The sequence below is a fragment of the Polypterus senegalus genome, chromosome 12 (assembly GCF_016835505.1).
Source record: "Polypterus senegalus isolate Bchr_013 chromosome 12, ASM1683550v1, whole genome shotgun sequence".
Classification (NCBI taxonomy): Eukaryota; Metazoa; Chordata; class Cladistia; order Polypteriformes; family Polypteridae; genus Polypterus; species Polypterus senegalus.
In genome coordinates this window covers 150717108-150781269 of record NC_053165.1, presented here as the reverse complement: position 1 = coordinate 150781269, position 64162 = coordinate 150717108, and the positions used below count along the sequence as shown (strand labels likewise).

Here is a 64162-nt window from a genome sequence, read left to right as displayed (position 1 = left end):
GCATATGTGGACATGTCAGAGATGACTATCAGCAGAAGATTTCATGAACATTAATACAGAGGACACACTACAAAATGCAAACCACTAGTTAGCCACAAACACAGGATGACCTGATTACAGTTTGAGAAAAAGAACTTCAAAGAGCCTGGAGAATTCTGGGGAAAGGTCTTGTGGACAGATGAGACAAAGATGAACCTGCATCAGAGTGATGCCAAGACCAAAGTATGGACACAAAAAGAACTGTCCAAGAGCCATAGCAGACCACCACATCCGTTAAACATGCTGGTGGGGATGTTATGGCTTGGGCATGTATGGCTGCTTCATATACTGGCACACTTAACCTTCACTGATGATGGAACTGCTGACAGCAGTCACATAATGAATTCTGAGGTGTGTAGAAACATCTGATCTGCTCAGATTCCAGTAAATGCCTCCATACTCATTGGACGGTGCTTCATCCTACACCAAGATGATGATTCAAAAATACTGTTGAGGCAGCACAGGAGTTTTTCAAAGATAAAAATTGAAAATTCTTAAACATCCAAGCCAGTCACACAATATAAATCCAATTGAGCAGGCCTACCATATGCTGAAGAGAAAACGTAAGGGCACAATCCTCCAAAACAAGCAGGTGCTGAAGATGGCTGCATTAGATGTGTGGGCGTGCATTACTAGTGAAGATCTTCAGTACCTGGTGAATGTCTATGAATCACTGACTTCAAGTATTCATTACATGCACGGGATATGTGACAAAATGCTAAACATGATGGCTTAAATAGACCTGCCATTGCTGTGTCCCAAAAATCATTGTGCTCTAAAATGAGGCAACCATGTGGAAAAAGTGTTGTCATACATACGGTGACCAATATGTCTGCAAACACCTTTAAATAAAAGTCTACAACGTGCACTTTAATCACACCTGAGCTGTTTGATTTGTAATTTTAAACTGTGGACTAGAGGAGAAAATCAAGGAAAAATGTGACCTTGCGTATAATAAAGAAAAGGACCAGTTTCCTTACCAAGCCCTAATGATCTGCATGTTATTTGATTACCACTTTAAACATTCCCAGCATGAACGAGTGTGCTATGTGAACATTTGTCATGCCTTTCTGGGCAGGTGGCTGCCTTGTGTCTGAAGCTCCAAGGGTGGACTCTAGCTCATAAACGACCCTAGAATGGAGAAACTGGGTTCATAAAATTGATAATTAAACTTTAGCATTACAAAACTTTATATTGCTCAGTAGCAAAACAAAACCTATTAGCATTCCAAGCTGCATCACATTAAAATGTGAAAAAAGGCGGAGGGCGGGGTGAATAATTTTTTTGTCCAATTGTAAACTGTACTGTTAGTGTCTTAAGGTCATATGAACCAATTTAGACTATATTTGTTTAGCTTATTTGAGGATTGACTTAGTGAAATTATTAGATTACACTAACACCATCTTGTACACCTCTCAAGCTCTGACATTTATCAAATGTGTGTGTTTAACTGAGGCACACATTACCAGTTAACACATGGATAAACCTGACGACTTCAGTGATGACAGCCAGGTCCTGGCACAAGAACATTAGTCTCTGCACAGCCATCTCTAAGCATAATGCACTGGGATCTGACAGAAATTGTTTCTGGCAATTCACCTTAAAGTTGTAAGTGCATTTCTGCTTGTAAGAAAGGAAAACATGCAGATTCAGAATGAGGACTGAAGGAGCTGTCATCACTGTGCCATACCTCTGGCCAGAGAAAGTGTAATTGTCGTGTATCTGACCTAATGAAGCAGTCACCATGCATGTAGTAACTGTCAGTACAGCAGAGTCCGACATTTCAGATAGCTCATATAGAGTTTAAAGATGTAAAGTCTTCAGGAGCCACTAGGGGGCAAAGTTCTTTAATGATCTCCCAAGCGTTGGTCTCACTGTGAGCTTGAACTTATACTACAGAAGTCTTATGAACTGCCTTCACTTGTTAGGTTACATGCAACCTGAGAACGGGAGACGGAGGTGAATATTCCCTGGTGGGAAGATCTGTGTTCTGTGAACAATATAAAAGGTAAATGAGAAGAGATGGTGTGGTTTGGTGAGTGAAGTGGTAGTGGCCATCTAGTTAGAGTTTACATTAGTTTTTCCTCTCAGGCCACTGTCCCTTTCAGCACATTGTCTATTTTTGTGTAGTAAAGCATTAGGGCTTTGTATAGTATTGTAAAGGGTATTATGTTGGTACTCCCTGTGAAAGGTGCTCTATTAAATAATGAATGATCAATGGGTCCAAGTTAGTTTAGAGCAGAATGGAAGTAATAACTCACTAGCAATCAGGCAGAGCATTCAAGTCTGAGAAAATGGGACAAGGTTTTAAAATGACAGTAGCAGATGGTATCAAGCCGCTCTGTAGACAGGAGCACTGAAGAAGAATAACAAAAAGAATTACAGCCAAGCTGAATAGAAAGGCACCTCTTTGTATATTTTTTATCTATCTATCTATCTATCTATCTATCTATCTATCTATCTATCTATCTATCTATCTATCTATCTATCTATCTATCTATCTATCTATCTATCTATCTATCTATCCTCTTAGGCCTTCCTCTTGTCTTTTTTCCTGGCAGCTCTATCCTTAACATCATTCTCCTAATATACCCAGCATCTCTCCTCTGCACATGTCCAAACCAACACAATCTCGCTTCTCTGACTTTGTCTCTCAGCCATCCAACTTGAGCTGACCCTCTAATGTCCTCATTTCTAATCCTGTCCATCCTCGTCATACGCAATGCAAATCCTAGCATCTTTAACTCTGCCACCTCCAGCTCTGTCTCCTGCTTTCTGGTCAGTGCCACCGTCTCCAACCCATATAATATAGCTTGTCTCACTACCGTCCTGTGGACCTTCCCTTTCACTCTTGCTGATATCTGTCTGTCACAAATCACTTCTGACACTCTTCTCCACCCTGCCTGCACTCTCTTTGTCACATCATTTCCACAATCCCCATTACTCTGTACTGTTGATCCCAAGTATTTAAAATTATCCACTCCACTCCTTGCATCCTCACCATTCCATTGACCTCCCTCTCATTCACACACATGTATTCTTTCTTGGTGGTCCTACTGACCTTCATTCCTCTCCTCTCTAGAGCAGATCACCACCTCTCTAGTGTCTCCTCAACCTGCTCCCTACTCTCGCTACAGATCACAATGTCATCAACGAACATCATAGTCCACGTGGACTCCTGTCTAATCTCATCTGTCAACCTGTCCATCACCACTGCAAATAAGTAGGGGCTCAGAGCCGATCCCTGGTGTAATCCCACCTCCGTCACTCCTACCGCAGACCTCACCACAGTCACACTTTCCTCGTACATATCCTGTACTATTCTTACATACTTCTCTGCCACTCCCGACTTCCTCATACAATACCACAACTCCCCTCGAGGCACCACCCTGTCATATGTTTCTCCAGGTCCACAAAGACGCAATGCAGCTCCTTCTGGCCTTCTGTATACTTCTCCATCAACACCCTCAGAGCAAACATTGCATCTGTGGTGCTCTTTCTTGGCATGAAACCATACTGCTGCTCACTAATTATCACCTTACTTCTTAACTGATCTTCCACTACTCTTTCCCATGGCTTCATGCTGTGGCTCATCAATTTTATCCCCCTGTAGTTACTACAGTTCTGCACATCCCCCTTATTCTTAAATATCAGAACCAGTACACTTCTTCTCCACTCCTAAGGCATCTTCTCACTTTCCAAGATTCCATTAAACAATCTGGTTAAAAACTCCACTGTCATGTTTCCTAAACACCTCCATGCTTCCACAGGTATGTCATCTGGACCAACGGCCTTTCCATTTTTCACCCTCTTCATAGCTCTCCGTACTTCCTCCTTGCTAATCCATTGCACTTCCTGATTCACTATCTCCATATCATTCATCCTTCATTCATTCATTCTCTTCATTCATCAGCCTCTCAAAGTACTCTTTCCAACTATCTATCTAAATTTTTATATCTATCTCTCTCTCTCTGTATATATATATATATATACACACACACATGCATTTGGGTGACAACTTGAAGACGTATGTAAAGGTAATTCCATCCCAAGTTGAGGGGTGCCACTTTATAGCAAGTAGTCCACAAAGGAAGAAAACGAATCACATATCTTAAAATAGTCTTTTATTCCTAAGCTTTCATAAGCATGTGCAGGCTTAAAAAGAACATCCAAATAATAAAAAAAAGACTTTCAGACCTAAACCCGCTGGACACCACCTAAAGCACCCCAACCTACCTCCACTTCCTCATTTGCTCTATATTACTTTTCATTCCTGTATGTCTAATCATTTTCCTTTAATGATGACTCCTGGTAGGTGCTGAAAGCGCCGGAATAAAAGACTATTTTAAGACGTGATTTATTTTCTTCCTTTGTGGACTTTTTACTATAAATATGCAAACCATATTACAGACCTTCATCTCTTTATATATAAATATATATAGACAGGAAGTGACCACCAGTTGATGCCCCAAACTCCAGACACAACTTAACCAAACACAATTTCAGGTAAAATAAAAGGTAGTTTATTATATACTATTTTTTCTACATGGCTAAATCAGTCCAGCACAATAAATAATGCACAATTAGTCACCTTCTGTCTCCTTCTGCCACTCCTACATGATTGTTGTCTGCTGCCTCACGACTCTGATTCACCTCAGTGAGACAAGATGGCTCCTTTCACGTTGGACCCTGGAGTACTTCCAGTGTCATGGCATAACATGGTGGAAGCACTTCTGTGTCAGGTGGAAGCGCCCCAAAGTAGGGAAATGTTTTTCCCGGCAGTGACTTCTGGTGGGACCCCAACAACGTTTGCCCTTCCAAACTACACGTGCAGCAGTCCAGACTGGGACCATACCAGAGTAGCACTGCCACCTTTCGCCTAAGGGGATAAACCATTCGTTATCTGACCATCTTGACTAGGGTAGGAACCCATCACATTCCTGGCTGGGTTGTACCTCTGCTTTTGCAGTCCATCCACTATGGCCTTCCAGCCAGGTAAGGTGTTGTTTCTCATCCCAGCTGAGATGCCTGTCTGTCTATTACGACACCTACAATTTCCTATATGGTTGTGTGTGTGTCCGTGTATTGTGTGAACCTCGGTGTTTAAGAGCCAGTATGACCTGAATGACAGGTAAAAAGTACCTGAACTGTAAGTGATAACTGGAGAGCGCAGAGCAAAAGGATCAAGTTAAGCCCGGCTGTCAAGCACCATGGAGCTTGTTTCTTTAATTACTACATTCGTGCATTTTACTTTGGAGATGTACTAATTTAAACACCAGGCATTTGTTGCTAGGCATATTGTTACAACAACATACTGTACATTATTTAGAGGACAGCTTACTGCAACAGCTACTGACAAAGGTAGGAAATATTATGGTAATCTTTTACTATTTTAAACATAGTAGAATTCCTTTCTTTTTAACCATATTAAACATGGCATAACAAAGAGCCTTCACCTTTAAAGCAGAAAAATAGCATATGCATCAAAAGCCACTAAATAATCTAACTTGAATTTTTAAATGTATGTTATGAAATAGGGCTCATGATCAGTTCCATACAGAGTTAGTTATATTAATTGTATTCTAAAAAATGGGTGTTAAGTTGACATTTCTATAATATTGTACTGTAATTCCATAATATTATAAACAATTTGATGATATTAAATAAGTTTAAGGTGAACCAGTGACTTTTGGAATTTGGCTTACCGTATAGGTTAATATACCAGTAGGTGAAACATGCATGCATATGTAAGATAGTCCTGACAGCTCACTCAGTGTCACTCAGTGGGGATTCAAGTGCCAGAGTGGTCTGTGACAGACTGGCGCCCTTATCCATATTTGGGTCCTGCCTTGCGCCCAACATTGTCAGAATAGGCTCCTGCTTCCAATAATTTTGCATGGAATTAATAAGACTAAAAATGTACACTATATATGTAAAAAGATCATTTCCATTTTAAGATATAACACCTAATAGTAAAAAGCCTGTTTCTTTATTACAGGAACTGAGTTATCCTGCATTATCAGAACAGAATATGGCTGAATCAATTCTAAATGATTTGAAGAAAATGGAAAGGTATAGTAATTCTTTTTGATTGTGATAAATGAAGTCAAAAACACTGAATAAAACACTGTTTCTTCATTTGAATTATTATTTTAATACACTTAATCCTTTTAATAATGCGGGTTTCATTAACGGCATGCTATACTGTAGATCATTAATGGGTTGTGTGGTACCTCTTGGAACTATTGTTTCATCAAGAACCATTTCATTCTGGGAAGGGTTCTTTGCATATGAAGTTGGTTCTTCATGTTTTGAAAATCTTCCTAATATACCGATAAAAAGAGAAATCTTTAATGTATGGCAGGCTGCTTATACTCTTAATAATACCGGTTCTTCAATGGCCTTTTATGGTTCTTTACTGGGTTGTGTGGGTCCTTGTAGAACCATGTCTTGACAAACCACCATTTAATTCTGGGTAGGGTTCTTTACATATGATGTTGGTTCTTTGTGTTTTTGTAACTGGTCTCCACTGCACGTGCCATACTGTTGTATCCTGGCCTTTGGATTCAGTTAACCCTCAAAGCTTCTGTGTTGTGATATATATGCAACGTGCCGTTCAAACCGTCATGAAGGGGTAATGCAAACACCCTTTAGTTCTTGATGTTTTCTCTTTTTTTTATTAATAGTCTGAAATATTAAAACAGAGAATATAAAAAGTGACTATTCAAGCTCTGTAATTCCTCCTCCTCTCACAGCAACACAACGAATACTGGGATCAATCTAAATTGCAATGACATACTGTACATAACCATGCATAGCTCAATATAAAAATAAAAAAATAACATACCTGAAATATTAAAACAGAGAACATAAAAAGTCAATGTCAATGTCAAGTTATTTATATAGCACATTTAAAACAACATAGTAGTGCTGTGGCCAAAGTGCTTCACAATAATAGAATAAAAGAAAAAACAATAAACAATAAAACATAAATAGTAATAAAATATATGAACATAAAATAAGACAGATAATAAATAGAAATAATGTTATATGATCACAAAGAGGAGAACTATCAGTATTACTGAAGGTCACTGAATGCAAGTGAAAAGAAGTGAGTTTTTAATCTTGTTTTGAACAGTTCAATTATAGATGACTCCTTAATATGATGAGGTAGAGAGTTCCACAGGCGAGGGGCAGCAGCTGCAAAGGCCCTGTCCCCCTTGGTTTTACATTTGGTACGAGGATGAAGTCACTATTCAAGCTCTGTGATTCCTCCTATTAACAAAAGAAAACCATGTGGAAAGGCTGTTGAACGCTCACATTAACACATAAACCAAAATTAATAGAAAATCATTCAAAACATTTCCAAACAGCAATTGTATACAACAAAAATCATATTACAATTACTGTTACATACAAAAAAAAAAATAACTCAAGCAATTTAAAATAATTTAGTTCATTTTACCATACAGAGAATAACAGCGTGCTTACCTCCTCTCACAGTAACACAACAAATATTGGGAGAGGCTCACACTGATGACGTAACATAACACAACAAACAGAGTAGGGATATATAACAAGACCACAACAGGAAAACATACAACACAATGAATGTTATCAGGATTTAGTGAAGCTCCAAACAACTAAACTTTTTATTTTTATACACCTGTTACACTTTGAAAAACATCCTATTGTATAAAAGAAACCTACGGTGGGCTGGTGCCCTGCCCGGAGTTTGTTTCCTGCCTTGCGCCCTATGTTGGCTGGGATTGGCTTCAGCAGACATCCGTGACCCTGTAGTTAGGATATAGCGGGTTAGATAATGGATCAAGCAGTTTCTTTTATCTTGGACCCGGGTGTACTTCCAGTGCTTGGGCATAGCCCATGGGAAATGCCTCCAGGTCAAATTGAGGCCCCACAAAGTAAGGATCACGATCCATGCAGCACTCCCTGGCAGCATGAGGCAGCCTTATGAAACTACAGTCCCCAGCATGCCACTGTGGGTGTCTGTAGAGGTAACATCACCCAGGAATGTTGCCACCTAATGTGTTGGGGGAGCATTTAGCCCTGCCAGGTTGTTTCCCCCGTCCTTGGGGTAAGAGATCAGAACCCATCCTGCCAGGGAAGCCAATTCATGTGTGTTGTCCATCACAGTGTATAACAGTAGTTCTCCACCCATGGTACGGGCCCCCCTAGAGGGGCGCTAAGTAACAAAAAGGGGGACGCGAAGATGTGAAAAAAAGAAAACAAGAATCAAAAATATGAAAAAAACATCTGTTGAAACCAAAACAAATGAACTTAAACTACATTCTGATACTAGAACAATAAGTATAGAGTTAGATAAATGTCGATAAAACTTAAGTAGGTGTAATAAAATATGCATCTATGTTTCAAAATAAGGTTGGGGAGGGGCGCGATTAAAACTGTTATGAAAACACGGGTCGCAAATACTTAAAGGTTGAGAAATGCTGGTGTATAGTGTATGCTTCCATTATGTAAAATTAGAATATAAGTGTATTGGTATTGTAAAGGGTGGTGCAGACAACAGGGCATTGCAGGAATGGAAGTGTTTTATCTGTAAGAGATACATGGGCACTTTGCTATCAGAATAAATATAAAGGCACTGCCACAGAGAAAAATATCCTTCACTTTTCCCATAAAAACCTAAAAACTTCCACTAATGCTCGGTCATCATTCTTTTATATTCCACTTAGGCCCACCATGGTAATGGGAGAGTCAACAAGAGTCGGAAACTATTGGTGGCTGTAGTTGATTGGAGGAGGTGATAAAGTTCTGCATTTTAAGATTCAGATGATGAGATGTGTTAGATGAGGTATTGGTAATTAGAAGAACATTAAAAGCAAATGAATTGTTTAATTGATTGCTCACTCCATGGATTGAGATATTTGTACATAACTCTGTGCAAATAAGGAAATGTTCTGCATTCTTATCTGGGCTCCATGGCTACCTTCTTTCAAGATGAAGGAAAGCTTTTTCCACGACAAACATTGGTTTATAGAGCACAAGTACTGATGGAGAGAAGACAGACAGAAGAGCTTTGAGCATTAGAATGGCAATACATATATAAAATGTATTATTACTAATAGTAGTCTTGATAGATTCTAAGAGATAAACTTGTGATGGTAGCTGCAGTATTTTAGAATATATTTTTCTGAACATTTTATTTTTCTTCCACAGCTATGATAACGAAAAAGCCCAGGGCCTTCTTGAAAAACTTTGTCAATTTTATTTTAAATATAAGACAGATGAGGAACGTTGTAAATTTGGAGACACTTTGGCCAAAAATGGTGGAGCAGGTAAAAAAAATGTATATACAAACTGTATGTATGTATTTATGTAACAAAGAAAAACAAAGACAGAAATGAGAGCTGGTATCCTGAATGAATCCCTGTTAAATGATGGTAGTTGCGGTCACAACCACAACTGTGTTTTGCCATATTTAAACTGAAAAAAACTATTTTCTAAAAGCTTGGAGTTCCAGATTCCTCCAAAGTTGTTCCGTATCTGGAACTTGAAGTTATGTACCAGGAGGCAGGGAAGTGACATCATATTAGTCCAGCACAAGCCCATAAATGCTGCCTGACAATAAATATATATAAACCAGTAATGGCACACTGCAAGATAACGTGCAGTGAATACACTTGACTGGAGTATTCCTAGTTTTCATCCTCTTTCTATGTACGTTTATCATTCGTTTGCTCAGAGGTTGATGCGCTTGGGCTTCCTAAGCAGCTCTTCTTTTCTCCACCCTAGTGGCCCGCTTCTTCTCATCTTCTGTCGCCATCTTTTCACATTAAAATTGATTAAGTTAGTTTTTGTGTTGCAATTACTTAGTATGTTTTTTCTTAATTTTTCACTTAAGCTGGCACTTAAGTCTTAAATCTGCCTCAAGAATGATTTAAGATATGAAGAGGTAGGGGAAGTGACGGCGAAGGTGGTAGGGAATGAGATGGCCGCCCTGCTGAGCACTGTAGAGAGTTGATTCTACAATAAAATAAAATAAAAATAAAAAGAGTAATAAAAATCATCACCCCGAAAGCAGATAGTAGACGTCATGTAGTATATGTGTGCCAAATTTCAGGTCAACAGGTGAAACTGTTTCCGAGCTCCAGGTGATTTAAAATCCAGTAGCCAACAGCCACTGTAGCATATTATATAAGAAGTTAAATACACACTGTATCTATAAATGTATACTGTGTGTATATATTGTAACCAGTAGTGAGGTGCCACCGAGTCCCACACCACAGACCCAATAACACCCAGCACAATCATTGGTTCAAATAATGGATTTTTTTAATCCAACAAGCCCCTTGTACAATGGACACAGCCAATAACCATACAAAAACAAAGAAAGCTCTCCCCTCTCCTTCCGCCTCCAGTTGAGTGTCGCTGGTTTCCTTACTGTGGAGAGTCAGAGTCGGGAAGCGACAGACGCTGCTCTTTTCATGCTGGATGCGGAAAGGCCATGATTTGTGGGGAAGAAGGGGGTAATTCTCCCCCAACAGCACCCCCTTGCGACACCCAGGGACCCAGACAGGGCTGCTTTTCCTGACTCCACTTCCCATGAACCCCTGCAGGTGTCCAAGCTGAGACGTCTCCATCTGAGACCACTGCCACCTAATGTATGGGGGATGGAATTGGTTCTGGCCCCCAGCTTCTGCTTGTCCACCCCCTAGCAACTTCTGTCTTGACAAGAGGTCATGCTGTTATGCAGCCGGAATGCCTCTTTGTCCTCTGTAGCACTTACAGTGTGTATACAGTATATGTATGTATGTATGTAGAGTATATATATATATATATTTATATATTGTGGTCCCCGGCCAGGCTCGAGGAGGGCATGTGCCTCCTCCAGACCGTAAGGGAGCGTCCGTCCTGGTTATGCTGGGGGCCTCGGGTACAGGGCTTGGAAGCCCAGCCCTGTAGGAACCCGTGGCCACCGCCAGGCGGCGCCCCGGTGCCTGCATATCCCTGGAGCCCAGCACTTCCGCCACACCAGGAAGTGCTGGAGGGAAGACGACAGGGGACACCCGGACGGCTTCCGGGTGCGCAGCCGGCACTTCTGCCACACTGGGGTGTGGCTACGACTGATTGCCGGGAAGCAGCTGGAGCCCATCCAGGTTCCCATATAAGGGGCCGTCTCCCTCCAGTCAGCAGCGGAAGTCGGGTGGAAGAGAGACGGAGCTGGAGAGAGGACTGGAGGCGACCAGGAGAAAGGCAGAGAAACTGTGTGGCCTGGACTTTGGGGGAATCAGTGCTGGAGGCACTGGGGTTTGTAGTGCACGTTAAAATTGTAAATATTATTGTAAATAAATGGTGTGTGGTGGAACCATGTTGTCCGTCTGCCTGTGTCCGGGTCACAGTCCACAATATATATATATATATATATATATATATATATATATATATATATATATATATATATATATATATATATATATAGTGGCAGTCAGGCTCTTGTCCACCTCTCCAACCTTCAGGCACAACTCCAGACACTGGATAAAAGTCCAAGACTTCTTTATTTAATGCCAATAACATGCACAAAGCACCCTCCACACTACTCATACACTCAATAAACACTACAATAATATTCTCTCCTCCTCGCCCTGACACTTCGCCCCTCTGCCTCCCAGCTCAGCTCACTGTCCGGGTTTTCACAGAGACCTTTTATACACCCTGACCCGGAGGTGTTCCTGCCCAACCAGTCCACAGTTCCTTATTCCTTCTGGGTCAGGGTAAACAGTCCTTTTCTTCAACCGAGGAGCACGTTGTTTCTTCCTGTCACGTGACCGTGACGTACTCCCGGGTTATAGGGCACATATGAGCCCACGAGCCCCCCTACAGCGACTCCCAGCAGCCCCCAAGGTATCCAGCAGGGCTGTGTATAAACTCTACAAGGTCCATGATGCCCTGCTGGAACTCGGGGCACGATCCTGCTGTCGGGAGAGCTTCTCCTGGCGGCCTGGGGGTGAGGACCGGAGTAAGAAGCCGGCAGTCCTCCACAATATATATATATATATATATATATATATATATTCAGCACAAACAGGCACAGACACAAGGTGAAAGCACAAAAATTCTCTTATTGTGGGAAAACTCTTCTCTGAAAACGTTTGCCATCACCACAAGTACAATAAAGCACTATATATCACACAATTCTTTGTCTTCCTTTCTTCGTCTCTGTCTCTCACTGCCTCCTCCACTCCTCCTCGCAATCGTTGCCCACATTACTCCCATCTCTGGTTCGTACTTGTGAGGCAGGCAGCTCCTTGTATCTTCCATCCCAGAGTACTTCTGATCTTTCGCACACGTGGTCCGAAAGCACTTCTGGGCGAGACGGAAACCTCATGAAGTAGGGCTTCCCAGTCCCTGCAGCACCCCCTGGTATGGTGTTGTCAATAACAGCCTTGTTTCCTTTTTTCACTCACAACAACGAGAAGCCACCAACTGAGGGAAATAAAGTCTGAAAAGCCCCGCCCTTTTTTAGACATAAAAGCATATGTCCCCAGAAGGTGGTGTCACATTTTGGACCTGAATGCCCAATAAACTGGTGCTCCCCCAAATCCTAAAAAATCCTTTTCTTTAAACATTGCCAGAGGGTGACTGAGGTGATTTTAATCTTTTTATGTTTGACCACCATAGATTGCATGTTGCTTTATTTTTGATCAGATTAAATGTGGTTGGCCCAGTTAGCATCCCAAGTTTTCTTGGGACTTGTTCTTCCTTTGTAACTCTATATACATATGTCACATTTTCTATAACAGAAGTGAACTATTTGTGCTTCATTGCTCTTAGCATAAACTGTTTTCCTGGCCCATTTGGCCATAAGAAAGCAGGGATAGAAAACTGATGGATGGACAGATGTAAACTGATGCATACATTTCTGTGACTATGAAATGGAATAAGCATGTCTGGAAAGTGAGTGAATGAATGATTTATAAAAAGAAAATTCCTATTTAACGATGGTTACTCCACAACTTATTAGGAAGATATGAACAGTGTTTTTGTATAATGATGTTGTCATTGATTAACAAATAACAGTAATATTTTATATGAGCCAATATCTGATAAACCTAATTTGAACCAATAGAGCAAAGCCTCTGGGGTCACTCATAGAGTCATAGGAGTGGTGATGTCAAGTCAGAGCCATTTGATGTTTTAAAAATTTACCCGGCTATAGAAAGTTTGGGTTTGGTATATGTGTTGTTCTTTAGTATATATTATCAAGTTAGTGAGCAATAAAACCCATTTCTATGTTGCTTACATTTCAGCACTAATGAAATACTATTTGCTTTGCATACAACTTACAGTTTCCTTTCTTTTCTTCTAGCACTACTTGTTCAGATTTTCATCGGGTTTTCCAATATGGGCTTCTTCAACAGCAACTCTGTCTGGTTTCCTGCATATTATACATTAAGCACCATTTGGAATTTCAGTGATGCCAGCTTAGCATTTGGTAAGTTGATCACTTGGGATATACACAAGATGGGCAAAAGTTTGTGGACACCTGACTATCACACCAACTGTGTATGAACTTTCTGGACATGTCATTCTGAAACCATGGGCTTTAATATGGATAGGCACTTTTTATATGCACTGTGAGTTTGCATGGTCTACCATTTTGGCTCTGAGCTGTTGTTGCTACTAAACGCTTCCACTTCCCAATAATAGCACTTACACTTGACCAGAGAAGATCTAGCAGTGCAGAAATTTCACATACTGACATGGGCATAGGTGTCATCTTATGGAATTGCCACTATTAAAGTCACTAAGCTCTTCAGTCGGACCAGTTCTACTACCAAGTTTGTCAATGGAGATGGTTAGCTCTGTACTTGGTTTTATGCACCTGTTAACAACTCAGACATTTGGAGGAGTCACCACCTACTGTACTTTTGACAATTTAGTTTAGTTAATAATAATTCTTCACATTTATATAACACTTTCTAACTAATCAAAGAGCTTTTTCATAGTGAGTGGAGAGCCACTTCAACCACCACTAATGTGCAGTATCCACTTGGATGATACGACAGCACCCATTTTTGAGCCAGTATGCTCACCGCACATGAGCTTTTAGGTGGTTAAAAACAGATAGAGAGAGCCTATCAGAGACAGGGGATGATTAGGGGGCCAGCATCTCAAGACCATGGTGAACAGTTTAGCCAGGACATTGGGATACACCCTACTCTTTACGAAGGATGCCTAGGGATCTTTTATGACCACAGAAAGTCAGCATCTCAATTTTATATCTCATCCAAAGGACAGCCGCACTTTTACAGCACAGGGTCCCCATCACTGCACTGGGGAATTGAGATCCCAACACAGAGTGGGTGGAGTGGTGGCTCTGAGGCTAAGGATCTGTGCTGGTATCCCAGAGGTTGCTGGTTCAAATCCCTGTCACTGCCAAAAGAGATCCTAATCTGCTGGGCCCTTGAGTAAGGCCCTTAACCTTCAATTGCTCCAGGGGCGCTGTACAATGACTGATCCTGCGCTCTGACCCCAAGGGGTATGCAAAAACTAACAAATTCCTAATACAAGAAATTGTATAAGGCGAAATAAAGAACACAGGGTGAGTGCTCCCTGCTGGCCTCACCAACACCTCTTCCAGCAGCAACCCAAGCTTTTCCTAGATGGTCTCCCATCAAAGAAATGGCAGAGCCTGAACATGCTTAGCTTCAAGTGGAGGACCTCTTCTGAAGTGCAGGTGGTATTGAATAGCTTCCCACATGGTGGAGAATAATGTAAAGCAGGTTTTTGGCTTAGATGGAGACCCATTATGAAACTCTCTTAGAAAACTTCACCACTCAAATAGGCAAAGGCTTTAACCAGGGGTATAGCACCAAACTCTGGGCCCTATATATTAACAGTCTCTGTGGGCCACTTCTTCTTCATCCATCCAGGCTTCGAGGGCCCACCAGCCAGTGGGCCATCGATAATCATTACCCTTTCCCCCCCACTCTGTGACACCCATGGCTTTAACTGATATGAAATACGAATGATAGCTAATGTGTTTGTGCTGGTGAATATGGTTTCTTTTTATGTATTTTTTTCTTCATTTTGAATTTTATGTAGTTATTATTAGCTATAGTGTATTATCTAATTAATGTTAATCAAAACAGCATTAAACAAAAAATTTGTTGACTACATAAATTAGCTTCCTGATGGCAAAAATTTTAGCAATAATGTAATTCTGGCTGAGTAATTAAAAGCCATCAATGTGTAATCAAAGTCTACATGTAGGACTAACAGTGAAGGAACTCAGCTTTCTCATCAATGAGACATTCCTCTGAGGTTTTAGTGGGAGTGTGAGGTATGGTCTGCAAGGTGATATTTTTATTTTACATTTCTTTTATCATTAAGTGTGTGAGAGATTAGCCAGATACACTCATCCTGGGAGAGGGTGAATATGCCATATTTGACCTTTGGGCACACAGACTGTGACTTGTTGCGGATCCATTCCAGTTCATTTAATTTTCACAACTTGTCAGATCACATCTTCTTCGTCTTTCGGGTGCTCCAGTTAGGGGCCGCTACAGATGATCATCTGTTTCCTGTCCTTTGCATCATGCTCTGTCACACCCACCACATCCATAAACCTTCACTTAGGCCTGCCTCTTTTCCTCTTCCCGGGCAGCTCTATCCTTAGCATTCTTCTCTCAATATACCCAGCATCTCTCCTCTGCACATGTCCAAACCAACATAATATCGCCTCTCTGGATTTGTCTCCCAAACATCCAACCAGAGCGGACCCTCTAATGTATTCATTTCTAATCATCTCCATCTTTGTCACACCCAAAGTAAATCTTAACATCTTTACGCTAAAATCCTAAATTTTGCTTCTATTTCAATAGAGATTTTCTCAATTCCCAACTCTAAGCAATCAAGATGAAGTAGAGAACATTGACTGCCTATCACTTTCTTTATTACGTCAATGTGTATCTTTCTCTGTTACCATTTCATCAACTCATCCATTTTCATGTCTGGTTATTTAGTTTAGAGTCACACTGAGGTAGAGCCTCCCCCAGCAGCATCAGGCACAGGACCTAAGTCTACTGAAGTGCACCATCACATACACCCTTATTGTCACTCATGCCTGTCCAGTTTACAGTAGTCATGCACAGGGAAACACAAACATGGGAAGAACTTGCAAGCTTCACATAGACAGTGCCGGGGTCTTCAACTGTGAAGCTGTGAGGCAGCAGCGCTAACCTCTGCAACAGAATTTGTATTACTAATGCATGCCTGACTTATTGTGTCATAGTGATATTTCCCTCTACTTACCCTTTACTTATTTTCTTCAGGGATAAGTGTACTCATCGGTTTCATTACCGGGTTGGTCTACTGTCGCACCTTAAGATTAACACACGTGCACATTGATATACTGTACACTAACCACAACAGTGCCCTATGAATAATGCATACACAGCTGGCTAATCTCAAGCACTTTTAACCACACAAGTGCCTTATGAGTAACACATACACAACTTGTCACTCAATTAGCACTTCAAGACACATACTTATTATCAGCATGAACAACATATGATGTTTTAAATACTGTATATCCATCCATTATCCAACCCGCTATATCCTAACTACAGGGTCACGGGAGCCAATCCCAGCCAACACAGGCCACAAAGCAGGAAACAAACCCCGGGCATTTACACACACACACACCCAGACCACCTAACCTGCAACCTTTAGACTGTGGGAGGAAGTGGAGCACCTGGAGGAAACCCACGAAGACACGGGGAGAACATGCAAACTCCACGCAGGGAGGACCCGGGAAGCGAATCCAGGTCTCCTTACTGCGAGGCAGCAGCGCTACCCACTGCACCACTGTGCCGCCCCCAATACTGTATATCTCTGACCTAAATATTACTTTGGTCTCTAGGATTATATTTAAACATACAAAGGCTCAACATCCTTGGTTATAGGCCATTTATCAACCAAGAATGCCTTGTTTTATATACTGTTCCCTACTACTGGATGGAGCTCTCACCCTCAGCCTTAATAAACCTTGCAGATCAGAGCATATGGCAAACTTCTTACTGCTTCAGGCATTCTTAATATATACCTTATTACCTCAATAGCTCAAAAGCTCTAGATATGAAGACAAAGTATAGAAAGTTTTACATACTGTTCCCTACTACTGGATGCAGCTCTCACCCTCAGCCTTAATAAACCTTGCAGATCAGAGCATATGGCAAACTTCTTACTGCTTCAGGCGCTCTTAATATATACCTTATTACCTCAATAACTCAAAAGCTCTAGATATGAAGACAAAGTATAGAAAGTTAAAAGCAGTGTGGTATTTATTACATGAATAATATAATACCAAATAGAACAAGGAATAATAGAAAATAAGACCGATAGTAAAGTCTGGATATATATAATCTTTTACAAAAATAAAAGATGTCAAAGATGAATGTCCCAGGGCGGCATTGATCTAGCAATCAATATTCACGGAATGATTTAGCTGACGATCAGATGAAAATGGTTGCACGTTGCTGGGGTCCTCTCCTGATGTCGCTCTTGCCCTCTTCTGATGTCACTCTCAGATGAGGCATATTTATTATAAAATTCCACAGGAGTTTTGCAACACGTGACTGTTACATACACCTGATTGGCTGGCTGTCAATATGATGGAGGAATTTGCTCATACTCTTTAATCTGTTTGAGTACGTCCGTTTCCCACACAATAAAGTTTTTGATGTTTTAAGAATTTTTCTGTTCCAAGCTGTAAGCTGGCAATTTCTATTCCCATGGCATCATCTCCTTCTGTTTGCAGGTTGTAAAGTAATTGGAAACAGCTTAAAGCATCGGCATGTCTTCCTTTCCCAGGCTGTAAACCAGTTTAGTAATTCTAAGTCCCACTGCTTGAAGCATGTCCTGGATTTCTGCTGCGTTTAAACAGATGCTACTGTGATTGACACTTGTACAATTCAGGAAAACAGGATGCTTTTATATTAAAACTGCCCGTACAAGTGTCCTAGTATTAGGACAAACTGCCCGTACAAGTATTAATCTTGTTTGGCTTGAGCAAAATATAATGAAAATATAGCTACAAAAGACTGCACAGTGTCGCAGTGGGTAGTGCTGCTGCCTCGCAGTTAGGAGACCCGGGTTCGCTTCCCAGGTTCTCCCTGCGTGGAGTTTGCATGTTCTCCCCGTATCTGCGTGGGTTTCCTCCCACAGTCCAAAGACATGCAGGTTAGGTGCACTGGTAATCCCAAATTGTCCCGTGTGGTTGTGTGTGTGCTAGTGCCCTGCCCGGGGTTTGATTCCTGCCTGGATTGGCTCCAGCAGACCCCTGTGACCCTGTAGTTAGGATATAGCGGGTTGGATAAGGGATGGATACATACAAAATTACAGATTTTACACACCAGCTATGCAAGAAGACATTGCACTGAATTTGGATGCAATACATCTCCACTCTCCAGAGTGTTCTTTAGATTTTTCTGCATGGGACTTTCTTGGAGGACTCGTTTTTTCTTCCTGAAACCCTAAAGGAAAGTCTGAGTGGTGACTCTATATTTGTGCGCGTGTGGAGTATGCGTGCCAGGTAATTAGTAGGGATATGTGTGGTACACCTATGGTAGGTTCTCACGTCTGATGATACTGAATTAGAATTAGAGGGTTTTGAAAATGGATGGGTGGATGGATGGGGTTTAGAAAAGTATTCTCACTCCATAGAAGGTTTATATTTTCATGGAATTCTCTATTGGTTTCAATTTGATAATAAAAGTACAAATCTGTGAACCTGAACTTGACTTTTCCTTAGCAGGTCTATTTCTATGGTTAGCTTTTGCTTCTTTTCATTTTATATATGACTTTATCTGCTAACATGCAATGTTCTTTTTGATATATTTTATTGTATAATATTTCTTATTGTAATAAGAAGGTGTTTTAAATATATTGATGGGCTGATTTTTATTTATTGCTTATGGCAGCTCATGAAATTGGCAAAGAAGGGCTTCTGCATTACCTAATTGCTATTCTTGAACATGAACCCTACAAAGAAAAACTGAACCAAAAGGTACACATTAAAAATTTCCTTTTTGAAATGATGATACATCTTAGAAAGACGGACTGCATAAAAGTGCACACTTGGTTATAGTACTGCAGATGATTTATTCATGAAGGAAAGCTTTTGTGAGTGGTTAGTTACTTTTTAGAACATAAGAAATCTGATAAATGAGAGGCGACTATTCAGTAAATTCAAGCTCATTTGTTTAGCCAATAGCTAACGTGTCGCAGTACCTCATCAGGTAACTTATTAGGGGTTGCCAAGGTTTGTGTTTCAACTCCATGTCTCAGTAATTTGCTCCAGAGTCCCACAACTCTTTGTATGAAGAAGTGCTTCCTAGCTTTAGTTCTAAATGCACTTGCTCTTAATTTCCATTGGTGTCCACAAGGATGCGATTCACCATTAAATAGAAAGAATTCTGTTGGATGTACTTTATCGAGGCTTTTGTGAATTTTGAAGACCAGGATTTGGTCCCCACGCAGCCTCCCCAACTTGGGGCAATTCAGGTTTAGTGATTTGAGTCTGTCAAAGTAAGATGTCTTTAAGTCCCATGATGCACTTGGTTGCTCTCCTCTGCTCGGCTTCAAGTGCTGTTATGTGTGTTTCTTGAAGCGCAACGACCTGTACAGAAACCTGCAGATAACGTATTTCTAGTGCCTTATATGAGTGTTCAGGAATGGTAAGTTCTATAATCAAAACCCTGATTGTCTTTATTTTGGCCAGGGCCATCTTAACAGCATTACCAGCCCCCTGGCAAAGTAGTGTTCTGGGCCCCCTGTTTTGAGAGCAAAAGAGAAGCATACATAGGCATCATGGGCTGCTATGCTCCTGGGGCATCCAGCTAGTGCCCATTGTGCCCATACGTTAAGATGGCCCTGCTTTTGGGTCCTGATTGTCATGTTTCAGCCAGTATTTTCCCCTTGGCTGTTGTTCACAGTTATGTTGTCTTGTTTAATTTTGTATCATTTTATTGTATTAATGTTTATTTTATTTATTATGTATACTAGGTGTGCAAGCCCACGCTGTAAAAAGCACGGGGTCCAAGAAACTATTGAAATCGTCAGAAAAAAACTGAAATGTAGAGATGTCAGTTAATTGAAAGGAGCTACTCTGGGCATCTCTCGCCTAGGAGGTTTCGTTTTGCCGACGTGCTCGTCTTGCTTGTGTATTAGCGGCGGGAGAAAAAGTAAAAGGGATGCCGTTTTCGCTTCCCTTCTGTATTAGCCGCTAAGCGAGTCACTCTTTCTTCAGAGATTTCGTTTTGCCGACATGCTCGCCTCGCTTGTGTATCCTCGGAGGTGGAGCCCTTAGCCCGACTGCACCTCTCACGTCCGGGCCGGACAGACAGACACACACACTTCCACATGTAGATGTTTATATATAAGACTGGCATAATGAACTTGTATTTGTATAGATTGTAAGAAAACACAAAGAAGTCCATCACACACCTACCTGCACATTACACTTTATATTTCTATTCTGTTTTTATACTTTATGCTGCCTCTGTTACTTATTACAGTATCTATCTGATACTTATTATTTATGTTATTCTTTATACAACGATGGTTTTGTCATTTGGTGTGGACAGAAAATAAAAAATTTCATTGTACAGGGAACATCTTTTGAGATGGGAGTCCGGAGGTAGACTAATTCAAGATGGCGGTGTATCTGGTCTTATAGAGTGTGGGCTGGTCCAGGAGGGCAATGCAGAGGAAGTGATGTACACTCACCTAAAGGATTATTAGGACCACCATACTAATACGGTGTTTGACCCCCTTTCGCCTTCAGAACTGCCTTCATTCTACGTGGCATTGATTCAACAAGGTGCTGAAAGCATTCTTTACAAATGTTGGCCCATATTGATAGGATAGCATCTTGCAGTTGATGGAGATTTGTGGGATGCACATCCAGGGCACGAAGCTCCCGTTCCACCACATCCCAAAGATGCTCTATTGGGTTGAGATCTGGTGACTGTGGGGGCCATTTTAGTACAGTGAACTCATTGTCATGTTCAAGAAACCAATTTGAAATGATTCGAGCTTTGTGACATGGTGCATTATCCTGCTGGAAGTAGCCATCAGAGGATGGGTACATGGTGGTCATGAAGGGATGGACATGGTCAGAAACAATGCTCAGGTAGCCCGTGGCATTTAAATGATGCCCAATTGGCACTAAGGGGCCATAATGTGTGCCAAGAAAACATCCCCCACACCATTACACCACCACCACCAGCCTGCACAGTGGTAACAAGGCATGATGGATCCATGTTCTCATTCTGTTTACACCAAATTCTGACTCTACCATTTGAATGTCTCAACAGAAATCGAGACTCATCAAACCAGGCAACATTTTTCCAGTCTTCAGCTGTCCAATTTTGGTGAGCTGGTGCAAATTGTAGCCTCTTTTTCCTATTTGTAGTGGAGATAAGTGGTACCCGGTGGGGTCTTCTGCTGTTGTAGCCCATCCGCCTCAAGGTTGTGCGTGTTGTGGCTTCACAAATGCTTTGCTGCATACCTCGATTGTAACGAGTGGTTATTTCAGTCAAAGTTGCTCTTCTATCAGCTTGAATCAGTCGGCCCATTCATTCTCCTCTGACCTCTAGCATCAACAAGGCATTTTCGCCCACAGGACTGCCGCATACTGGATGTTTTTCCCTTTTCACACCATTCTTTGTAAACCCTAGAAATGGTTGTTTGTGAAAATCCCAGTAACTGAGCAGATTGTGAAATACTCAGACCGGCCCGTCTGGCACCAACAACCATGCCACGCTCAAAATTGCTTAAATCACCTTTCTTTGCCATTCTGACATTCAGTTTGGAGTTCAGGAGATTGTCTTGACCAGGACCACACCCCTAAATGCATTGAAGCAACTGCCATGTGATTGGTTGATGTCATCAATCTCCCATGCTGCAGAGGGAGGAAGAGAAAAGTCATTATAGAACAGTGCCTACCCCAGGTTCAGCGGGCAATTACCATCACATGAACCCTTAAGCTGTCTCCCATAACCATGTGACAACATTTGTTTATTTATTTTTATATTTGTTCATTTTTGCATCACTTGCGTATCCTCGGAGGTGGAGCCCATACCCCAACTCCACCTCTCACTTCCGGGATGGACATACACACACACTTTCACGTGTAGACGTTTATATATAAGATTCTTCTGTGTGTATGTTAGAAAAGGGGGAGGGCCTTAGTTATGTCCCTTGTGCTTTGTGAGTTGTCCCACAAGGGGTGGGGCCACCTGTCCATCAACACTAAGAACGACCCTCCATTCTTTTTAATGGAGGGTCTCCCCATGATTCCTCGTGGTTCATTGAATGTGATGGAATGGAGAGTTCTTGTGAGTATCTGTGTCTTTGCTGTTGCCTTTTGATTTTCTGGATATCGAACCTGTGCTGCGTTTCTCAACTTTGCCTTTGGATTTTTTGTATTGGGACTGTGTAACTGATTTTTTGAACCTCTGCTCCTTCTTGACTTTGATTTTTTGAATATTGTATTGGGACTCTGTTTTCTGTCTTTACCCTTGACTTTCAGGCAACTCCTTGTGCTCTGTGCCTCCATAGATTTTTGTGGAAAGATTTTTATCAAGATTTGTCTCGGCCCTTTGGGATTCTAGACAGGGTATTTTGACGAAGTTTTCCCCCTCTGTTGGGCAACATTGGAAGTGCTTTTGCAGCTGTGCTTTTTGAACTCAGCTATTTCATGACAATAATAAGGGAACACAAAAAGATGTATACTGCTGTATATATATGTGTTCTACATTCTCAAACTGGCTTAATACAGTCCAGGGTCACAGAGGGCTGGAGCTTATCACGGCAGCAGTTAGGACAAGGGGTGAACAATCCCAGGTAAGGTGCCAATGCACACACACTAACTCAAACTGGAGTGCCCCATTAACTTAATAGGTACATCTTTGGGGATTTAGGAGGGAAAGGTGACTACCTGGAGGGAGACAATCCATACACCAAAAGAGAGTAAAGACTCCACAGAGACAAAAACTGGGCTTGAGATTCAAACTGAGGACGGTAGATACATTGTTATGTCTCTGCCAACGGTTCAAATTCATATTTTGCATTGTTTTTGTTCATTTTAGATTCTTTTCTATGTGTTAATCTGATATGCATTGTGACAAGGATCAGGAATGACAATTCCAAGACTCAAAGAAATTTTGGGGTGCCAACTATGTTATCCCATTTATTGCCTGGATATAAAATCAAAATACAAAACAAAACGAAACAAAACAACCTGTTATGCATGAAAACTCAAGCAATTTTTAAATGGATGGCTTAGATAGCCAAGTCATAGCTAGCAGTCTTAGCCAATCCCAGCCAACACAGGGCACAAGGCATTAAACAAACCCTGGGCAGGGCGCCAGCCCACCGCAGGGCGATATTATATTATATTATCCATCTATCCATTTGCTAACCCGCTGAATCTGAATACAGGGTCACGGGGGTCTGCTGGAGCCAATCCCAGCCAACACAGGGCACAAGGCAGGAACCAATCCTGGGCAGGGTGCCAACCCACCGCAGGACACACACAAACACACCCACACACCAAGCACACACTAGGGCCAATTTAGAATCGCCAATCCACCTAACCTGTATGTCTTTGGATTGTGGGAGGAAAGCCACGCAGACACGGGGAGAACATGCAAATTCAACGCAGGGAGGACCTGGGAAGTGAACCCAGGTTTCCTAACTGCGAGGCAGCAGCGCTACCACTGCGCCACCGTTATTATATTATATTATATTATATTATATTATATTATATTATATTATATTATATTATAGGGCAGCACACTGCCTCGCAGTAAGGAAACCTGGGTTCGCTTCCCGGGTTCTCCCTGCATGGCGTTTGCATGTTCTCACCGTGTCTGTGTGGGTTTTCTCTGGGTGCTCCGGTTTCCTCCCACAGTCCAAAGACAGGCAGGTTAGGTGCATTGGTGATCCTAAATTGTCCCTAGCGTGTTCTTGGTGTGTGGGTGTGTGTGTGTGTGTGCCCTGCGGTGGGCTGGCGCCCTGCCAAGGTTTGTTTCCTGCCTTGTGGCATGTGTTGGCTGGGATTGGTTTCAGCAGACCCCCATGACCCTGTAGTTAGGATATAGCGGGTTGGATAATGGATGGATGGATGGATGGATGATCTAGATAGATAGATGAAAGGCACTATATGATAGATAGATAGATAGATAGATAGATAGATAGATAGATAGATAGATAGATAGATAGATAGATAGATAGATATGAAAGGCACTATATAATAGATAGATAGATAGATAGATAGATAGATAGATAGATAGATAGATAGATAGATAGATAGATAGATGAAAGGCACTATATGATAGATAGATAGATAGATAGATAGATAGATAGATAGATAGATAGATAAACATGAAAGGCACAATATCATTTATAGACAGATAGATACAGTTTCAGATGCCTAAATAATTTTAAAATACATGAATCAAATTTTTGATTAAATGTTGTTGTTATTCCTCCAATTTGGCAGAATGTGTACTACTTGGTAAAAGCTTCCCTTTGTATCCTGCACAACGCTGCCAAGGTGCCAGAAAACAGACAACTTCTTCGTCAGGAAAATTGTTTGCAGAAAATCTCTTACTATATGAAAGTCGAGGATGAACTCCTGAAAGCTGTGTCCATAATGCTGCTGGGTTACATCGTTGATGAGAGTGAAGCAGAGCTGATAATGGATGAGTCAGGTATAATAAGGTCAACTACTGTGCTGCTTTTGAACACTTTCTGTTTTATTGTATTTCCTTTTACAAAATTTCATTTTGACATCAAGTTAGTTGAACTTTTAATTTTTTAATTATATACAATTGAACACAACATTTCATAAAATTAAAAATTTTGCACATTCAGACTGAATTAAAATAGTGTCTATCTTTGACATCCCTCGATTTCTACAATAATTTAGTCTTACTATATAGCAGACCAAGCACATGTACTGTATCATAAGAGCATGCTGTATTTAAAATTCTAAAGATGCACATTTTATGACTTCTAGGAAACCCTTGGCAAGCCAAGACATAAGAATTGTCATCTCATCTAATATTTCATCTTCCTTTGGATAATCAGCATTGGAATTCTGCTCAATCAGTTTAGTTTCTCGCAGGCAAAGAATTCTCTGTTTATCTGTCTCTATATGATTGGAACAAGCAGTCTTCTTGCCTTTCCTCTGACTTTCTTGTATTTGACCATCAGCTTAGGAAACATCACTTTATTTCTCTACTTCTTATACTTTATGATAGAAAGTGCCCTCTCTTGATTTACCGCTTTGCTCCACAGGTTAAAATGACAAATAAAATACTTCAGATGTGATTAAACATTGCAAACTGCAGACTTTCGTTTTAGGGGATTTGCAGATATTTTGGTCACACCATGTAGAACTGACAACACTTTTTCTACCTGGTCCTTCCATTAAAGGGCCACATAATGTTTGTGACAATTGGTGTCACAGGTGTTTGTGATTCCTTCGCTGTGTTTCATTGTTTCATAAGATACCTCAGCTTGCTTCTATGCTTTGAAGTCTGTAGTTGCCATTTTACAACATGAGGACAAGAGTTGTGCCAATGACAGTCAAAAAAGCCATTATGAGATTGAAAAACAAGAATAAAACAATTAGAGGCACGTATGAATGATCTAAATCAACTGTCTGGAATATCATGAAGATGAAAGAACACACTGGTGAGCTCAGTAATCACAAAAGGCCTGCTAGGCCAAGGAAGACCTCCACTGCTGATGACAGAAGAATCCTCACTATGGTAAAGAAGAAGCCTTCAAATGCCTATAAGATAGACCAGAAACAATCTTTAGGTGGCCGATGTGAACATGTCAGAGGCGAATATCAGCAGAAGACTTCATGAACAGAAATACAGAGGACACACTGCAAGATGCAGACCACTTGTCAGCCACAAAAACAGGATGGCCAGATTACATTTTGTTAAAAAGAACTTCAAAGAGCCTGCAGAATTCTGGGAGAAGGTTTTGTGGAGAGACGAGACGAAGACGAACCTGATTAGAGTGACGGCAACAGCAAAGTGTGGAGACAAACAGGAAATGAAGAAGATCCAAAGCAGACCACCTCATCTGTTAAACACAGTGCTGGGGTTGTTATGGCTTGGGCATGTAAGGCTGGCACACTTCTCTTCAATGATGATGTAACTGCTGACGGCAGCGGCAAAATAAATTCTGAGGTGTATAGAAACATCTAATCTGCTCAAGTCCCAGTAAATGTCTCCTACAAGATAAAGACCTCAAACATGCTGCTGAGGCCACACAGGAGTTTTTCAAAACTAAAAAATGGAAAATTCTTGAATTGCCAAAACAGTCACCCAATAAAAAATGAGCAGAAGCAGAAGACTTTATGGAACAAGCCCCCGTAACAAGCAGGAGATGAAGATGGCTGCATGAGAGGCTTGGCAGAGCAGCACCAGAGAAAATTCTCAGCACCTGATGATGTTGATACATCGCAAATACTTCTCAAAGTCCTAAATATGACAGCTTTAACAGACCTGCCATTGCTGCTTTCCAAACATTATGGTGCACTGAAATGTGGGGATGGTTTAGATAAAGTGTTGTGTGACCGAAATGTATGCAAATCCCCTAAAATGAAGTTGGTGCCCATCCAACACAGAATGCACAATATGGTAAAAATGAACATAAGAGAAAGAGCTAAAGAACTGAAGAAGTCACAGGTTAACATATGTGTTCATGAGTCTACCATCCATAAAACAAGACCCTAGCAGGATACCAAGGAAGAAGCCACTTCTCCCCAAAAAAAAACATTGGTGCATGTCTGACGTTTTTCAAAGACCATCTTGATGCTTCATGATGCCATTGGGAAAATGTTTTATGAACTGATGAAACTAAGGTCTAGTTATTCAGGAGTAATGGGCACTGCATGCCGACATGAAAGCCTCATCTCCACAGTGAAGTACAGTGGAAGGAGCATCAGGATTTTGTGCTGCTTTGCTGACTCAGGGCCTGGATGGGAGTATATTCATTCCCAAGCGTATCAAGGAATCATTAGAATGTTAGAACAATACGGGCGAGAACAGGCCTTTCAGCTCAACAAAGCTCATCTGTCCTATCCACTTCATTCTTCTAAAACAACATTAAATCGACTTTTGAAGGTCTCTAAATCCTACTGTCCACCAAACTACTTGGTCTCTTATTCCAAGTGTCAGTGGTTCTCTGTGTGAAGAAAAACTTCCTAATGTTTGTGCAAAATTTCCCCTTAACAAGTTTCGAACTGTGTCCCCGTGTTCTTGATGAACTCATTTTAAAGTCACCGTCTCGATCCACTGGACTAATTCCAGTGAATTAGCGCCCTGCTCAGGATTTGTTTCCTGCCTTGTGTGTGCCCTGTGTTGGCTGGGATTGGCTCCAGCAGACCCGTGACCCTGTAGTTAGGATATAGCGGGTTGGATAATGGATGGATGGATGTAGTTTTGTTTGGTAAAATGATTACTGTGGCACTTAGCATATTAGCACGTTTGTTGCACAGAGACTTATACAAAAATGTCACAGCAACTACAATTTAGTAATTACAACTACTTCATGTTTCAGGTGCCATAGATATCATGTTGAAACTCCTCCAAGGGGCTCTGCATTCTCAAAATCGTCGTTGTCGTGGATACAGATGTGAAGAAATTGCTGAAGGTTTGGCTCTAATTGCAACTTGTGAAGCAAATAAAATTAAGGTAAAATGGCGATAACAAGTGTAATTACACAGTGCCTCCGCCTGTGCATGTATATACAGGAATGTTTTGAAAATCCCTCCCAATAATCAGTATGTATGTGGCAATCTGAAGCTAATTAAGTAAAGATGTGTATTCTTTTTCCCCTCTTTTAATTAAATTAAGTAAATTAAAGATTGTGAAGCCCCCCAGATCAGCTGTTCCTATTCATCCACTGCTTCAGTGCTTTTACTTGCACACACATAATCGGTTTGAAGTGAGACCTGGTGTCCTAATAATCCACATTTACATGGACAAGTAGCGTTTGTTAAAATGCTTCAACATCATTAAAAAAAGGGAAACATCATCATCAGCCATTGTGAATTCTAAAATAAGCCTGATAATCTTTTTGTGTTTTATTAATATGTTTTGTCAAACTGACGCTTCATTTTAAGGTTTCTGTTACAGGAATTAGAACATTCTGGACTAGAACAGGCCGTTCAGCCCAACAAAACTCTCCAGTCCTTTCCCCTTAAATTTTCTACAATAGCATCAAGTCAAGTTTTGATGGTCCCTAAATTCTCCTGTCTATACCACACTACCTAGTCACTTATTCCAAATGTCTGTGGTTCACTGCGTGAAGAAAAAACTTCCTGATGTTTGTGTGAAATTTACCCTTAACACAACTGTGTCCCTGTGCTCTAGTTGAACTCACAGTCGTGATCCACCGGACTGATTCCCTTCATAATTTCAAACACTTCAGTCAGGCCTCCTCTTTATCTTCTTTACCTTAAACTGTAAAGGCTCAGCTCTTTTATTCTTTCCTCACAATTCATCCCCTGTGGCCCTGGGCTCAGCCTGGTTGCTCTTCTCTGGACCTTCTCTTGTGCTGTTATGTCCTTTTTGTAGCCTGGAAACCAAAACTGAACCCAGTACTCCAGATGAGGTCTCACCAGTGTGTTATAAAGCCTGAGCAGAATCTCCTGTGACTTGCAGTCCACACATCAAGGCGCTATATAACCTGATATTCTGTTTGACTTCTTAATGACTTTTGAACTCTGTCTCGGCAGTTTATAGTGACAAGTGTTATATACGACTCCTAAGTCCTTCTCATAAGGTGGACTTTCAATTTTCAGATCTTCCACTGTTTATTCGATCCTCACATTTTTACTTCCTATGTGTAATTCTTTACATTTACTGACATTAAATTTCATCTGCCACAAATTTGCCCAAGCCTGTATGCTGCCCAAGTCCCTCTCTGATGATTTAATGGATTCCAGGTTGTTTGCTAGTCCACCTAGCTTGGTATCATCTGCAAACTTGACCAGCTTGTTATTTATACTCCTATCCAAATCATTTATAAATACTAAAAATAGCAGCAGCCCCAGCACTGACCCCTGAAAGACACCACTCATAGCATCACCCAATTCTGATAAAGTTCCTCACACCATCACCCTCTGCTTCGGTGTCTGAGCCAATTCTGCACCCATCTACACACCACACCCTGAACTCCCAATTCTTTTCGTTTGATGCCCAACCTCTCATGTGGCATCTTTTCAATTGCTTCTTGAAAGCCAAGATAAATAATATTGTATGCTCCAATTTCCTGTTAGAGGAACAACAACAACAACATTTATTTATATAGCACATATTCATACAAAAAAATGTAGCTCAAAGTGCTTTACAAAATGAATAGAAAAATAGAAGACACAATAAAAGATAAACATAAGTCAACATTAATTAACTTAATCTGGCATACCTCAGGTACCACAGGTGCCAGTTCAGTGAAGGTTTACCTGAAGTACTACATTTTAATTTACCATACTGCACTTATGATCCACTCAACCCTAGAAAACTGTCAAAAGTGACAACCAATATGCAGTAGCTTTCTGGAGATGGGTCAGATCTCCACTCACACTTATAACAGAAAAGTCAAGGATGTTATGTATTTATTTTTAATGGCTCAGCTGTAAATTATTAGAGCCTTGTTGTGTTTACCGGTTTTCATTTTTAGTTGATATCAGGTCAGTCTAATTTATTTGACTCTTTGATCAATTTTACAACTTGTGGAAATTGCCCTCAAAATAGTAAAAAGATGAAAAAAAAACTTTTGTGGTAGTGTAAAAAAAAAATGTATCACAAAATCAGTCTTGCTGAAGGTGATGTGGACTAGGTAATAGTGTAAATTAATATTTAACAGTACATGATATTTGAAATGTGAAACCACAAATGCCAAAATTTGCCAAAACACATTTCCAAGCAAGAGCATCTGAAATATCAAAAAAGGCAGCATAGCCGCAATATTATAGTTAAGCATCTTTCCCGTTTACCTTGTATGATAAATTTTCCACGAGTATTAATGTGACATGCATCACGTGGGATTTTCTTTTTCCTCCCCACAGATGTTTTTCACATCATTTGTTGATGTCCAGCATTGGTCACTATTAGGCCCTTTTTATCAGAATTTTTGTCATGAACTTTCTCCATGAATAAATGGTAGCACTGATAGCTATACAAATCTTTACAACCCAGTAAAAAGGTGAAAAGAAAAACTGCAAGGGATACTACCTAAAAAGTACTAAACAGCCTGCCTTCTGGTTAGCATTTTTTGATTAAATGATGAAGTATTTTGTAGTACCAAAAGTAATTTACTACTCAAGTCTTATTTTTAAATGCTATATAAACAAACATGTACATGTTCTCCAGTGATATTTGTTTTCTGACGAGCTGTATGAGCTATTTGCAAGTGGATATGTACTTGTACTATGCACAGCACAAAACTGGCTGGATTTTAATTTCAGTTTCTTTGGACTTGAGACCACAGGTTGTTTTCCCTATAATAATCATTAAAAATAGTGGCATTTTAACCATATCTGTCAAGAAGTATGACACATTAAAGGAAATTAGGAGATAGGCATATTCAGAATAAAAATTTTTTTAGTTGGAGCAAAGCTCTGCATCTTTCAACTTTCATTATAAGCCTAACATAGCCTGCACAAAGTTTTTCAGTGATAAATACATAGAAAACATTAATTAGTCTGTAAAATAAGCAGTAAATTACAGTTCAACTTACTGTAATGTAGAGGAATGCATGCAATAAACCCTTTTCTGCTTCTCTGTATGAATGAGTCCCCAAAGCAGGGCTGTCCGAACGTATGGGCACAATGGGCACTGGCCAGGGGCTCCTGGAGCATAGGGGCGCACAACGTTCCTGATGCCTATGCATGTTTCTGTTTTACTATCATAACAGAGGCCCCCTTGCGCTACTTTGCCCAGAGGCCTATGATGCTGTTAAGAAACCTGCCCTGCCTCAATGGAGTAACATATCGGTATGTGTGCTTCTTGCCTTTACGCCGTGTGCATGCTGGAATAACAATAAACGCAGGTATATTTACTTCATTAAGATAAGTAGTGCGTTAGGTTACTTGTTATTTTTAAAAGTAACTGGACTACTAAGCCCCAGTCAGGGACCACTTCAAGGGTAAATTCTTCTACCACTTTTGATGTCAGGTTTGTCTTCTAAAACTCCTAAGGCAGAGCATTTAGAGCTCCACCTAAGGGACATTAAAGTCCTGTGCCCATGCTGTCTTTCAAGGTGGCAGGTGACTCCCAGGCTGCCTGTTCAAAAGGTGGGTAGGAATGAAACACACAAAATATGTGGGGCGCTCCCTGCTGCCATGTACCATACTGGCGAATGCAAACTTTATTCTGTGACACTCCCTAGTTATGGGAGGCATTTTCTGAAAAAAAAAGGAAATGAAAATTAAAATTCTACAATGAAAATGCAGTCTCTCTTTTGCCATTTATTTTTCAAAGTCTATATGCAAAAATGAAAAATAATATAAAATAATGCCAATTTACAATTTCATTTTCAGCCTGAACAGCAATGAAGCAGCAAAATGAAAAGTAAAACACAAATTATGCTGCTCATTGAATTTTCATTTTCCACTTTGCATTTTCATTTTCAGGTTCTCAACATGCAAATATATTTTAATTAGCTTGGGTCTATGGACGGGGCATGTAGCTTCATTTTCCATAATTCTTTGTCCTTCGTAGTTGTAACCACTTCAATCGATATTTCTCACTTCGACTGTGTTAAAGTCACGTGATTTTGATTTTTTTACCCCATACAACAAACTTCACAGCAAAACCGTCTCACAAAATCTGATTGTAGTTCTGAAGTAACTGATGTGCTGTTTAATTACAATATTTAACATGACAAAAATTAGCTTTTATTATGTTATAGTTTACGCCGAAGTGGAAACGGGATGCTTTGTATTTTTGTTTTTTGTAATACTACTATGGGGCTCTGCCCCCTGCTCGCTTTGCTCGCCAATCCCCATGTGGGCGCTATGCGCCAGCCACTTCGCGTCTCTGATGGTCGTGTATGTGGATTTCACTTTCACCAAACAACAAATGTTTTAATCCTCACGAATACACCTCTTAATTGGGAAGAAACACTACTTTTCTCTGATGGCAACACAAATTAGATGATCTACAAGTCTCTGACTTAAAGTTTAAAGCCAAACAATATCCACAGTACATACTTCCGACATATCACCTATATATTCGATCTCTTTTTACTGTTCCGTTATTTTACCGAGTAATAATTTCCAATTGTTATCGCTAATGTGATCTTTACTATCAGTTTTTTCAGACTTTTTTTATTACTTTCATAATCTCTAACCTGCTCTGCATGTGCATCGTGCCAACGTTTTTGAACCTCTTTATGACATTCTACTTTGTCTTGGACCTGAGAAAGCAGGAACTGTGTCTGATAGTAGCATTCACATAAATGAGAAGTGATTGGACTGTGGGCGTGGTTTTAAATGTTTGAGAGGAGGGCGGGCTGTGGTGGGCTGGCACCCTGCCCGGGGTTTGTTTCCTGTGTTGGTTGCGATTGGCTCCAGCAGACCCCCGTGACCCTGTAGTTAGGATATAGCGGGTTGGATAATGAATGGATGGAGGAGGGCGGGACTTGTCAAAACCTCTTGTCAAAAAGTCTCATCTCACGGGATCTGAAATTATCTCTAAGAAAGACTCGTCCCAAGATTTCCTTTTATAATAGAGAGATATAATTTCCCCCTCTATGGTTTTCACCACCTCCTTCTCCGTCCCATTCCCCTCTAGTTGATCGATGACTCAATCGGACTCTTTATTGTTATAACTTTTTAAAATAAGGTGATACAGCAGTTATTTCTTTACTTTTCAAAATAATGTGATATGGTAGTGATTATTTTATTCATAATCCTTAATTTTCCATAATCCTTAATTTTCGTTTAATTTATGCTTCTTTTTCCATCACTTATACGATTTTTTTAATCCACCTCATCAAGAAATGAGTAATAAATATTAACTGTATTATCCATCAATTCATTTCATATTTTTAAACAAAAAGAATTAAATTTAAACAATCTGGAAACAATGTTCTGACCATTCTACAAAGTATTGAACATATCATTCCAAAATATGCTTAAATAGGTGCAAAAATATTTCTGAATTGCATTATTTTCATATTGTTTCACATTATCTTTAAATGGCTACAGCTACGAAGGACAAAGAGTTGTGGGAAATTGAGGTGCAATACCCCGCCCATTGACCCACACAAATTAAAATATATTTGCATGTTGAAAACTTGAAAATGAAAATATAATACAATACATCCATCCATTATCCAATCCATCCATCCATTTTCCAACCCGCTAAATCTGAACACAGGGTCATAAGGGGTCTGCTGGAGCCAATCCCAGGGCGCATGGCAGGAAGCAAACCCTGGGCAGGGCGCCAGCCCACCGCAGGGCACACACACACACGGGACAATTTAGAATCACCAATGCACCTAACCTGCATGTCTTTGGACTGTGAGAAGAAACCCATGCAGACACGGGGAGAACATGCAAACTCCACTCAGGGAGGACCCGGGAAGTGAACCCAGGTCTCCTTACTGCGAGGCAGCAGCGCTACCCACTGCACCACCATACCAATACAATACAATGCCATTTACTTTTTTTCTAGCCCACAATCACACAAGGAGTGCCGCAATGGTCTTTAACAGGCCCCCAGCCTTGTCTCTCTAAGAAGACAAGGAAAACCAACCAGGATCCTGAGGTGTTTTGTTGTGTGGTGGGTGCGGCAACACGCTAAACCAAAGCAAGCTCACCATCCTGAGCTGACCTGACCTAAGTTTGATTTAGCGGTATCGACTGTTAAATTGCTTTTAATTAAAATCAATTAAAAAACGAAACCTGCAACACAATAAATTGTGGGTAATGAAGGGGAGTGGGAACTTTTAGAATCCACTGGATGCCTGCTGCTCTTCATTATTGCCCCCTATTGGAGAGACTCTATCTATACTGGCAGGCCTCTTTCTTGTGCCAGTATGCCTTATTACCCAACTCCCATCTTGTACCACCTGAAACTGCTTGTAATCCTGGTCCTGATGGGGTCCTCCTCAGTGATAGACATGGATGCAGTTAAAAAGATATTCATTCCCCTAATCCCCGATGACAGGAAAGTGGTGTTTGTGAGGTAATGGTTTAGACTGTCACCTATGGCCCTGCTCTGTGTGCTATATTTAAATGTCTCTGAGTCATTCATTGGAAAGCAGCCATACACTGCAGTGTTGTGCTCTTCTGTTTTTTAGATTTATGAAGCTGGGGCTGTTCCCATGTTGATCGAATGTATGGAGGAGGGAACCACAACGGAGAAGATGTACGCCGCAAAAGTGATTTGGCAGCTTGCCTTTGATGAAAGTCTGCGGGCAAAACTGGAAGAGGGTATGTTTTCTGAATGAGCATCACAAATAAAGGTGTCATTTGTTTTATCTTTCATCAATAATTAATTATTGCATGTCACATACTTTAAGCACAAAGTTTGGTGTGTCTTGACATTACTTTCTATTTTTGCCTTTCATGTCCTAATACATTTCACAATATTTTTCCAGATGACACGCTGATGAACCTGCTGGATACGCTAAGCACCGATTCCGACAGGCTGCTTTCAGTTGCTGCCAGTGGGGCCAAGTGGGTGATAGAAAAGCAAGCAGAGGAAAACAAGATGTTAAATATAGGTAATGATTTTTGATTCCTTATCAATGAGACCCTTCGTGTTAGGGGGCTTCACTGGATTCGGATGGGAGCATGCAGTGATACGGCACATTGCCACACCCACCACATGACAAACCACTTCAGGATCCCAGATTAGGACCTGAGCAGAGCCGCGCAAATGGGTGACCCCTCAGCACCACATTAGTTTGAATGGAGTGGAACAGTGTGAGGTTTCTTACAGTGGCTGGAGTGCCAGCACCCCCCAAGTTTTCCCAGCAGGTTGGCGGACTTGCTTGCAGGACTGGGTGCAGATTAACGTCATACCCAGGACGGAGCAATCATTTCTGGCATTTAAGGGATTTGAACTGGCAACCTTACGATTGCCGGCACAGAGATCCCTAACCTCGGCGCCACCACTTATCCCAAAAGTAATACTTACGGTTGATATTTATCTGATCTTGATATCAAAATGCAGCATAACACCAAGCTTCTGTGCTGTGCTTGATTTCAAATCCCGGGAATTATAGACGCACACTATATAATGTACCACGCAAGAATATGTTTGAAAAGTATTGCAGATGAGAAGTTTTGGGATGTGCAGTTTGCATGTTCTCTCTGTGTGAGGTATCAATTTTCTCTGCTACTGCATTTTATTCTTCTAAATGTTCAAAGACACCTTGGTTAGGTTGATTGCCTATACCAGACCGGCCCTGGTGGTGACAAAAGGTTGCGACTGGCAGCCTATCCAGCATTGTTTCCTGCCTTGACCCCAATGATGCTCTACAATTGGATTAAGCAGGTTAGAGAATGGCATGTGTTATGTTATTTGTAGCATTAGCACAATCCAGCAATCTGGATGAGAACAGGCAGCTCAGCCCAACAAAGCTCACCAGTTCCATTTACTTAATTCTTCTAAAGTAACATTAAGTCGAGTTTTGAAAGTCCTACGGTCAGCACACCGCCTGGTCACTTATTCCAAGTGTCTGTGGTTCTCTGCGTGAAGAAAAAGCCTTCTTGTTGAACTCATTTTAAAGTCACAGACTCGATCCACTGTACCGACTCACCTTCATAATTTTATATACTTCAGTCGTGTCTCCTCTTAATCTTCTTTTGCCTAACATGAAACAGGTGGAACAACTTCTACTGGAGCTCTGATGTGACATTAATCGCATGCCCTGGCATCTTAGAGCGTCATTTTTGATAGGCAACGACCAGATGCTACCTGATCTCTGTACAGTCGTGGCCAAAAGTTTTGAGAATGGCCCAAGTATTGGTTTTCACAAAGTTTGCTGCTTCAGTGGTTTTAGATCTTTTGCCAGATGTTTCTGTGGTATACTGAAGTAGAATTACAAGCATTTCATAAGTTTCAAAGGCTTTGATTGACAATGACATTAAGTTTATGCAAAGAGTCCATATTTGCAGTGTTAGCCTTTTTTTTCTTTTTCAAGACCTCTGCAATTCCCCTTGGCATGCTGTCAGTCAATTTGTGGGCCAACTCCTGACTGATGGCAGCCCATTCTTGCATAATCAGTGCTTGGTGTTTATCAGAATGAGTGGGTTTTTGTTTGTCCACCTGCCTCTCGAGGATTGACCACAAGTTCTCACTGGGATTAAGGTCTGGGGAGTTCCTTGGCCATGGACCCCAAATTTTGATGTTTTCTTCCCTGAGCCACTTAGTTATCACTTTTGCCTTATGGCTCTGTGCTCCATCATGCTGGAAAAGGCATTGTTGGTCACCAAACTGTTCCTGGATGGTTGGGAGAAGTTGCTCTCGGAGGATGTTTCCGCACTTTTTTTTAACTCTATTTATTAAGAATTTCAAAACCAAATGACATCAATTTTCTACATAGTCACCTTCGTTTGCAATGCAATTTTCCGTGCGTCGTACCAACGTTTTAAAGCCCAATCTCTTCTCCCGGCTTCACTGTTTTCAATGAAAATATAAAAGTGCGGAAACTTTTTGAACGTCCCACATATGAAACTGCCAAAATTGAATTAAAATCAGATTTTGATTAATTGATATTGAACGTTTGTCAAAGTACTTCAACATGATAGCTAAGCACATTGGTCAAGTGGTTAGTGTATTGGATGTTCAATCAAATGGTTGAAGGTTTGAGACCAATGTACACAAACTATTTTTTTTTTTAATTTTACCAACTTTTCATTATTTATATAGAATTTTGCGGAAATACTTTTTTCAGTGATTTGCCAATATTGGCTCAATAGATGAAGTGTTGGACTTTTCTAAGAAAGATTGAAGGTTCAATTCTCCAATAGACAAACACACATTTCCAGTACGTCACACGTGTAACGTTTCATAGTGGTTAGGATTTTCTAAAATCAGAAATGTTGTCTTTCACTTCGAGATCGTCAGTTCAATTCCACTCTGTCGCTAATGTCATTTCTGTCAAATCACCTTCGCACCCAAGTCAAGGTTTTTTGTAACATGCCTGGGACTGTGTAGCATTAGGGTGGCTAAAAAGTATGTTACAAAAATTATTTTTAAGTGACGCGATCTTATTCAAAAATGCACTAAAAAGATTTTGTTGGTTATATGTGACTAAAAATAAAATCGTGGGGTGCCCATAAAAGAATTAATTAAATTCAATTAAGATACATAGATTGCTTAAATGATTACAATTTGAAAATTTCTCCGGTTATAACCATTATCCTACATCAAGAGTTCCCAAACTTTTTTCGGCCACAGACCCCTTTACCAAAAACTGTTAAAACCGTCGACCCCCTAGTCATTTACTTTACTTACTCAAATTAATGCATTTGTACAGTACTCGATATTAAATATTTCACTAGATATCAAACGTTTCATTTTAATCACTTGTAATTAATGACTGAAAAAGATAAAAGGACTACGGAATATGGCATTATCTTGTGCAACATTTAATATCGAAACCTGCACTAACGAAAATTTAAGCAAAAAAATACGGGCCGAGTTTTTTCTTACATTTTTGACATTTATGAAATAAATTCAAAATAAGTACAAATAGTCCAAGCTGTACTATCTGCATTTCTTTTTTGGTTCAATCATATTATTATCTGAAGAAATAAAAACTTTTATTAACAAACAATTTTGACAGCCCCTGTGATAAAACAATAAAGTATGTACTTACTTGAAACAGAAGATTTTGGTTCAAACTCGAATAAACTGTGTCCTCTGATTTTCTTTTTCATAGTACTGCTCCTCAATAAATAATTATATTCAAAGTTCAAATCACAAATAAGTACATGTCACATCAAACGAACCAATTTATAGTGTTTTTTTAAAGCATGACCGTACAAAACTGATAGATTCTGCTAATATTGAATGTCCGTCGTCTCGTCCCACCTCGATTAAGTGCGGACATGCAACGGTTTTTCATGTCCGCACTTGCTTTGATACGTTCGATAAGACAATGCACAGACATGTTTGTGCTGCATGTATTTTCATGCATTCTTACGTGTGACTCTTTTAATGTCACATTTTACCTTTTCATTCACAAACTTGGTATTTGATGTGTTTTTTGAATTATTTTACTTCTTAATTAGATACCTATTGGAATCATAGATATTTTGAAGTAACATACAAATAGCAGTAGTAAGGGGGTCTATTTTTGCTGTCGTTGACCCTCAAATTTTTTTATTGAATCTATCGACCCCTAGAAAGTTTAAATCAACTATCGACCACTCTTGTCCTACATGCTTTAATCAACTTTTATATGATCTGTCTTTATCTTTACACAATTAAGCTGATTAAAAATTTCACTTTAACAAATCTATGCATTCTTGAGCAGTGATGTTTTACTTTCATCCCTGGCTATTCTCCTGAGAACAGCTGATAAAAGAACAAATCTGGTCTCCGCCATTCAATTTAACAACCAGCTCATTAGGAATCTATTTTGTCGTATCGTTCGTAATACTCGTTTTTTTTTAAACAGCTCTTTGGCTTTTTGTTGTTTTTATTCTGGTTCCTTATTGCAGATTAGGCATTTAGTGCAGAGACCCTTGGTCCATTGAACTTGTGATGTATTTTATATTGCAGGCACAAAAGGAAAGCATATCATGATTAGCTACCAGTGGGATAACCAGAAGACCATGGTGGAAGTGAAGAAACGACTGCAAGTGAGTATAGTTTCTGGGTCTGTAGCTGTTACCTCATTGAATATCATTTTAGCTTTTTAGCATAATCAGTTTAATTTAAGATACTGTTCTAATACCAAAAAAAAATGAAATATTGTTCGATTATTGTACTTGACTACTCCTGTGCTAATTAAAGAGAGAATACAATGGGCCTTTATAAAGTGGAGGCATTAACCCAATCACTAGACGTACGAAAATGAAGGACGTGATCATTTGGATTCTGTTCAGTGGCTTGATTGACTTATTTTTATCATGAATGCAATATTTTACTGGAAAAAGGATCTTTGAAACAAAGGGAGGTAATGGAAATCAGTCACCAGTTCCTACCACTATTAAACGATAAGTTTATCTGTAATTTTCAAGTCTGACTTATTTCTTCACTAACATGGTGCATTTAGATTTGCCAAATAAAATTGTGTTCTAAAGTTAAGCATTTTCAATAAATTAAAAAATATATAAATATCTTGCCCACAGTGGTGCTTTACAATGGAAGCTAGGGGTCATGGAGGAGAAAACTTAAAAACGTACCAAGTACATCAAGGTGTCGGATATTGATCTACGTCTTGCGATAGCGCACACACTGTAAAGTAGTTTATACTTATTATTTTTTAACAAAAAAAAAAAACACCACTATTATGGGATTCATTCATTTTAAAAGAAGATCAGCCATGTGCTTTATCCATAGTCTTCCTGCATAGCAACCTGTCAGGCCCCAGGGACGTGGATTCATTCTGACAGACCACATCACAGTAAACTTTTTGTGCCATTTGATTGATTTTGTTTTAATTCCATATTTATGTGAGAATTCTTACAATGTAAGCGAATCGAAAATATATCCTTGCCCTGAGAAAAGTAGTACGAGGAATATGCGATAGAAGGATTCTGTCCAGATCCCCATGTCTTGTCACATATAATGCGATAGAAACATGGAGACATGTTTTCTTACATTGAAACTTTTGCTGCTTCCACAGTAAGTTTTTAGGCTTTTATTTTCTGGTGGTGCCCCATCATGAAGTGCCAATGTGGGCAAGGTGTCTTTCAAATTTATAGAAAATGGTAGACAAGCTTGGAGGTGTGTTGAGGCTCCAGCCCACCAGATGTGGACAAATTTGTTGATACCCTCTCCATGTAAAAAAGAAGAACCCACAATTATCTCTGAAATAACTTGAAACTGACCAAAGCAATTGCCATCCATCATTGTTGATTCCATATATAATAATAATCAGACTTTGCTTTAGAGTTTGGATTCAACAGAATATTTCAAATGAGAACACAAATGAAAATGGCATGAGCAAAAAATTGATGGGACCCTTACACCTACTGCTTTGTTGCACAACCTTTAGAGTTTGCAGTCACTGCACTCATTCCCAAAGCTCTCCGTGAGACTTCTGCACCAGTCCACAGGTTGTTTGGCCTACACATCCTGAACAAACCGCTCCAGCTGTGTCAGCTTTGAAGGGGTCTTCTCCAGACTGCAAGCTTCAGTTCTTTCCATAGATGTTTGATAGGATTCAAATCAGGACTCATAGAAGGATACGTCAGAGTAGTCCAATGTTTTGTTGTTATCCATTCTTGGGTGCTTTTAGCTGGGTGTTTTGGCTCCTTATCCTGTTGGATGGTCCCTGACCTGCAACTGAGACAGAGCTTTCTGACACTGAGCAGTATATTTTGCTCCAGAATGTCCCGATAGTCTTGAGATTTCATTTTTCCTTACACAGATGCGAGGCACCTCAAGCCAGATGCAGCTAAGCAGCCCCAAAACATAACCGAACAACCTCCTCCATGTTTCACAGCAGGTCTGGTGTTCTTTTCTTTGAAGGCTTCATCTTTTCATCTGTGGACATTGAGCTGATGTGACTTGCCGAAAAGCCTCAAGTTTTGTCTCATCTGTCCAAAGGACATTCTTGCAGAAGCATAGCGGTTTGTCAATATCCATTAAATAGCTCTCTTTTGAAAAGAGGACAGACATATACAGTAGACTGACAGACAGACAGATGTTGGATTTTATATATATAGAGATTACTATTGCTGTTATGCAGGCAGATGACTCAGGGCCACTTATGACTGAGTAAGAATTTTCAACTATCAGCCTCTTATCACTTCACTTTGAGAGGCAAGAACAGCTAGACAATGCTCATCATCCAGCGAGAGATGCAGATTTAGAGAAGATACTGCATCGTAATAGTGTGAGACAGACTGAACTCTTACAACTTCACAGATTTCCTTAGTTCCTGAACCAGTAAATAGATGGCAGCAGTAATCTAACTGGTAGATGACACCCATATGACATAAGATAGATAGATAGATAGATAGATAGATAGATAGATAGATAGATAGATAGATAGATAGATAGATAGATAGATAGATAGATAGATAGAGAGGAAAGGCACTATATAATAGATAGATAGATAGATAGATAGATAGATAGATAGATAGATAGATAGATATAGAAGGCACTATATGATAGATAGATAGATAGATAGATAGATAGATAGATAGATAGATAGATACTTTATTAATCCCAAGGGGAAATTCGCATACTCCAGCAGCAGCATACTGATAAAGAACAATATTAAATAAAAGAGTGATAACAATGCAGGCAATAACTTTGTATGATGTTAACGTTTACCCCCCCGGGTGGAATTGAAGAGTCACATAGTGTGGGGTCTCCTCAGTCTGTCAGTGGAGCAGGACGGTGACAGCAGTCTGTCGCTGAAGCTGCTCCTCTGTCTGGAGATGATCCTGTTCAGTGGATGCAGTGAATTCTCCATGATTGGCAGGAGTCTGCTCAGCGCCCGTCGCTGTGCCACAGATGTCAAACTGTCCAGCTCCGTGCCTACAATAGAGCCTGCCTTCCTCACCAGTTTGTCCAGGCGTGAGGCGTCCCTTTTCTTTATTCTGCCTCCCCAGCACACCACCGCGTAGAAGAGGGCACTCGCCACAACCGTCTGAAGATGTCAAGGTGACCATAATTCTTTTTTTCTAGTCCTTCCCTAAAAGACTGCAAAACACATAGTATGAAGGCTCCATCACCACAACTAAGACCTCATCCACATGTACCCAGATATTTTTTAAATGGAAGTTTTCCTCCTTCGTTTTTTAAAAAAAATCCTGTCCACACATGCACCATTTTTTTTTTAAATTCGATCACATGAAAATACAAAAATCTGCTGTCAAGAGCCCAAAACAGGCATAGGTAACAAAGGGAATGTCATTTAGATTAATGTTCATCGCCTTTTTATTTCAAATATGTGTTCAGCATGGAATTTGCGAAAATACAGGCGTTGTGAACGCTAACCGGATATTTCACTATGACGTCAATAAATGAACACTAGTAATCATAGGTGGCTTGTATGCTAAGAGAAACCCAATGTCTCAAACCCAACACAGACAAGACGCAGACACCAGTTCAAAGCACAGCACATGTTTTATTTTGTTGTGGGAAATTCTTCCCCAAAGCGTTTCCTAACATTGCACAGTACAATAAGTACAAATAAAGCACTCTGTCCTTTATCTTCCTCTTCTTCTCCTTCTTCTCTCTTGTCCTTCACCTCCACTACTTCTCCTCCAGCAAGCTATGTCTTTTCCCTTCCAACTCTGGCTCCCGGAGTAATGGCTGCTGGTTTCTTTTATGCTGCTACTGGGAAGTACTCCTAGGTGTGGTGGAAGCCCAGTACAGTAGAGCTCTACAGTCTCTGCAGCACCCCCTGGTAGAACCCATGGAACCCAACACAGCTGTGGCAAACTCCAACTCCCAGCAGGCTCTGTGGGATTCCATGGTGCTGCAGCAACCCAGGGGGGCTACCTTCTAGCGTCCTTGGAGAGATAATGCCCTGAGAACACTCTCTCCCCAGGCATCCCAGCTGGGCAAGTTCCCCACCCGTCTGCAACACCCACTTTCTGTTGAAATAATCCATGGAGTTTGTGAATGGCTGCTTTATTTCTGTATGAATCCTGGTGAAACCCTGCTACAATTCGTCTACTTTGGACTCTGTGACTGCTAATTGTGTATATGCAGGGCCCAAGTGGACTGGAATTGCGTCACACACTCGCCTTACTATTTGAGAAACCACCTGTTTTGACATCCCAAAGGTGTTTGCCATCTTACGTAATCTCCCCTCGTCTGCTAAATAGTAAAGTATCCAGGCAACTTTTTTGACAACGCTAACTGGCGATCTCATTACGGTTGTCTTTAACTTCGATGTGTGGGTGATGCAGCTCACTCAAAGATAACAGCAATGCGCTTGACAAACGAAAATTCTGTCATCATTCTTTAGCAACAACCACTTCATTCTCAAAGTTGTCCCACCAACTAGAGGTCCGACTGGGTCTCGTCCAAAACTGGCGATGTTGGTGGCTGGGTCTGTGTCGTCGGAGTGTTTGATGTAACAGTGACCTCCGTAATGCATTCTGATGCCTCTGTTGCTCAATATAGTGGTACAGTAATTGTATGTTTAAATGTAAACAAGGTTAACACCAGAGCTAATTTAGCGATGACTGCCATTGCACGAAATTACCTCATGTGAACAAAACAGGTAATGGCGCACATACTAATGTCAATCAAAAGAGATACCGGCGCACACTCTGACGTTATAAGCCAAAAACTCATTTTTTCCCTGTCTACATGTAAACAGAGAAGACAGAGTTCCTAAACATCTTCACCCTGGAAGGATTTTCCAAAAAGGTCCATTTTCAGGGACCTAAAATGCAGTTTGCGTGTGGATGAAAGGTAAATCTGTGTGGTCCCTGAGATAGTCACATGTGGTGCTGGGGGGGTACAAGAAATTCATTAACAATTGTAACGGGTGTGAAAAGAGCATTGGGATTATGTTCACTATCAAAGGACAATATATAACAAATAAAATTTGTTTGAAATCCTGAACACTCGAAGTCACCTCACTCCATAAAAAATATTAACACATGCCAGCTATTGCAATCTATTATACCTTATTGAAAAGGGGGCTTTCTTACAGGGAGAAAGACTGACCAAGACAAGAAAATGGGTCAGAGTCCCCACGGATATGTGACATGTGTGACTGTTCTCTGGAATGGCCCACACATAACTTTTGTGTTTTGTGTTTTCTGTCCTTTAATAATAATTAATTCTTTGCATTTATATAGCGCTTTTCTCAAAGCGCTCAATTACAAACTGGATTCCAAAAAAGTTGGGACACTATACAAATCGTGAATAAAAACTGAATGCAATGATGTGGAGGTGCCAACTTCTAATATTTTATTCAGAATAGAACATAAATCACGGAACAAAAGTTTAAACTGAGAAAATGTATCATTTTAAGGGAAAAATATGTTGATTCAGAATTTCATGGTGTCAACAAATCCCAAAAAAAGTTGGGACAAGGCCATTTTCACCACTGTGTGGCATCTCCCCTTCTTCTTACAACACTCAACAGACGTCTGGGGACCGAGGAGACCAGTTTCTCAAGTTTAGAAATAGGAATGCTCTCCCATTCTTGTCTAATACAGGCCTCTAACTGTTCAATCGTCTTGGGCCTTCTTTGTCGCACCTTCCTCTTTATGATGTGCCAAATGTTCTCTATAGGTGAAAGATCTGGACTGCAGACTGGCCATTTCAGTACCCGGATCCTTCTCCTACGCAGCCATGATGTTGTGATTGATGCAGAATGTGGTCTGGCATTATCTTGTTGAAAAATGCAGGGTCTTCCCTGAAAGAGATGACGTCTGGATGGGAGCATATGTTGTTCTAGAACCTGAATATATTTTTCTGCATTGATGGTGCCTTTCCAGACATGCAAGCTGCCCATGCCACACGCACTCATGCAACCCCATACCATCAGAGATGCAGGCTTCTGAACTGAGCGTTGATAACAACTTGGGTTGTCCTTGTCCTCTTTGGTCCGGATGACATGGCGTCCCAGATTTCCAAACGAACTTGAATCGTGACTCGCCTGACCACAGAACAGTCTTCCATTTTGCCACACTCCATTTTAAATGATCCCTGGCCCAGTGACAACGCCTGAGCTTGTGGATCTTGCTTAGAAATGGCTTCTTCTTTGCACTGTAGAGTTTCAGCTGGCAACGGCGGATGGCACGGTGGATTGTGTTCACTGACAATGGTTTCTGGAAGTATTCCTGAGCCCATTCTGTGATTTCCTTTACAGTAGCATTCCTGTTTGTGGTGCAGTGTCATTTAAGGGCCAGGAGATCACGGGCATCCAGTATGGTTTTACGGCCTTGACCCTTACGCACAGAGATTGTTCCAGATTCTCTGAATCTTGGATGATGTTATGCACAGTTGATGATGATAGATGCAAAGTCTTTGCAATTTTTCGCTGGGTAACACCTTTCTGATATTGCTCCACTATCTTTCTGCGCAACATTGTGGGAATTGGTGATCCTCTACCCATCTTGGCTTCTGAGAGACACTGCCACTCTGAGAAGCTCTTTTTTTACCCAATCATGTTGTCAATTGACCTAATTAGTGTTTATTGGTCTTCCAGCTCTTCGTTATGCTCAAATTTACTTTTTCCAGCCTCTTATTGCTACTTGTCCCAACTTTTTTGGGATTTGTTGACACCGTGAAATTTTGAATCAACATATTTTTCCTTTAAAATGATACATTTACTCGGATTAAACGTTTGATCTGTCATCTACGTTCTATTACAAATAAAATATTGACATTTGCCATCTCCACATCATTGCATTCAGTTTTTATTCACAATTTGTTTAGTGTCCCAACTTTTTTGGAATCCGGTTTGTACTTGGACCTACGTTGTGTACGGTGGGAAATAAAGAAACAGGCCTCTTGTCTCTACAGCCCTGCATAGTTTATTCTGAGTGTGGACGGGTGCATATATGGCTGTGGTGACAACGCCTTTAAAGGTAGCTGCTTAATGTCATCGTAATAAAATAAAATTAATTGAATAAAAGGTTTAGATCAGCCCTGACCTTACAGAAGATCACGAGCATCAGCTTCGTCCCGATAAAGACCTTTGCATTACCTCTAATGCACCCTGAACGTTGCTTCTTTGCAGAATGCTGGCCTCAATGTGTGGATGGATGTGGAGAAAATGGCCGGATCTACCCTGCAGGCCATGGCCGAGGCTGTTGAAAATGCATATATTATCATCATGTGCATCTCTGCCAAGTACAAGGAGAGCCCAAGCTGCAGGACAGGTACGCATTACTATTTCAGTAGATTCAACTTATAGAAGCTGGTTTTCACTCCAAGGCTCTGTCCACACTGCTATGTTTTTGTTTAAAGATGCAGACATCACTCTCCATTTTCACGTCTTGTCCGCAATATTCCAATCCTCGAAAATGGAGACTTCTGCAGAGCCACATACCTCTAAAAACACAACCTCAGTGCAGTTGACAGGACAGATGAAAATGTAGTTTTTCAAAAATGCAGATTCTAATCACACTGTGATTGGTTTTGGTTTATTACGTGGCCTTTACCTGATTGGATCCTGCTCATTACAATGCTTCATTCCGTGATCGATCGTAGAAGATAAACATATTCCAACACAGCGAACATGGAAGGATTACTTTCTGTGGCGCTTGTTGTGTTGCTTACCTGTATGCATTATGAACAGTAAGGGATGCCACCAAGCCTCCCTAACCTCATACACATAAGACCCAGCACAACTCTGGGTTCAAATAAAGGATTTTTAATCCACACAGCTCTGAAATAACAATCACTACAGCCAATATACAATTAGTTGCACTCTCTCCTCTCCTCTAGCAAGTTTCACCCTCTTCCACCCAACTCAACTCCATGAGGTATGGCAGTGGGCTCCTTTTAAGCTGGACTGGGGAGTAATTCCAGTGGCCCATCCTGACTTGTTGAAAGCACTTCTAGGTCATACGTAAACCAAGGAGGTCCTCCGCCCGGCAGTCCCCTCTATCTGTGCTTCCAGACTCCAATTCCCATAGAGCCCAGTGGGTGTCCAAACTGGGACTAGTGACAAGGAACACTGCCACCTGTTAATGTGGGGGATGAACTGCTCCCAGACTCCAGCTCTCACCAGTTCATCTTTCCTCCCGGTATCCCAACCAGGATGGAAATTATAAGGCAACCCAACCGGGTAATGTCTGTAACCAAGCCATCCTTCAATTATGACTTTCCGGCCAGGCAAGACGTCCTCCTGCATCCTGGCCGGGATGCCCGCCTGGGCACTTACAGCATCTAAATTGCATTTTTTTACAGTTTGAATTCTACATAGATGCGCAAAAGTCAAATAATTTATAGATTGTTACTTTAAAGATTATGGATTTAGGGTAAGACATCCATGCTGCATGCAAGCCCAATCACCAACTATAAACTGTAAATACCTACAATGGCACTATAGCTCCATATTAGGCAGGCAGTGTGGCGAAGTGGTTAAGGCTTTGGACTTCAAACCATGAGGTTTTAGGTTCACATCCCACCACTTACACTGTGTGACCCTGAGCAAGTCACTTCACCTGTCTGTGCTCCAATTGGAAAAACACAAAAAAAAATGTAACCGATTGTATCTCAAATGACGTAAGTTGCTTTGGATACAAGCATAGACCAAAAATGTAAACCTTTGAGGAGTTGTTTTGTCATGGTAGGGTCCTAAGGTGACCCTGTTTTCACCCATGCTCTAGGTGGCAGTGATCCTTGTATGGTAGTCCAGTCAGGACTTCAGCAGGGGTGCTTGGGAGTTGAGAGTCCAGAACTGCAGCCCAGTCGGGATATACCTGGGTATCAATAGAGAGCGCAGTCGGGGGGTGGGCAGTGCCATACTTTTTCTATGGCCCCAAAGTGCTTCCTCGAAGACACGCTGTGACAACTGGCAGCATTCCCAGGTCTGACTTAAAAGGAGTCCACTGCCTCACATCAGGGAATCAGAGTCGGGAGGCAGCGGGCAACACTCAGTGGAGGTAAAAAAGAAGAAAGAATTTGTTTACTTCATCTTGCTATTGTGGCTGATTGCTGGAGGCGCTTTGTAAGAATAAATATCTTTTATTTTTTTCTAAAGAGGGGGGCTTCCCGGGTTTGGTTTACCGGATATACAATTTAAAGAGATTGTTAGTTTCATGGGAATTGTTACATATGCATTACTTTCACTTTTATTTTAAAACTTTTGTAAAAACAATACTTTAGTTCCAGCCCCGGGTGCGGTTACATCTCTTTCTCGCAGGATGTATAACGCTGCTCGCGTTGTGAATGGGGGGCGGCTGAACGAACACTAAGGAGATGCTGTTGGATCATCTGCTTTTTCTGCTGCTGGCGAGCTGCCTGATCTGCTTGTCTTGCTGTCCAATCATTTCAAACCCTGTACAGCAGCTGTCCTTTTGCTACTTCGCATCTCTGCCGCTCATGTTGCGAAGGGAGGGTGACAGTTAGGTTGGCTGAACGCACGCTAAGGAGAAGCAGTCTGATCATCTGCTGGCAAGCTGCGTGTTTTGCTTGTCGCATGCCATTGTATTAAGAGCTGGGAGCACATGAAGCGAGTCTGCCAACAGCAATCCAACAACTGCTAGGTTAGATGTCTGTGGACTTGTTTTAAATGATGTCTCACTGCCTTGCCTCACATGACATTGTATAAACAATACTTGTCCTTTATTTCCGGCCCCAGGCGTGGTTAAATCTCTTTCTCGCAGGACGTATAACGCTGACTGAATACATGCTGTCCCAGATGACAGGGGACCCTGCCCAGCTGGGATGCCTGGACAGTCCCCGAGATGGATGATACCTCCCCTGGGCCACGAGAGGGCAGCCGTCCGGGTCTGTTTGGGGGCCACGGGAACGGTGCTGGGACGCTCACCCCTACGGGAGGACGTGACCACCGCCAGGGGGAACCCGGACAGTTAGGGAATCCTGGATGTCTACAACAGGAAGTGCTGCGGGAAGAAATCCCAAGGGCACCCGGAGTGCTTCCAGGTGCTCTCCTGACACTTCCGCCACACCAGGAAGTGACGTCAGGTGGAGCACCTGGGGCTCATCCAGGTCATGATAAAAGGAGCCGCCACCCTCCAGTAGAGGAGCCAGAGTTGGGAGGAAGGAGATGAAGCTTGTGAGGAGGGGAGAGGAGGTCAAGAGAGAAAGAGGAAGAGAAAGAAGAGGAGAAAGAGAAAGAGAGAAAGGAAGAGAGTTGGTGGATGAAGGCATTGTGGTGCTGTAAAGAAAAATAAAGAAGTGTGTTTTGAACATTCTGGTGTCTGTCTGTCTGTGTCCGGGGGTATGCTTTCCACAATGCTAAGGAGGTGCCGTCGGATCATCTGCTGCTGTTGCTGCTGTCTATGGAGGAATATTTCAGACAAAATTAAACAAATAAATAAATGCGCAAATAAATAAAAGTACTGTGAAATGTGAGCCTAAATAAATTAATTTTCTCATGAAATGAGAGCATAAATAAATAAATGTATCACGAAACATGTTTTTTGTTGCTTATTTATTTATTTAATTTTTTCCGTAACATTTCTCCAAACCATCATGAAATACAACTTGAAATAAAACTGTCACTTTCACTCGTCAAAGTTGAGAAGGTGGGCTCTAACACAATTTCTAGTTACTGATTGGTGAATCGATAGCACAAGAATTAATTAAAAAAATGCTTACTACTGCCGATGAAATGGATTCTGACGAAGATATTACGTATTTCAGAGAGAGAATTGAAGATTTATCGGAAGAAATTGCACTGTTGGCGGCTCTTTTAGATTCTGATATAGATGAAACTATTTTTGAAAATATCGAAGAACAGGTGGAACGGCCACTGATCAGAGTTATAAAGTTGTTTGAAAAAGTAGCTGCGAATATGCACCTGACTTTATACTCGTAAAACAAGGGTCAAATACTCAGTTCAAAATATTAGCTGGCCCTGCTTTGGGCATTCCATGTCAAAGTACCTAAACTAATGCAGCCGTATATCAAACTGGCTCATTCGCCTTGTGATCGTCTTCCCCGATACACCATATAGATCTGCAATCTGTTGTACTTTTAAACCGCATAACAGAAGGTGTTCTATTGACTCAGCTGGAATGTCAAAGGATGGACGTCCAGAGCAGGGTGCTGCGTCACCTGAACTGGAGTGTAGTAAAGTCCGTTCCACCTGTTCTTCGATATTTTCAAAAATAGTTTCATTTATATCGGAGTCTAAAAGGGCTGCCAACATTGTAATTTCTTCCAATAAATCTTCCATTCTCTCTCTGAAATACGTAATATCTTCGGCAGAATCCATTTCATCGGCAGTAGTAAGCATTTTTCTAATTAATTCTTGTGCTATCGATTCACCAATCAGTAACTAGAGGGCGTGTTAGAGCCCACCCTCTCAACTTTGACGAGTGAAAGTGACAGTTTTATTTCAAGCCGTATTTCATGACGGTTTGGAGAAATGTTATGGACAAGATGAAATAAATAAATAAGCAATGAAAAACATATTACGTGACACATTTATTTATTTATGCTCTCATTTCATGATATATTCATTTATTTAGGTTCTCATTTCATGACACATTTATTTATTTATGCTCACATTTCACAGTACTTTTATTTATTTGCGCGTTTATTTATTTATTTAATTTTGCCCGAAATATTCCTCCATAGCTGTTATGGTTCCCGTCAAACATTTAAAAGCCTGTACAGCAGCTGTCCTTTTTTTACTTCGCGTCTCTGCCGCTCATGTTGTGTGGGGCTGCTGAACGCATGCTAAGGAGAGAGGTTGGATCATCTGCTGGTTTTCTGCTGCTGGCAAGCTGCGTGTTTTGCTTGTCACTTGTCATTGTTTTAAGAGCTGGGGGTAAGTTAAGGTGTCTCTCGCAGGACTTCAAGTTGTCTTCTGAGAAGATCACGCCTCATCTCCCTAGTCTCCCAAAGATTTTGTTTTATAAGAGAGAGAAATGTGTGATGTGTGGATCACTTAACAGAATGCCCCAATCCCATACTTTTACCACACTGTCAGGGTTGACTGCTATTGTAGTTCAGCATGTCCTCTTTCCTTTTACATCTCTAACATCAGGCCATTAGACAGAGCACCACAAGTGGCAGGAGAGAAGGTGACACATTCATTCATGAATTATGGGCAATATGCACATAATCTAAGCAGAGCACAAGGTGTGTGGCACAATAATATAACCTGGATAGCAGGCTACCAGGTGGCTCTCTGTCTTATGTTGATTGTTTCTGTTCTGTCCTGATCTTGGCTCTCACATGGGCTTTGAATGGAAATGTAGAAACAGGAAGCGCAACCTGTCTGAAAATGGAAGCCAAGAGAGAGAGAGTTTCTTTGTTAGCAAGTCCTTATGTTAATGCAGTACCCTTGATATACCTTCCAGACCAATGGGATATGACAGTGACGGGCAGCTCCCCTGTTTAGGTTTGACTCAGCCCCCATTCCAGCTCATGCTTATACAGTATATAAAATACCTCCTCTAAATAATCTCACACTGTTCCAGTGTGGTGCTGAGGTGTCACCTGCCACACTCAGGGCCCAATCCAGGAGGTTTGTCATATGGTGGCGCATACTCCCAACTTCCTCCTCCTCCACCTCCTCCTACCACACACCTCCACTGGCACATCTCCATAGGCTCATAAACTCATCCTATTCCTTCCACTCCAGGCTGCCCCAGTTACAATTTGTGACCACCAGGGGGCAATGCAGCCTCCCACACTCCCGACACAAAGACACAGACACAATTCCAGATTAATACAAATATTTTAGCCCTTTAAATACCTTCACAATGCAGGCTTCAAAATGCACACAGCATGCATAACACAATTCTCAGTGCTCTTTCCTTCTCCTCCATTCCTCCAGGCAAGGTTCATCTGCTGCCTTCCCACTCTGGCTCACCTGGATGAAGAAGGCTGCTCCTTTTATGTAAATCCCAGGAGCACTTCAATTGTCCCGATACTGTGGCTCAGGAATACTTGTGGCTACGTTCTATCTATCTATCTATCTATCTATCTATCTATCTATCTATCTATCTATCATATAGTGCCTTATTTATCTATCTATCTATCTATCATATAGCACCTTTCATATCTATCTATCTATCTATCTATCTATCTATCTATTATATAGTGCCTTTCCTATTTATCTATCTATCTATCTATCTATGTCTAGAGCCCTGTGAAGTAAGGGCTGGTAAATCCCCTCAGCGTCCCTTGGAGGCACCTAAAGGACCCAACAGGTCTGGCCAAAGCAACTACAATTCCCAATATGCCCTGTGGGTCTCCATAGCAGTACCAAAGCACAGGAGGGCTGCCTGCTTGGGTGTTAGGGGAGAAAATGCCCTGAATGAATTGTCTTCCCCTGTCCTTCCACACTATTGGCATCCCTGCCAGGTAAGGATCCCAGTTCTGCTCCAACAGGGATCCCAGTCCCAGCTTGTCATCTCCCTCACAAAGTATATTGAAGCCTTCATCCTCCTAGTCCAATTGAAGCAGCTTTTAGTTTACTTCTGTGGAGGACTGTCGGCTTCTCATGCCGGTCCTCACCCCCAGGCCGCCAGGAGGAGCTCTCCCGACAGCAGGATCGTGCCCCGAGGTCCAGCAGGGCCTTATGGACTTTGTAGTGTCTATACACAGCCCTGCTGGATACCTTGGGGACCACCAGGAGTCGCTGTGGGGGGGCTTATGACCCTTGTGAGGCCGTATGACCCGGGAGTACGTCACGGTCACATGACGGGAAGAAATGTCGTGCTCCCGGGTTGAAGTAAAGGACTGATTTCCCTGACCCGGAAGGAATTAGGAACTATGGATTGATGGGACAGGAACACCTCCGGGTCAGAGGCTATAAAAGGACGGTGCCTCAGTCCAGACACTGAGCTGTGCTGGGTGGGAGAGGAGCAAAGTGTCTGGGCGAGGAGGATTGGTTATTGTATTAGTTATTGATTTACTGAATGAGTAGTGTGAAGGGTGCTTGGTGCACTGTGTTAAAAGATAATAAAAAGGTCGTGGACTTTTACCTGGTGTCTGGAGTTGTACCTGAGGGTTCAAGGGTGCACTACTGCCCCCTACTGCCACACTTCATAGGATTCTAGCAAAAGTGTGTGACACATGTAGAAATAATTCCACAGACCAAATATCCTATCTATCTATCTATCTATCTATCTATCTATCTATCTATCTATCTATCTATCTATCTATCTATCTATCTATCTATCTTTGTTTTAAATTTTTTACTAAAAGTTCATGCAAAAAATAGAGATTGATATTGCAAAATAAAGAAAAGTTCTTATGTAAAGAAAATTCTGTTTCAGGCTTGTTTACCTAAGGCTAAAGGCTATTAATGTCCTTTAATCTCAGCCCACCTGCGTTCTCCTGTGTTTTAACTGGTCTTTCCTAAGATTTCATTTCTGCTAGTTATGACCTGTAGTAAGTACAACTGGTTTCTAAAGTATTTTTTTTCTACGCACGTATCCTCAAGACAGTAGTGTTTACTGTAGAAAGATGCTATACAAAACTGTCACCATTTACAGTCACCTTCATTTCACATCCTTAGATGGAGTGGCTGGCTGCAGACACGGGCCTTCAGAGTCAGAGAAAACAAATTTGTTTTGCATATTAATGAAAAAAATAAACCTTGTGTGTATTAATTCTTATCAGTCATGTTAATAAAAACAAAACAATGACGAGACAAAAGTGGCAGTTTGAAAGGTTACCCCAATCATTCCTGAAAGTCTCTTGTGATTTCCTAATTACAGAGGCTGAATACAGCTTTGAGCTGCGTAAAGACATCATTCCTCTCATGATGGACAAAAATTACAAACCAGACGGCTGGCTGGGAGCAATATTAGGATCCAAACTGTATATTGACTTCGGCAAGCATGCCAACTTTGAGGACAGCTTCCATCGGTTGAAGAAGGAACTTGGTAACCATGTTCCATCAAGTGGTGATGTTGTTGATGGTAGGTATCAAGCTTCCTATGGGTGAAGGTTTCATCACGTATTTCTTATTTCATCTGTAGAACATTTGTGTATTATGCACTGGATTCAGAAAGAATTTGGTCCCCTTCACTTCTCTCACATTTTGCTATGTTGTTGCCCTGAGCTAAAATCACTTAAAATCATTTTTCCCAACCTAAAGTGACATTCAATGGAATTTTTGGCAAATTTATTAAACATATAAAACTGAAATATCACATTGACACAAGTATAAAGATTCTTTGCTTAGTACTTTGTTGAAGCCCCTTTAGCAGAGCTTACAGCCTGGGGTCTTTTTGGATTTGATGCGATAAGCTTCGCACAACTGGATTTGAGGATTTTCTGCCATTCTCCTCTGCTGATCCTATGAGGCTTTGTCTTGTTGGACGCACACCCTTGATGCACTGCTATTTTCATGGGCTCTCCAGAGATGTTCGATTGGGTTTACTGCCGGGCTCTGGCTGGGCCACACAAGAACATACCCCAGAGTTGTCCCTAAACCACTCTTATTTTGCCTTTGCTTTGTGCTTAGGGTCATTGTCCTGTCAGAAGATGAACGTTCGGCACAATATGAGGTCCAGAGTACTCTGGAGCAGGTTTCAATAAGATTTTCTCTGTACTTTGCTCCATTCATATTTTGCTTAACCATGATTAGTACCCCAAGTAACTGTTGCTGCCACCACTTTGCTTCACTGTTGAAATAGTGTTGCATAGCTAATGAACGGTGTCCTCCAGACATGACACTTAGAATTGAGGATAAACAGTTCATCGGAATAGAAAGTCTTGTTTCTCACAGTCTGAGAGTCCATTATGTGCATTTCTGCAAACTCTGGCCACTCTGTCATAAAGCCCAGATTAGTGGAATGTTGCAGTGAGAGATATCTATCTATGATACAGTATAGTGCATTTTCTATCTATCTATCTATCTATCTATCTATCTATCTATCTATCTATCTATCTATCTATCTATCTATCTATCTATCTATCTATCTATCTATCTATCATATAGTGCCTTTCATATCTATCTGTCTACTTATTATATAGTGCATACTGTGAATTTCCCCTTGGGATTAATAAAGTATCTATCTATCTATCGCTACTGTATACAGTGTAGTACCTTTCATATCTATTATATAGTGCCTTTCCTATCTACCTATATATCTACTACTAGCCCTCCCCGTGGCTCTGCCCACATAGTAGTGAAACAGGACAATGAAAAGGGTCCCTGCCCAGCTCCCCACTCCTGACGTCACGCTTCCCCCTCCCCTTGGCCCACAGCCTCTGCTTCGGATTAGCGCGAATATATCGCTCCAGCAAGCAAACTATGATTTTTAGCTCGATGAGAGAAGTCACAAAATCAACCGGGATGTTCAATCAAATTATAGAAAAAAACCTGATCTAAATCCGTTAAGTAGTTCTCTCGTTTGCTAGCTAAGCGGATGTTAGATACGGACTGAGGCTGACGCGTGAGTGAGGAGGGCCCCGTCCCCTTCCCCTCAGCCCTCTGCATGTCTCTCGGATAAGCGCAAATAAATTAGTATGGCAAGCGAACTATGATACATAGTGCAATGAGAGAAGTCGCAAAATCAACTGAAATGTTCAAGCAAATTATAGAAAAAAACCCGATCTAAATCCGTTAAGTAGTTCTCTCATGAAAAGCAGACATACAGACAGATGTTGAATTTTATATATATATATATATAGATATAGTGCCTTTCATCTCTATCTATGATAATATTTACAGTATATGGCCTTTCATATCTATCTCTCTGCCTATTATATAGTGCCTTTCATATCTATCTATCTAATATACTTTATTTAGTGTTATGTAAGCACTTGTCATTAAAGACACCTACTCCTGGTGACACAGCGAGACAACTGCACCTCCATCATTATGCTTTACACTCCAACTGCTTAACCAGTAAGTTGCTAAATAGCCTTACTAATATGCAAATTTCAGTTTTTATTCATTAATTAAATTTAAATCAACAGGTCCAGCTGTGGCCTCCACGACCAAGCAGGGGAATGGGAATGCTAATGACTCTGAAGTTTTCTCGTGGACTAAAGAAGATGTTGAAAAGTGGTTGAAAGAAAATCAGCTGGATTTCTGCCTCAATCTCTTTACAGAGTATGATGGCCCACTGATCTGCCAGCTGCAGCAGTTACGCCGAGAGGTAAGGGTAATGGAGAGGATCTCTTCCAGATAAGCAGGAAGCCACTGTGATTTCTGGGCGTGTTCTTTAAGGACAATGGCAGTAAAGAATTTTGAGTCTGGAGACGCAACATGGATTGCAAGCAGTTTGGTTTGCAAGTGTTTAATAAATTTTAACTTGATAAACGAGCGAGGTCTTGCAATACGAGTAGTACGTATACGCTTTGTCCGCCGAGTGTCACGTGGGGATTGTGGGTAATCGTCTCCCATGCTCGTTCTCAGTCAGCGGGCCTCACTCATATAGTCAATATCCGTATGAGCTTATACTCTTTACTATAGCATGGTGACCACGTGTGTGTGTGCTGTAATGTGCCAGTCTCTGTCATGTACCCCAAAACACGAGGCTGAGTCTCAGTACTTTAGCAAAACCAGCTTTATTCAGTGTGAAACAGGAACAGCACGGCTATTTATTGTAGCGGGATCTGCCACTCTCCTATACAGAGACACAGCAATCGGGCAGGGTGGTGACCAGGTTAGTGGCCAAGTAATACTGTGCTCTTGCATTTATAATGTTGCTTGCATCACCCATCAACAGCAGGCACTTATAGCTTGACCGCGATCTTTTCTGATTTCTTTTACAGCAAACTGCTACAGCGCTGGCAGCCTGCGGTTGCTTCGGGACGCTCTTCCGTGTGTTGTCCCGTTTGGGGGTCCCAAAAGAGTTTAAAAACCTTATAGTGCGTAAAGCATTATTTTTATTTTGTGTCCAAGTGTAGTGACTCTTCAGGCAAAAGCAACCATCATTGGATTGCTTCCTTGTTAAAGTTGCAAAAAAAGAAAAAGAGTCCAGTGAGCCAACAGATAGAAGGGATTCCGTTAGTTAGAGTTTAGATTTTGTATTAATCATTTTTATATAAATATTTGTGGGTTGTGAAATGAATTATCTGAGTTTCCATTATTTCTTATGGGGAAATTCGCTTTGATATACGAGTGCTTTGGATTACAGGCACATTTCCAGAACGAATTATGCTCGCAAACTGAGGTTCCACTGAATATACAAAATCTCACACCACCACAATGGACAAACTTAAAAAAGCAATATTTTCTGTCATTCAAATATTGTTAATAGTATTTGTGTTCAAAGTTTCCAATGTGCTAATGTGAGTGAAATGTACATCATATTGTAAATGTTGGCCTAGAAGCCTGCCATTTAAATTTGAGGTCAGGTCTTTAAGGTTCCAGTGCAGGGGAGCACAGTTCTGTTTTTGGATATTTTCAGACCAGCATCCCCTTTTGCAATTTTGTATGCGGTGTGACAAAAGCCGCCATACCATCACTCAACCCGGCACAGACAGACGCAGGAAGCACACTGATAGAACAAATAAATGTTTTTACTTTCTTTTCTTTGCCTGTGAGCAACGCCTTCCCCGTCCCCACAGGCACAACACATTCCCAAGAAGCACAAGCCCACACAATTCTTCTTCTCTTTCTCTTTTCTCCACCACTCCTCTCCGGTAAGTTTCATCTCTCTCCTTCCGACTCCGGCTCGATTAATGGAGTGAGGTGGCCCCTTTTATAACACCCCGTGTGGCGTAAGTGCTGCAGTCCAGGGCTCCATAATCCTCCGAGTGCCCCATGGTGGAGGCCACGGGCCCCAACAGGGTTGAGCTTCTAAGCTCTGATCTCATGGCCCCGATGCAGACCAGGGCGGCTGCCCCTCTCGTGGTCCAGGAGAGGTATTGCCCCTCTCCCGAACCTTCCAGGATCCCCAGCCTTCCGCCACACTGGTAAATCACAATGACTGCTACTTTTAGCGTGTTTTGTAAAGTACCATTATAAAACAACTAGACATTAAGCCCGTTACAATAACGGGCGCTAGAACAGTAGTGCATAAACATTAGCAGGAACAGTCTGTATTAAATGGCAAGGGACCTTGCATGTGGCTGTAATATACGTCACTGTATTGTGTGCCTTTAATTTTCTCTCTTAGTAATACTGGTTTGTATTTCCGTAAAATGCCTGTAATTTTGTCAGACAGTAATACAGTGGAACCGAAGTAATTTCCCCCATAGGATTGTATGTAAATACAATTAATCCGTTCCAGACCGTATGAACTGTATGTAAATATATTTTTTTAAGATTTTAAGCACAAATATAGTTAATTATACCATTGAATGCACAGCGTAATAGTAAACTAAATGTAAAAACATTGAATAACTCTAAGAAAACCTTGAACAACAGAGAAAACTAACACTGCAAGAGTTCGCGCTATAGCCTTACGACCCGCTCGCTAAAAACACCTTTTTAATGAATTTTAAGCACAGGGAAAAAATGAACATTTGAAAAATCTGTAATTTAATAAACAGCCAAGAAAAGTAACATTCCAACAATGCACGCGTGCGCCTGTGTGTGTGTATGTATGTGTGTCTATCTCTGTCCCGGGCCTGCGTGTGTGTGTGTGTGTCTATCTCTGTCGCGGGCATGCATGCGTGTATGTGTGTGTGCGTGCGTGTCTGTTCCCCATGCGGGCCTGCCTGTGTGTGTGTGTGTGTGTGTGAGTGTGTCTCTCACGCGGACCTGCCTGCGTGCGTGCATGTCTGTCTCTCGCGCGGGCCTGCCTGCCTGCATGTGTGTGTGCGTGCATGCGTGTCTGTGTGCGTGCGTGCGTGCATGTCTGTCTCTCGCGCGGGCCTGCCTGTGTGTGTGTGTGTGTGTGAGTGTGTCTCTTACGTGGACCTGCCTGCGTGCGTGCGTGTCTGCGTGCGTGCGTGCGCGCGCGTGCGTGCGTGCGTGCGTGCGTGCGTGCGTGCGTGTCTGTCTCTCGCGCGGGCCTGCATGCGTGTGTGTGTGTGAGTGAGTATGTCTCTCACATGGACCTGCCTGCGTGCGTGTCTGTGTGCGTGCGTGCGTGCGTGCGTGCGTGTCTGTCTGTCTGCATGTCTGTCTGCGTGTCTGTCTGTCTGTCTGTCTGTCTCTCTCTCACGCGCACACACCTGTGTCTCTCTCTCTCTCTCTCTCTCTCTCTCTGCACACACAGGGAATGCACAGTAAGAGACTGCACGTACCGTGTGGCCCCGTGCATGCGCACTTCACCAGAAGACACACACACACACGGACACCTCGACGCACACAGGGGTTTTATTAAAGAGGATGATTTCAAAGTACTGGGCATCTTTTGAATAGTTTTATCAAAACGCAGTTCATAAAAGTTTATGCACATCACCTTCCTTTGAGCAATTTACAGAGCAATTCTCGGCCCCATACAAGGTGACACAAGGCATTATTATGTGTATGACATCGCACAGAAAATAAGTCAAAGCAGCACCACAATAGACCAAGGAGGCGACAGTAGGATTTAAACAGGACCACCAACTATGCACAGATTATTTAATTCATGCCTTTTGTCAAGTTAGCAGCAGGGCCATCAGTGATACTGTCCCGAGTTCAGAATGACTTGGGCCCTACTGCCAAGGTCAGAGACTGCAGGCCCTTCCCTTCCTTGGACTGAAACAATTAACATGTGAGGCCAAGAAGTTACGTAAATGCAGAAGGAAATGTGTTCTTGTTTTTCCTACACCACCCACACATGACATGTCACAGATGATTTATGCTCATATGGTTCTCTTACTCTAGCCGGACACACTTTAAGCCAGTGGTGCATTACAAAAATATGAAGTCATTCAATGCAGGTAGCGGTGGACCCTGAGGGCGCAGGCATGTGGCTTTTGTAGGTGGCTCATTTACTGCTATGGTAACAATGGTGACCAATTCCTCATTCTGCATTTAGTAATACCCTGTGGCTGAACAACAAAATCCCCAGTGAGCAAGAAAGACAGCCAGTGTTCTTATGGGGTGGGCAGGGAGCCCTTGTATATTTTGATTTTTTTGATTTGATATACTGTGTTAATCCCCGAGGGGAAACTGTCCTTTCACATGACCTTTGGTGGTCAGAGTGGAGGGTCTGCCTTTGTACAGCACCCCTGGAGCAATTTTCAATTGTCAAATGGAGTAGGATTCTTTCTGGCACTATATGTACTCTAAGGTAGTGTTTCTCAACCTTTTTCCCACGTAAGTATCTTTGTGACCTACCAAGTGGATGGGGGGGTCCCACTTAATGAATCAAGCATGAATGTTAGAACATGATTATCAGAGCTGGGGGTTGATTTAGTTTCCCTTGCTGAATCAAGCATGTACATAAGAATGATGGTTCACATTGATGAATCGAACACAAACGTCAGACCAAGTGAGGGACTGAGTGCGACTGTCAGAGCGGCGACCCACCACAACCCACTACTAACAGAAACAACAACAACATGTGAGGAGGAGGAGGAGGAGATGCGCTGATTACGGCACATTGCCACACCCACCACACGACGAGCGACACAACAAAAAATAAGTGGGTCACGACACAGTGGTTGAGAAACACTGATCTAACTAAGTGTACCCTTTCTGAAGCATTGCTAGGATCTCATACATGGGGGTTGGCAGTATTGGTGCCATCACATAACTTGTGATCTCATGTGACCAGCAACAGGCTAAACAATGGCAAACAACAAAGCCAGGGCCATAAAAAATTGTCACAGAATTGCAATAATTATTCAAAACAGAGCACAAAATGGCAACAGCTTTACAAATTCACTAATGTGTTTCAATGGAAATTTTTGAAATTTGAAATCTTTGTGCGGCATGATCTGTTTGAGATACCAGTATGAAAATTGAACAGTCTCAGTAAGTTTCTTTACATTTTTTTCAAGAATAAGTGCAAAAAATCTGGTCCACAGGGGGTAAGTTGTTTCACGTGGACAGACAGACAGACATGGGCCTTTGCAATTACTCAAAATAATGAACTACAGTGAAAAAAGTATAACATTGATGTTGTTCATTCAACGTAAATTTTCTCTTTCAAGCAACTTAAGATTAGTCGTTTAGTGTTGCAGCTTGAAATATTTGGTTTACGGCGATTCTAAATTGGCCCTACAGTAGTGTGTGCTTGGTGTGTGGGTGTGTTTGTGTGTGTCCTGTGGTGTGTTGGCACCCTGCCCGAGATTGGTTCCTGCCTTGTGCCCTGTGTTGGCTGGGATTGGCTCCAGCAGACCCCCGTAACCCTGTGTTCGGATTCAGCGGGTTGGAAAATGGATGGATGGATCTCAATCAAAGTAAAAAAAAATTGTACCAAATTAAGTTATGGTGGAGGGAATAAACGTAAAAATCCTATTTCATTTAACTTAATATTTGAGGTTGTTCATGTGCTGTGTTGTGGGCCGTTTGTATATTCTTTCGGTCGAACTTTCCAGTTTGATGGCTTTCCAACTGCCAAAAAAGAAGAACAACTTAAAAAATTGATTTACTTTAGTAAAAAAAACAAGTGAATTGCACCCAATCACTCGAAATGATTTGCCTCAACTTAAAAATTGTGGGATCAATAAGCTAAAAAGAATTATATTGGTTCAGATTGAAAATATTAAGTGTGAATCATTCACATTTTTTTCAGTGTATTGGGGATGTTCAATTTAGGCGATTAAGTTACTTTAACTTAAAATAGTTATGTTTGCTGGAATTACTTTTTCTAGCTACATTGACTAAATTGCGTTAGATGTCACTAACAATTCATTTGTGCTGAAATAAAGCAATCAGAATATTTTCTTTCAACAGAAGCAAACTCCATCTCAGGGACTGTCGTCATTATTCAGTTATTGTATGTTAATCTTACTCTAATGACACTTTTCTAATCCTTGAAACGTGGTATTCCAAATTTTCTCTCTGCACAGTTAAATTAAGTTGATTTAACTTAAAATAATCCAGTTTTATGTACATAACCAAATAGATAGATAGATAGATAGATAGATAGATAGATATGACAGGCACTATATGATAGATAGATAGATAGATAGATAGATAGATAGATAGATAGATAGATAGATAGATAGATAGATAGATAGATAGATAGATAGATAGATAGATAACCAAAGAATTCACTCGTGAGTGACAGTAGGCTTTGCACCATAGGAACCAAGTTACCCGAACTATTCCATAACATTTTAATAATTATTTACTGCTCTGATGCTGATCTTTCTGATCAAAAAAAGCTCATTAAGATAGCAATCAGCAAGAAGAATTCATAACTAATGGCAGAATTACGGTATTTGAGGGTTCCTCTAGAGCAGCGTTTCTCAACCTTTAAGTATTTGCGACCTGAGTTTTCATAACAGTTTTAATTGTGCCCCCCCTTAACGGTTTTTTGAAAGGAGCCCACTAATACCAATTTGTTCTTTTTTAATTAATGATATATCATAGATGCATATTTTATTATACCTACTTAACTTTTATCAACATTTATCTAACTCTACATTTATTTTTCTAGTGTCAGAATGTAGTTTAAGTTCATTTGTTTCAGTTTCAATAGATGTATTTTTCATATTTTTGATTCTTGATTTCTTTATTTCACATCTTTGCGCCCCCCCTTTTTTGTTACTTTGCGCCCCACTGCTCTAGAGTGCCCTCTTTCTCTTGCACAATTGGGCTCAAAAACTAATCAGCACATCGTCATCTCATAACTGGCTTAAATTTCGAGTTTGCTATTTTTCTGTCTAGCCGTTTTAGCTCTAGACTGTCCTCAAGAAGCTGTGACACACAGACAGACACACACCCATCATCGAGATATTGATGTTTCCGGTGTCAGGGTACCCTAAAACATCGACATCCATCAAAAACCGGAGATCAAAATTTCTGATGAATCTAAAGCTTTCACTCCTCCCTCATAGACAATAGGTCATAGTGGAGGAACATGCAACGCAAAAATACCAATAACTATCCTAGATTTGCATAAAATGTGATTTTTTGCATGAAGGATAATATAATATGAAATAGATGCTCTAACCCGATTCAAAACCCTAATCTTAACCTCACTAAATAGGGCAGCAACAGTAACGCTAACGCCTAATGTTAAGATTGTATACCAGAAAAATAGCTCTAACGATCCTTTATGAGAAAAATCACATTTTATGCAAATCTGGGATAGTTATTGGTATTTTTGCTTTGCATTAGTTTTGTTATCAACACATTCTAAAGGACCCCCCACATCTTAAGAACTGAACTAAATTAATTTTTGTCCCAAACACCATGGGTTTTGTGGGGTTGTGGAAGTCAACTTATGATTTTTTTTCTTTTTTGAGATATATGTTGGACACCCTACATCAGAAAAGCATCATTATCTTTGTTTCCAATACACTAATTCAATTAATTTCAAGATTACATGAAAAATGCAATTGTCTAAAACAGACCTAGCTTAACTTCTGCAGTAATATGTGGACCACTACACATTTAACCAACATTTTGTGTTCTATGCATTTATTAAATCACATCACTGTCCACAATTTTCATGTGTATGTAGTGAAATAAAGTTTAGTTTAAAAATCATATATAATTTAAGTTTAATGAAAGGGTACTGCACAAAGACTTAAATTTACCTAAACCTGTTATGTCTTCTGAACGCAGTGAATGTATCAACTTAAAACGAGTGTTTCATTATATGTGAACACACCTAAAAACACAATACCACCATCACTAAGCCATCCATTTCCAGACAAATTCAATCCATTTTAAGGTCACAGGAACTAGGGAGTGTATGAGCAGCAGACACAGAAGGCAGGAACGTCTTCTTAACAATCGAATGTAATCTGTCTTGCCCTAAATTATTTAAATGCCTTGTCCACAGCCGGTGAAATCATCTGCTGTGATGACAGATCCTTCTTCTCAGGTCTGTTTTTCTTTCCTTGTTTTTAGGCTCCTGGTTTCTTCTTTAAGAGTCTGAGAAGAGAAATGGGATTCAACTCAATGACTGAAATTCTACAATTCGTCAATGCCCTGGAGAAGCTGAACATCTGAAGAACGAGCCCTGCGCGTGTACCTCACTGACTTCCTCTTTTTCTTGTGTGTTTTCTTCTGTGATAAATTAAGTGGGGCAGAATTCAAGTCTACAGAGGTATGAAAGGTGAATGCCTTACAGTTTGTCGAGAGAATGTTCCGCATTAGGCCAACCATAACTTATCATCTCCTAGGATCATTCACAAATGCGCGAGAGAAATCTGTTATTTAGGTTATAAGTCATATAGTGCCTTTCATTAGTACTACAGGGAGTACAAACAGTGCAACACAATTTACAGTTCAACTACACAAT

General features: G+C 41.0%; 1 protein-coding gene across 1 annotated transcript; it reads left to right on the top strand.

Annotated features, from left to right (window-relative positions):
- The first annotated feature begins 27731 nt into the window (after positions 1–27731).
- On the top strand, positions 27732–63870 carry LOC120540543. Its single transcript, XM_039771380.1, has 8 exons — positions 27732–27809; positions 34429–34561; positions 34729–34854; positions 38868–38947; positions 45979–46120; positions 53615–53818; positions 55827–56008; positions 63769–63870. The coding sequence occupies exons 2-8, from the start codon at positions 34453–34455 to the stop codon at positions 63868–63870; spliced, it is 945 nt and encodes a 314-aa protein (XP_039627314.1). The 5' UTR covers positions 27732–27809; positions 34429–34452.
- The last annotated feature ends 292 nt before the right edge of the window (positions 63871–64162 follow it).

Bases quoted from the DNA above. Each gene is read 5' to 3' on its own strand.
- LOC120540543 (XM_039771380.1), top strand. From the start codon at position 34,453: ATGTTGATCGAATGTATGGAGGAGGGAACCACAACGGAGAAGATGTAC. The intron at 34,562-34,728 runs GTATGTTTTCTG...ATATTTTTCCAG, and splicing joins GCGGGCAAAACTGGAAGAGG to ATGACACGCTGATGAACCTG. The intron at 46,121-53,614 runs GTACGCATTACT...TCCTAATTACAG, and splicing joins GAGCCCAAGCTGCAGGACAG to AGGCTGAATACAGCTTTGAG.